We start from the raw sequence: 62,569 nt of genomic DNA, 5'->3' as shown, positions 1-62,569 counted from the left end.
ATTCTCAAAAGAAAGACATAGAAAGCTTGGCTCAACACAAATTGAAGCTACAACTTCAAAACGAAAGCAAAGAAAGTAAAGCTCAGGACCAAAGCACCAAAAATCCATTGCTTCCGAGAGCGACACTAATAAACACATAATTGAGTTCTTAATATCCATTGTGCTCTGTCACAAAAATTTCTCTGCATCTGCTCGTGGCTAGGGCGTCCTTGCTCGAAGTCTAGTATGAATGCCTCTTTCTCAGTACTTGCTCCAACCCCGACTATCTTCTGTGCGCCGCAACCCATCTGCACCTTCCATGTTTAATTCAATTTCTTTTTGTTAAATTTGGTTGCTCGGACAGGCATGATATGTATGGGTATGCTCAGAATGGATGATAATCAAATGCTCACTACCAAAAAACCGTGTGATTAGCAACGAAATTTACCGATATAATTTTTTTTTAGCGATGGATTAGCAATGGAATCATATTGCCGACAAAATTAGTGACGGAATTTGTTTCGTCACTAATTTTTTTGTCACTAATCGGATTATAGACAGAATTGAAATTCCATCTCTAATATATTTTTTAAAAAAAATTAAAATACCACCTCACCTCTGCCACCATGTGTCACTACCTCATCTTCATATATCGCTGCCACCCTCACCTCACCTCTACTGCCACGTGTCGCTATCTCACATGCCACTTTTATTGCCATGTGTCACCACCATATAATTCCTCCACAAAGTAACTTCTCTATAGCTCAAACCAAAGACCTTGTTGTGTTCGCGCGACTTTACCAGTTGAGCTGTAATGAACTTACTAACTTATTATTTAAAATTAAATATATATATATATAATATTTTCTTACACAAATAATTATATATACACATATTTATTATTAGAAACTAAAAATAAACTATATGATAATTTTAATCATAACTATTTTTGTAACAAAATAATTTTTAGATATTTGTTTTACTATTTATTTTATAATGCTTTATTTTTAAAAAAATTATTTTAAATATAACACTAATTTTTTGAATTTTAAATAGTAAATAATTTTTCATAAATATATTTTTTAATTTATTATTTTATTTAACATTCGTATGATATATAATTTAATTATATGTTTATGATATTTATTATATTATTGTATTATGTTATATTAAATATTATATTTTAGCTAGAGAATTAGTCACGAAAAAGTATTCCATCACAAATCTCAATTATAATATTTTAGCCACTGAATTTCTTCCGTCAAAAAATTCCATGGCTAATTTTGTAGCTAATTTTAATTAACTAATTTGATTAGATTAAGGAAGTTAGATAAGTTACTTAATTATAAGAAAAGTGACACATTTTTTTAAAACACCATAATCATCTTTTTTAATACCCCATCTCCCTCTTCTACTTGATTATGGTTGAGGGAGTATCCATTTGGGCAATTTAGAGAAAAATGATAAATATGATAAATGAGTTTTTATTTTAGGATCAAAACCAACTCAAGAATTAGGTCCTATATTAAGGATTGGAGGAGTATTTCATAGAGTACTACACAAGAAATTGTTTTCTTGGACAGCTTTGATTAATTGGTTGATACATAGTGGAAATAAAGGTGATGGGTAGGAAAGAGAAGGAGGGATGAGATAAAAGAAAGAAAAGGAGGGGTATTTTGTTTTTTTTTTTTTTAAACATTTCATAATTTATATTTAGGACCTAATTTCTGATAGTAATTTTGTTAATTTAAACACTTATTTCCTGATTTTGTTATTTCAAAGGTCTTTTTTTACAATTTTTTCAAAATAATATATGGATATCAAGTTTATTAATTACCAGTCAGCTAGTTGTTGTCCTGGAGGCAATGCCACCACAATACTTGGATGAGGTTTTGAATTTGACCTTAACATTGACATAGTTGTGCATGTGTCCGTCTATTATATGTTGATTTGACGATTATTTAACTACATCAATTTGAATCAAACATTAATGACGTTTGGGTCAAATAATTAGCTTAAAAAATTAATGCATAAGTGTATTAATCAAGGAAAAAAAACAGACCGAACTGGCCGGTACGATCGGAAAACTGGTGAACCAGTCCGCAGTCTGGTCTGGTTTTTAGCTGAACCGGGAGCCAATCGAACTGGTAAAAAACATGTTAACCGGTCATAACCGGTATATAACCGGGTAATCCCGGTTGGCTGGGTTACCCGATTCCTTTTTTTCCGGTATGCCAAAACCATTTGATGTGTGACCTGAATCTGATTCCTCATTCCTCTAGCTCGTGCAGCAGCTCGCCTCCCTAAAATCAAAATCGTCTCCTCCTAAATCCCTACTCCCTAGCGTCAAGATGGCACGACGGTCTCCAACAGAGCTCCTTGTTCGGCAGAGCTCCAAAATGGCAGTCATTGCAAGTTTGATCTCCGGTCTCCCTCAACCTCATCGCAAGTCTGATCTTCAATCTTCCTCATTGTAGCTGCCATTTTCTTCGCTATCGGAGGTCATCGGTCTTCACATGACGTTGTCCTGGTCAAAGCAGAGGTTGTCGTTCTCAGTTCTTCAATTAGATTTGCCGGTCGTAGGTCGCGGCAGTAGCTCGTCACTCCCCATCATCATTTCTTTCTTTACGGTGGTAGAACCATTGTCGCAGCCCGAGATTCTTCCTTCTCCTTCTACCTATTTTTAGTTTTTGTGGTTTTGTTGTCTGGTTTGTTATTTTCTTTCAATTCGATGTGCTCTGTTTTTTCCTTTCTTGGTCTTGCTTCCGTGTTTTAGGCTTTCGGCTATGAGTGATATGAAATCTAATTATCTAAATTGATCTTTGAGGTTGAAGAAGTAAAATTAAAACATTCGGTGTATGGGCTGTGGGCATTTGAAATTTGTGTGTGTTTGTTTTTTTCAATTTTTTAAATCCAGACCAATGAATAAACGTCCATATGAATGAAATCTGAAAGTAGAATAGTCAAATAGATATTAGGATTATTCTATTTTAATGTTACCAATTAAATTGTATTATTTTTATATGACCGGTCCGATCCCGGTCCGACCAATGACCCTCCCCATGCGACGGTTTAGTTACCGGTCCGGTTTTTTGTTCCTTGGTATTAATTACTATATTTAGGAAATGAAGATGCCAAATTTTGTTAGGCTCCTTTTGAACCTGGGAGAATTTTTTTAAAATGGAACAGATGCGAGAATGAAGATATATAAAATGAAAACGAGCGTGAAAATAATATATTTTAAGTTTTGTAAGTTTGAAACACGCCTTAGTTCGCTAAAAAGCCCGAGCCAACCTCACACTTCCCTTATATTAAGAAAGAGTAATTTAGCAAATGCAGATAAATTTTACTTCTCTAACTTTCATATTTTGTCAAATTATAATATAATAAAATTTCTATAATGCTATTGTGAGAAGTATATTAATTAAACAACTTATATGTTACCTTTTTAAATAATGTACTTTTCTATAAGTTTTTTATTATGTATAGGTATATTCTCATTGGAAGTAATCGTATTCGAGACACTATAAGACAATAAATATGAACATATATTCTCATTGTTCTTTTTTTTATTTTAGTTTTGTTGGGCTGGCCTTCTCTTCCGGTTTATTTGGATTCAAATTGATGGAAGGTTTTTCAATCATGATTTACGGAATGCGAGATAAGTGTATTAAAAAAAAATTTATTTGATTTATGTGAAACATGCTTATAAGGGATTTTTATTGTTATCCCAGCAAGCCCGGAGCATGGCTGGTCAACCTTTTTGTATAAATTTTATTTGGTGTGTGATAAAATTTACTTTCTATTTATTTATTTTATAAAAAAAAAAACCTACACAGGCAAGGGCGCAAGTCGTATGTATTGATTCTTTTCGGGGTGCGCAATCCGCATCATGAGAATGAAAACAAAATATTCTATTAAAATAAATGAAAGCGATTAGTGAAATAATTTAAAGCAAAAAAGGTCAAACAGTCCATTTCACTTAAGGCAGGGTCCAATTGGTTCCTATAATTTATTATAAGATTAAAATAAAATAAAATGGAAAATTAAATGAGACTTGAAAAAATAAGAAAAAATTTATATATCTGGTGTGTCATGGAAAAGGAAAGAATAACATTTATTTTTAGTCAATCAATAAAATAATGCTCCTTAGATGTATCAAAATCTCTGTTGTGAATATTAAACACAAATACAAAAAAATATGAGGCAATTATTATTTTTCTTCATATCTAATATTTTTTAAATAGTCTTATGAAATGAAGATTTACATTATTAATTTTGTATTTCATGACTGTGAATAATTCTTAAATTACAAGCTATGTTAGAGTAAAACATAAAAAATACACCCAGAAAATTTTAAAATGTTTATGTGTCTATTCTTTTTAATGAGTAAAATGATATGTATATGCCTATTAACAAAAAAAAGTAACAAATATTTAAACCCTTTGTGGAAAATAAATTACTGATAATAAAATTTAATTTTTCTATTTCAATAAATTTTCATTTTGACAAAAAATATAAAAAATAATTTCCATATCGATGCAATAACTATTCAATAGCCAAGTAGTATTCATTTCATTACACCATTCGTCCAATTCTTGACTACACGGTATTAAAATAACTTGATTCTAAAATTTTTGAAATTGAAGATTATTTTATATAAAACATTAGTGATTAGAATGTCATTTATCTAAGAAAAATCAGCCTTTTACTTTACATTGAAATGATGTCCATTGTAACATCTTAAATTCTACTCTAAGGATTTAAATATTTAAAATTAAAAAAAGTTCCAAATTGTTATTTTCTCCGTTTTACCTAGGGTCTTTAACTTCAGTTTGTCCCGAGTGTTTTCTTTTATCTTCCTCCGTCTTTTTTCTTTTCCTCCTCTCTCTCTCTCTTTCTCCCTGCCTTCATTCCACTTGTGGCGTCGCTCATCTCTCTCCTTCTTTCTTCATCGTTTCATATAGTTTGGTAAGTAAACTACTTCTAATTACAAAACTTCCTTCAAAAATTGTTCTACTCAGTCAGATCTATCTAATGATAGTAATTTTGCTTAGAGAAAAATTTTTGATATAGAGTTCATAGCAAGTATTTAGTTTTGATGAGTGTTAACCATAGTATTATATAGATCTGTTATAGTATATCATTTTTACTGGATTTGTCCATTTGTTGATTTTAGTATTTAAAAATTAATTTTTAATTAAAAAATATGTTATTTATGAGATATATCATATTTATACCAATTAAAATTAAGTTAAATAATTTATTTAGGTTGTTTGACATATTATTAAAATTTTAATCGGTTTAGTTTTATTTATTGGGTGACTGGAGGTTTTAAAATAATTATTTTAGTTAAAGTTTCTTATTTATGAAAATATATATATGCCTATGTAACATCATTAGGATTTATGCTCTTTTAAAAGATCTTGACAAGGTAGATGGTTTTGTTCCACAATTGTTTGCCCTTAGCATCTAAAATCTACTGTGGTTTTGCTTGATAGGTCAAATTTTCCCACAACTTCACCTCTTCGGGCTCAATAATATAAGATGGATCCATATGATACTTTTTTTTCCGACTGTGACACGTGGAATATGTCGTGTAAAGTGGATAGATATGATAATAGCGCAATCTGATCCATACGATCCATACGTTTGTCCCATTTTCCACTCTCTCCCAAATTTTTCACCTTCAAATTTCAACTTTCCACCGAAAGTTGGTGGAAAGTTGACTCTATTATATATATTTTTTACTTTACTTTTTTTTTATTTCAAAAAAATATATATTTCAAAAAAAATATAAAAAATATAATAGAGTCAACTTTCCACTAACTTTCGGTGGAAAGTTGAAATTTGAAGGTGGAAAATTTGGGAGAGAGTGGAAAATGGGGGCAAATGTATGGAAAGGAGAATGAAGACTTTGGGGGAAGGAGAATTAAATGCAATGAGGAAAATTTGTGATGGGTGGTTGGAATTTGCAGCATAAAAGAGAGAGTGTACAGCCAGAAGACGAGGGTGGGAAAGAAAGAGAGAGAATAAGAATCAGAGAAAAGAGAGAACGAGAGAGGAGCAAAGAAAGTTTAACATTTTGAAAAATAATACAAGCTTTGGGGATCATCTAGGCACATAAATATAGTTCTTTTTATCAAACTTTCTTTATGAATATTTTCTATATATTTTAGGCTTCCTAATGATAGTACTACTAAAGTGCTTAGAGAAAATTTTGAGACTTATATATGATATAAATATGGAATTTTGGTAAAAGATGATCATGAAAATTTAGAAGTAAATGAGTTGTTAATTTTAATAGGTTAGATTTGTCCATTTGTTGATTTTTAGTATTTAAATTAATTTTTTTAGTTGAAAAATCTGTTACATATGATTTATATTATATTTTTTCCGATTAAATTCAAGTTAAATAATTTATTTGGGTTGTTTGACATATTATTAAGATTTTAATCAGTTTAGTTTTATTTATTGGGTGACTGGTGGTTTTTAAAATAATTATTGTAACTAAAAAGTTTATTATTTATGGAAATATATATATATGGTAGTTATACCATTAAATTTTTAATTAGATTATTTATTTATAAATATTTGAAGTATTATTGAATTTTTGAAAGTTTAATTTTGAGGTTTAAACTTAAAATGAGATTTTTAGGATTTAGAACATAGTAATTTTATATTTGGAAATTGTGAAAAAAAAATTTTATTAAGGTAAATAATTTGGAGGTGGTAAATAAATAATTTGGCTTGTTAGAAATTTTAAGTTATTTCTAAAATACTTAATAATTTTTTGGGTTATGAGAGTTGCAGAAATTTAGAATAAAAATTTAATTAAATTAGAAATTTAAATAATATAGAGAAGTTTAATTAATTAATTAATATTAATATGTGGTTATATTAATTATGTAGATTAATTATTGGTTGAGCAAAGGATTGACCTTATGGTAATCCTTACTATTACTTTGGCGAGAGGTAACCACTTTCCACTTGTTATATGTGCTAATATGTTTGTAAGTATTTTCCTATTTTAGAATAGTACTTGTTATTTGGAACTTGAGTAAATATATTATAACTTTTGAGTTATAAAAATTGTCTTGTGGGATTTTTTGGAATTGTAATGGAGAAGTTTGGAAAGATATATGATTTATATCTTATGGATTACACTGAGAAAAGATTGAGATATTTTTGTTATATTGTGAATGATTGGTTGTTAATTGAATTTTGGATTGAGTCCTATCCTACCACGTGGTAAGACTGCCATTGGTGCACATTGGTTGGCTTTTTCCTTCATCTCCCATAGTGAGGGATAGGCTTTTATGGCTTCTTATTCGTCCTCCAAAGTGAGGGATAGGCCTATATATCTGATTAATCCCCATAGTGAAGGATAGACTTATGTGACTTGTCTGTTAGCCCCATAGTAAGGGTTTGGATGATTGAAATTATATATCTATGTTTTTGAGAATTAATAATTGTCCCACTTAACACCTCACGAGCACATGTTAGTATGTATGATGAGTTGGAAAGTTAGTTACTGAGGCATTTGTCTCACCCCGTGGTTTTTACTATCTTCAGGTGATAGTTCAGGTGGTGGCCCATCAGCGATGGCTCCGGAGGCATAGTGTGCTGTCATAACTTGTATAGCCTCCCGACTTTTGTTATATGTGCTGATTTGTTAGATATTGCCACATAGGGCCCATATACTCTAATGATGTAAACTAATACTTTTAATTACTACTATTTGATATGGGGGTCGTTGGAAGGCCAGAGATGTTAAAGACTTTGCATATTACACTCTTTTAATAGTGTTGACTTTTAACTAATGAACTCCATGACTTATATTAAAATGATTTATCAGTTCGTATGTTTGAAAGTATAAGTTTGGTTTGGGCTAATGGTTGAATGATATTTCTGGATTTTGGAAGTCTAAGGCCCAAGTTAACGATCGATGTTACTCGTAATGTAAATTTATTTCTTTTAACCATGATAGCGATTTTAAAATTTTAAAGTTTCTTTTTTTATCATGGTTAATCATTCAAATAAATTGTTGGATTTAATCTAAAATGGTTTTGGATGAACGATTGTCACAATTTGGTATCAGAAGAGTTTAAATATTTGAAGTATTTTAAATATGTTATGTTACAATCAACTAATATAACGTAGCTCGCAAAGTCAACCGTAGATTTAAAATAAGTATTGTAGTTAAAGTTTCTTATTTAAATTTATATAGAGTCAACTTTCCACCAACTAATTAAATTAAGTTAGTATTTGAAATATAAAGTGTAACATATATAAATTTTCATAACCATAGATTTATGAAAATTGTAACATCTAATTTTGAAGAGTAATGCAAGCTTTGGGAATCATCTAGGTACACAAATATAATTGTTTTAATCAAACTTTCTTTATGAATATTTTCTATATATTTTAAGCTTCCTAATGATAGTATTACTAAAGTGCTTAGAGTGAGGGACAAATAAGAAATCACAAAGGCTTATCCCTCACTATGGGGGAAGAAGGAAGAAGCCAACTAATGTGCACTAATGGCGGCCTTACCACGTGGTAGGATCGGGCTCAATCCAAAATCCAAATAACAACCAATCATTCACAATATAATAAAAATGTCTCAATCTTTTCTCAGTATAATCTATAGGATATAAATCATATATATTTTTTCAAACTTTCCAACCACAATTCTAAAAATCCCACAAGATAATTTTTCATAGCCCAAAAGATATAATATATCTACTTGAATTCTAAATAACAAATATTATTCAAAAATATGAAAATACTCACAAACAACATATTAGCACATATAACAAGTGGAAAGTGGTTACCTCTCACCAAAGTAATATCCTAATGTTTAAAAAAAATAAAAAAAATATAAGAGAGTCAACTTTCCACCAACTAATTAAATTAAGTTAGTATTTGAAATATAAAGTGTAACATATATTATTTTAATATGTATTATTTTAAAATATATTTATATATTTAGTGTAGCATATATAAATCTACGAGTAGCTCAATTCATTAAAATATTTATAATAGTAGAATTCAAGATGTTACAATTCATTTGAGGTTAGAGGAGTTCTATTGCTCAGTGAGGTTGAGAGATCTGTAAGTGATGCCTAAGGCATCTGATACTTTGCAGTCAAATATGAATTCTTTAAGGATTTGAAGGTAGCACAAATGGAAGATGAATGATTATTGAGTATTTGAGATGTATCGGGAAATGGGGATATGCCAGACAATGACATTGGAGAAAAAGGAATCTTTAAAAAAATACAAGAAGAAGAAGAGAACTTGCATCCCTAATGATGATGAGATTAAGAAGACCATGTTTTTTTTTAAAAAAAATATTTATCAAAGTAACTATTCGATGAATCCAGGAATAACAAAGATGTATAATGATTTAAAAAGAAACTATTGGTGGCCGAAACTGAAAAGAAATGTGACAAAATTCGTGATATAATGTTTGACTTGTTAGAAAGTCAAGATAAAGTACCAAAAGTCTTCAGGACTACCCTAAAATTTAGACGCCATCCCGACAAACTGATCAGGGTGGGGATGAATCCACAAACCCGCCTAATCAACCACCGAGTCCTCTGCAGTTTAATCAAGAAACCTTACTGCAACAGCTAAGGGAAGTGGTAGTTACGGTGGTAGATGAGAGAGTAAGGAAGATGGAGGAAGATTTGAGAATCAAGAAAGATGTGGAAGAATTTGAAGGAAGTGGACTTCTTGGGCCGTCTATGAGAAATTCTGTCACCCACAAGGAATCTGTTGAAGGAACCAGAGAAAGAGTAGCTCGCGAGGGCGATAAGGGAAAGAGGAGACTATGAACCTTAAGAGTGTATGGAAGGACATAGAGCGTCATCACCCAAAGACTTTTTATGAGAGTATAGATCCTAATAAAGTTAATGCATGAGGAGGAGTTTATTACCAAGTATATGGACCTCTCCAAGCATGTTACCTACCTGCAGTAAAATTATAACCCAGAGTGAATGGCCCGACAATAGATGGAACGAGCAAAGTCAGAGTTGAAATAACAAATGGCTTTATATAAGTTTAAGAGTTGTAAGGATACCTGCATGAAACTCAGGATAGTAGCCCGCGGGGCTTGAAAGGTAGAGAAGAGCCAGCTCCAGATAGTTAGGGCAGGCTCTCTAGTTTTGTGAGGCTAATGGGAAGAATTAATAAGAAGAATCATACTGGGAGAAACTAGAACCCTTATTATTATTTTTTATGTCCCAATCTATTATTAATGAACTGGGGAAACAAATGGTGAGGTGGCTACGGCTGGACCAAAACCGAAAAAGATCTACAAGAGACACCCTGGGGTGGCTACGACTACACTCCGGGACCTATGGATGTTACATATTGTATATCGGATTGTGCTGCCCCCTTATCTTTCTAGGTTACACGACGTGTTCCATGTATTGCAATTGAAGAAGTATTATCCGGATTCGTCTCATGTTATTGAGTTGAAACGGTTGAGTTATGAGAAAATTGATCTATAAAGCGGAACTAGAATAGATTTTAGACGTTAAGGATAAACAATTGAAGAACAAAACCATCCGCCATGTTAAGGTCATTTGGAAGGGCGAGGCCAGAATGGAAGCAACAAATGATCTTATATGAGTTCAAGAGTTTCGAGAATGCTTGCACGAAACTTAGGATGACAGCTCGCAGAACCAGAGAGGTAGAGGAGAGCCGACATCGGGATAACTAGGATAGATTCTCTGGTTTTATAAGGCCAATGGGAGGAATCAATAAAAAGAGTAGCTACAGTTACGGGAGCACGGGTAGCTCAAGCAAAGGCATAACCGTAGATTTATGAAAATATTAATATATGTTTAATTATAATACAAGATTAATTTTGAAGAAAATTTATGAACTAATTTAATTTAAATTAATTAAATTAGAATGAAAATTAAATTAGATTAGGAATTTAACTAATATATAAGCTTAATTAATTAATTAGTTTATATTAATATATGGTTATATTAATTGTGTAAATTAATTAATGGTTGAGCAAAGGATTGACCTCGTGGTAATCCTTCTATTACTTTGGCGAGAGGTAACCACTTTCCACTTGTTATATGTGCTAATATGTTGTTTGTGAGTATTTTCCTATTTTTGAATAATATTTGTTATTCGTAATTTGAGTAGATATATTATATCTTTTGAGTTATGAAAATTGTCTTGTGGGATTTTTGAAATTGTAATTGAGAAGTTTGGAAAAGATATATGATTTATATCTTATGGATTATGCTGAGAAAAGATTAAGACATTTTTAGTGATATTGCGAATGATTGGTTGTTATTTAAATCTTGGATTGAACGCTATCCTACCACGTGGTAAGGCCGTCATTGGTGCACATTGGTTAGCTTCTTCCTTCTTCCCCCCATAGTGAGGGATAAGCATTTGTGGCTTCTTATTCGTCCCCCAAAGTGAGGGTTTGGATGATTAAATTATATTTCTATAGATATATCTATGTTTCTCGAGAATTAATAATTATCCCACTTGACATCTCACGAACACGTGTTAGTATGTATGATGAGTTGGAAAGTTAGTTACTGAGGCATTTGTCTCATCCCGTGGTTTAACATTTTCAGATGATAGTTCAGGTGATGATCTGTTTGGGAAGGCCTCGGAGGCTTAGTGTGCTATCACAGCTTGTATAGCCTCCCTTCGTTTGTTTTATGTGCTAAATTATTATACATTACCACATAGGGCTCATCTATTTTGATGTTGTGAACTAATACATTTGATTATTGCTAATTGACGAGAGAGCTGCTAGAAAGCCAGAGGCCTCTAAGACTTTATACGTAACATTCGTTTGAAAGTATAAGTTTTGTTTGGGCTAAGGGTGGAATGATATTTCTGGACTTTGGAAGTCCAAGGCCCAAGTTAAGTATCAACATGCTTTTGATATAAGTTTATTTCTTTTAATCATGATAGTAATTTTAAAATTTTAAGGTTTCTTCTTTTCTATCATGGTTAATTTTTTGAATAAATTGAAATTTTAATCTAAATGGGTTTTAAAAGAATGGTCGTCACATCCATGGTTTTAAAAATTCAACTCGGGTATCTTAAACAGCACATTTTTTAATCTTCTACTTAAAGGGGGAAAAAATTACCAAACATAATTTTAATCCAGAAATCATATTTTTTTATGAAAATACTTCATAAAATAATTTTATTATTAATATTATTAATCATTTAAAATATATTTATTCTGATTGGATCAGATACAAATGCATTAAGGTTCTATTTGATCATAGAGAAATGAAAGAAATGGCAGGATAATGAGAATTTTGATGCTCTTATTTTAAAAAATTGAAGAAGCAGGGTTAAAAAGTTTGATAAAGAAAAAATATAAGATAAAAGTGTAAGAAAAATTAATTAAGAAATAACTTTGTTATAACTTCACACTAATGTTACATACCTGATATGACCTAAGAACCTACAATGTTATATACCGTTGAGTATAATTTCTTTTTTGGCACGAAAAAACAATTATTCTTTTCTCACCAAATAATTAAGAAATACGTGTTGGCAAAAACAAATAATTAAGAAATACTACCGTGACTCAAATTTGTCTCGATGGGCTCAATCCATTTTGGAGCGATCCGTAATCTGTAATATGGGTTGGGCCTAACTTGCCCGCGAGTTGCTCATTGTGATGGAAGAGGTTGTTATTAATGTTTGTAATGAGATCCAAGAGAGGGCCAGGATGAAGGGATTCTTTTTCTTTCTTTGTTTTGTTTTTTTTTTTTTTCAATCAACCAAATTAACATCACTCAAGCTCGCTTGTAATTATTATTTTGAGTAATTTTCAAAAATGAAGGGATTAGAGTTTCATATGTAGCAAATCATAAAGGATGAATGAAATATCACCAAAACAAACTATACAGACTACAGCCAAAATACGATAAGGACAAAGATTTGTTGTGGCATTTTTGTGACATTTTTCCAGAAGCAAAAAAGAGAGAAAAAAAACAGTAACTTTTGTTGCCTATTAGGCAATAGATATTCCCAATATGTGATCTAAATAAAACAGTACTTACGGTCTGGGCTGAGTCTAGCAAAAGTAATTAGTTTCTCATAACGTGACGAATTAAAATCCAAATCTCTATTTAAAAAGATGCTCATATTTAGTATCCTATACTATTTTAAACAGGATTACTTTTATTCAGAAAATACTTATAAAAAATATTTTTTTAAAATGAAACAGTACCTAGAAGACTGCAATCTTAAGTAAAGAGGAAAGCAATCTAAAAGCCCAACAATTTGTAAAGCCCAATAATCTGCATAAGACCAGTACCGGATCCTTCTCTCCTCCGTCTATCCATCTTCTTCATTTTGCTTTCTCTCTGCGCAACCTGGAAAGGCATATTAAAACGGGATTGTCTAGGTTAACGCTTAAAGGTGTGTTTGGTTGGAGGGGAGGGGAGGGGAGGGGAGGGGAGCCCCTCCCCTCATTTGGTTAAAAATTTTGAAGGGGGAGAGGAGCTAAAATGTCCCCTCCTCTCCCCTCCCTCCCCCCATTTTGGCTCCCCTCCAAATTGGGGGTTTTTGGAGGGGAGCCAAAATTTTGGACCATTATGCCCTTATAATTTTTTTAATATTCCACTTCTACCCATAAAATATATTATTATAATATTTATTTCAAATAAAATATATATTATCCTAAGTAAAAAAATAAAAAATATATACATTATTATAATTAAAAATATATTATAAAAATTATTTAAAAATAAAAATTATTTAAATAAAAAATTATAATATTATAAAATTAATTGTTTTTTATAAATATATTATTTATTAAATATATTTTAAAGCTGGAAAAAAAGATAGCCTAAAGAAAATAAAATTTCATTTTTGTTAGAGCATATAAAATTTGTTAATTTGATTATTTTAAATATATTATTATATTAATTAGAATGAAAAATTACTATACCAATTTTTTAATACACATATTAACATGATAAAACTGAATTTTGATTAAATTATATAATTTAAATTAAGATGTAAATTAATTTATATAATATATCAATAAAAAACATAAACTAATATATAAGGGTAAAATGGTAAATTGATTATTACTATCCCTCCCCTCCCCTCCCCTCCTTGAACCAAACAAGGGATCATTAAATACCCTCCCTTCCCCTCCTTTTTAATCAAACCAAACAAGGTGAGGATGAAACCTCCCCTCCCCTCCCCTACCTCTCCCTCCCCTCCCTCCCCTTCCCTCCCCTCAAACCAAACAGGCCCTAAGGATATAATATAAGTTCGTCCTGACCAATATTAGCATCAGTTAAGAGAAGCCATTCAAGTACCCTTCTGAGCCCAGACTCCTATCTAAAATTTTTGCTCCAAAAAAAAAAAAGGCTTTCTTTCTTTCTTCCTTCCTTCCTGCCTTAATAAAAAACGTCAATGATTTACATTTGATCATCCATGGTCCAATTTTCATAAAATAATCGGCAACCTGATAATTGTCCGATGCAAATATTTTTCTAATTGATTCAGCTTTCTTTTATTTTAATTGATTGATCTTTTTAACATGATCTTCTGTTACACTGCTTTCATCAATTATTAATTATTATTAATAATGCTGATTGATAATTGTTTGTTGCTTGATCTTGCTTGCGTCATACGTTTGAGTACTAATCTCTCTCTGTCGAAAATATCTGCTGGACAAGAAAGTTCGCGAGGGTTAAAAGGAAGCACCCTTCCAAAACTTCATCTCTAATCATGAAACCCACATTCCCACTCAGTTTCTTTTCACACAATACACTCTTCCTTTTATTTTACCATCTAATGGGTCTCATGTCTCTGAAGTATTTGTTAAAAAGCTGATTTTTTCATTTAAATATCCTATAGAAAGTGTTTCATGTTATTAGTGAAAAAATCATGTTTATTGTTAAAAAAAAAATATAACGCTTACCGTTTCAAGATGATATTAAATTTAAAAAAACTTCTGAATGTTTACAATTTGTTTTTTTTGCAAATACTCTCAAAGTAAAATTAGCTCGTAATCCTAAATTTATTCAAATAACTATTTTACGAGGATGAACATCTTCCAAGGAGTAGGAGAAAAGAAAACTTTCGTGCATGAGGAGATACCTAATGATCCATAATTAAATAAATGTTGGAGATAAAGTGGAGTTTTTTTTCCAAAAAAAAAAAGAAAGGGAAACCCAGAGAAAGCCGAGGATGGTAAAACTCAAAATATATTTCTCTTTTTTTTTTACTAGAATTCAAAATATATTTCGGCCAGCAAATGGACATAATCACACAAATAATTAGAATTATTTAAACACTTCAGCATCTCATATTTGCTTTTACTCTATCAAATAAAGCCTTTACACATCTTCTAGCCCCAAAAAAAAACAGAGAGCCTTTGATATCTGAATATAGCATATTACACTTTATGTAAAGGACTGTGATGGCATTTTCCATATTTTTCCTTCCCATTCTACCAACTGCATCAAATATTGTAAAGTGTCATGAATACAATCATACATTTTTAAATAAAAATTGTATTGCAAATTTTTAATTAACTGAATTTTTATTATTGGACTGGGGGTATTTTTCCACCCCATGCGTCTTGTGCGTTGATTTATCTAGAAAAATGAAAAGAATTCAATCAAGTTATTAATATTTTATAAATATCCGATATGCATAATAATGCTTTTTTCAGAAAGCATATGTGAAATCACTTTACGGAAAGATTGATTTTCCGGCAGGAGAATCCAATAATTTTCTCATTAATTAAATATTAATTAATAAAAAAAAAAAGGAGGAATCTCCCCAGTCAAAGCTCGTCTTTCATTTCGTCCTACCCCTAAATATGACTTTCTGTAATTCCTTCGTTAACAAAGGCCCAAAAAAAAATTTTGGGGGAATAAATTTACAAGTCTCGTCTATACGAAATAAAATTCGTAAGACGGAAAAGTGTTTTTTTCCTCTTTCCTCTCCGTTCTATTGAGCTGGCAGGGTCTCGTGCCGCCACGACTCGGACAACTCGGCTGACTCGTAATACACATCGGAGTGATCGAAAAGGCCGTCGAACTCCACGTACTCCGGGTTCGTATTCCCGTTATATTCAACTCCGGTTCCCAAATCGAACGAGTCGTAACTCGGGATCTGATTCTCAAACTCCCAGAACTCGGCGATTCCAGACGAGTCCGACGATACATGGAGTAACTCGTTCGGCAACTCGCCGTTCCCGTCCTGCTTCACCAACTCACCTCCGGGCGGAGGCAGGCCCAGCTCGTCGTCGGAGGCTTCGAGAAGGTACCCAATCTGAGGCTGAGACTCGCCGGAATCTGACGTCAGATCGACGACAGGAGCAGGCGAGGAAGATGCAGAAATCTCCTCCTGCAGACTCTTCATGACCGAGTCCAGATCCTGGCTGGAAAGAGCGGGCTCGTTATCGTCGAGGAGGTCGAAGAGATCGTCTCTGAATCTCTTGACCTCGGGCGATTCCAATCGGGACCCGTCCGAGTCATCTCGAACTCGCTTCCCGGAACTCGTGCCTTCCATGGCTAACAGTAACAAAAATCTCAGAGAAAGAGAAACTTCTGATTTAATTTTCCCTTCTTTTTCTTTTTAATTCGGACGAAACAGAGGATTCCCGCTTCACAGGGTGTGTGGTAGCGAGACGAGGAGGAAGAGATTGGAGGGTTTATATAAGGGGGGGACAAGGTGGAGAGAGAAAGACACAGAGACAGAGAAGGTGTAATGATGGTGACGAGGCAGGCGCGTGGGAACGAATCCTTTGGCCTTCACGGATTTGATTTGCCTTTTTTACGTTTCTTGATAACTTTTTCTCTTTTTTCTATATTCCGAAAAAAATTATTAAAGAAAATTAAATCTGGTGCCTGCTGCTTTCCCTTTTTAATTTATTAAACGGAGTTGAATTCCGAATTGGAGTCCGGGTCAGTTGCTGGGCCCCACTGTTCTAGTCAATCACGGCCTTTGTTTGATTGTTTCTTTACTTTTTTTTTTTTTTTTTATCCCTTTTCCCCCCTTTATCTCGGCTCGGCTCGGCTCCACTCCCGACTGGGGTACGGGTTTGGTAGGAAATTAAATACGGGGTCAGGGAGAGGGCATTTTCGGAAAATTGGTTGGTGGCTTCGAATGATGAGTTGTGGAATTACATATTTTATTATTTTATTTTATTTTATTTTTCAAACGATAGCGATTGCCACGAGCGATGGTTGATGACTGACCGGGTCACTTCCATGGTACTATTTTTGTTGACTTTGAATTTGATGATTAATTGTTTCCTCTGTAAATCAGGCGATGGCTTTCCAGAAATAGAAGTTATATAAATCATTTCCAATACTTATTTTGGGAAAAAAAAAAGAATTAGTGACATTTTTAGATCTTAAAATTAATTTTTATATAATTCCGTATTTTTGGAAAATTATTAATAGTCGTGGAATCTTTTGAGTCCAAATTTCCAAAGCCATCCCGATTTCTCATGAATTTGGGATTTAGAAGAGATTACTACAAATGCCCAGTCAATTTTGGGCGTGAAAAATACGTTAGAATTTTTCTTATCTTTTTTATTCTAAAAAAATAAAATAAAATCGTTTGAATGGATAGTACCGTCTATCATTAAACTAAACCAACCCAACTATAAACATATGAATGAGAAAACAACGTTAAGGAAAAACCGAAAAATACGTTAGACTTTAAACAGGTAGTATAATTTTCAAACTGTTCTGGAATCTTGAAGTATTTCTATAAATATTTAAGTTATATATAAAAAGTCCGCCTTCTTTGACAGTTTGTTTATTCTTATATGGAATTAGTTGATTTTATTTATATTTTATTGTAACGTAATATGTGTGCAGATAAGAGGTAAATCAATTTTATGATCTTCATTGAATTAGCGCAGTTGGTTGATGAAAATCAGAAATAAATAATGTTGTTCATGCAAAATAATAATCAATATAGTAATTAGTTCCCTACCAGTGCGGTGATTAACCAAATTTATTGTCAAAACTACCAATCTTTTTTGAAGAAAATTACTTAAAAATTCCATTTGACAAGCTAATTGGAAAACGGGACCTAGAATAAATGTAAAGATGTGGAGCTCTCCCGTGTCAGCAAGTGTAAACAGTACTAATTGTATATGATGAATGTTCACTTGTATATGTAATTAGCATTCATATTACGAAATAACCAAAAAATCCATATGCAATTAACATTAATATTACGCAATAACATGCAATAAGAACCTATATACAAGTGTGCATCCGTCATATATAAATAAGCATCCATTGTATACAAGAAAACATCCATAGTGAGAATTCATTATTGCTAGTGAAGATCTGTCATGTGTAAGTGAGGATATGTAATACTACCTCCGGTCCTTATTATAAGACCCCGTTTGACTTTTTGTTTGGTCCTAATTATAAGACCCCAATCCATTTTGTCTCTCATATTTACGCATTTTTTTCCAAAATAATCCTTCTAATAATAATAGTTCTAGCCAATATACTTAATTAGCAAGGATATTTTAGGAATGACAACACTTATTTATTACAAATAACTTAATTAACTTACTTCCTTAATCTTCTCAAATAAGTCAACTGGGTCTTATAATTAGGACCGGAGGTAGTATACAATTAATATTAGTCAATGTAATATGGTTTTTTTCGTGTCACACTCGTAATTTAGCATCTCACACCTTTATATTTATTCCAGCCTCCCAGGTCTCTTTTTTCCAATTCATTTGTCAAGCGGAAACTTTTAACCAATTTTTCCCCCCTTCAAACATGTGTATCTCATGTTTAGCTAAAAGAACAATATTTGTATCTCATATGATATTTGATATTAATATAGATTGATTCATTGATTTTGCACTAACTTAATATTTACACATGTATCTCGTTTAATATCATATGATATTATTAAACGAAGGCTTTCTTTTCTGTCCAAAAATAAAGTTTTATTTTCTGATTAAAATTTCATTCCAAAAAAAAAGAATTCTGAATTTTTAAAAAAAGTATTAATTAATTGCCCTCCTCTTGCAAACTTCAGATTACGCCATATATATTTCAAAACTCTTCAAGGAGATAGCTTTCTTATGGCCATAAGGATAATTCCTTGCTCTTCTGTATGATATTTTTTGCTTCTTTATCTCCTATAATTAATTCTTTTTCTTATTAAGGGTATAACTAAATTTTCATGATGGCTGTAAATAGAGAATTTTCAATATTCGTGCATGCTTGTGTAACGTAAATATATTCACTTTATTCCATTCCATGCCCCTGTTTTATGATCAAGCAATCCCACCTTTGATTCCCCCCCCCCTTTGTTGGAAAATAATTGCGAATTCTTTGTAGAAAATGAGACATAAAAAAGGAAGAATAAAACAGGATAAGAATTATATATTTCTATATATATATATATATAATCAACAATATTTGTTGAGATTTGTATATTTATGATCACGATGCATTATTCCCACTAATACCGTTATTCGTTCCTTTTGTGGAATGTTAACCTTTTTTGGTAAAATCTATCCTACGCTATGAGCACATAGTACCGCATCAGAGCATATTTTTATTCTGTTTTAAATCCTTATTTTTTAATTACATTTTAAAAGCTGTGTTTTAATTCACACGAACACTTCAATACCATAAAATCAAATATGGTTTTGAAAACCTTTCCTTGTCTGCGGATGACCCAAACTACTGATTTTGGTTGAGAAACAAAAAGAAAAAGAAAAAAAACAGGTAATAACGCCACTTTTTCTCATTTATAAGTCATTTATAACCAAAAACTGCAAATTAAAAAATATATTAAATTACTAATTTTTTTATATTTGCTCTTATTAAAGAAAAAGTGATAAAACTATACTATTTTATATTTTTCCACCTATTTACTTTATCTCTCTTTAATCTCTATATTTATAAAATCAATAGGAATAAAAAATTTTAAAAAATTCTTTAATTATTTTATTAGTGACTTATATTTAAAAACATTTTTTTAAATAACTTATAGATAAGAAAAGACGGTTGTTAGAACCAAAACGACTTTCACACAGTTCTTGCCAAAAAAACCAGACCTTCCCTCACTTAAAAGCAGCCAACGAGTCATTCAACCTCCCCAGGAATTTTGTTTCATGTGTATCCAAAATCTAAAACGCATAGTGATTTATCCAACATTAATTCAAATTAATCTGAAGTCCCAAGAAAATTGATTATGAGAAATTCTATTTGTTTAATTACTAAATTATCTTTATTTTTTTTGTAAAGTATACATTGACGTTAACAACTTAAAGTGTAAACATTAACAACTATCACAGCAGATACTGACAACTCACGCATTACATTTTGTAATACGTTGAGAAAATGTGTTGTCAATATCTGCCGTGATAGTTGTTACTCACGCATTACATTTTGTGATGCGTTGAGAAAATGTGTTATTAATACCTGCCGCGATAGTTATTAATTCTTACATCTTAAGTTGTTAATGACTGCTCTTTCAGTTATCAATTACTTAAAGAAGATAAAGACAATTTGATAATTAAACAAATAAAATCTCTTGCAACGAGATTCTTTAGGACTTCAGAATAATTTAATAATTTTAAGAGATCTTTTATATTTAATTCTTTTGGATGGGATCGTATTACAATTTTCCTTTTAAAAATTAGCTCTGGTGATAGAAATTCATGTAATTTAAATAAGTGGTTGGAGATTAATTTTAATACTCTTATACCTAACCTAAAACTAATAGAAGTGAGGCATACTCCTTGTGCCTCGACCAAAATAAATAAATCGACTTAGGTTACCCTAAACTCTTGTTAATAACTTTTTAGGTCATCACTATAAAAATTAGTATTAAAAAAGATATACCATTAATTAAAGCAAATTAAATATAAAACTCACCTTTTGTTATACTTTATAAATAATGGGATGCATCCAACGTATACAACAATTTATTGCTGATAAGTGAAATGTTTTTAGTCAAATAGAATTTAGTTTTATATGATAAATTACAAGAATATGATCAAAAGGTATAATGTCTTATTTATTTACACAATATTTTATTATCAATATATATTATCCTATTTTATCGAGCTCCTGGAATTAATTTTAAAAAAAGAAAGAAAAAGAAAAAGCCGGTAGATACTGAGTAAGTGGTTCCATGTTCTGAAAAAGGTAGAGGAAGGAAGGTTGATAAAGAGAAGTTAGGTAGAGATCAGTGGAAGGATGTTATGAAGAGAGGAAGGACCTAGCACGTGGTTGGTTTCATCTTTGCTCTTTTTTTTTCTTTTTCTTTTTTAATATAAGGTTTCATCGTTGTTCTGGACGCTCCTCACTCTTGTCCTTTTTTTTTTTTTTTGCTTCCCTCTCCTTGCACGATTGTTTTTGCCATACTTGTCACTCTAATATAATTTATTTTTTTAAAGAAATGTTAGTTAAGAAATCATCTTCGTTTTAAATTATCTATTTATTTTAAATTTTAAATTAAATATGAACTATTCAAAATCAATCTAAATTAAGATGAACACTATTCTGACCAAAAAAAAAATTGAACACCCCATACCTCATCGTGACATGTGGTCCTGCAGTTGTTTTTAGCGTACTGGCAGGGTAGCATGCCGAACCTAAAACACCCCACCCCAAAAAAAAAAAAAAACAGACACACAAATACAATAAAACTCCCTTCCATATGTAACAATTAAATAATAAAATACGCAAAAATTAAGAAAATTAATCACATTAGTTATTTATGAAAAATGTAGTTTGTTTTTATTAAAGTACTCATTTTAATTATTTGCCTGAAAAACTATTTATTTGATAAAAATATTTTTAATGTGTGTAGTTAATAAAAATATTTAAAAAATATTATAAATTTTGGAACGGTAGAGGGGCGCCTAAATAAGATAGGGGTGTTAAATACACAGTTACTCATATAGACAATAAAGTGAACTAAAATTTTATGTTATAACTGAAACAAACTCATCTCGTATTTCTTATATTTAGAATGAGGAACCTAACCTAATGAATATAAAAAATTTGATGTAAATATCAAAAAGAAGTGACAAAAGAAGGCTGGCACAGGTTAGCACCCACAAACAATAAAATTGAATATTATTATTATTATAATAATAATAATAATTCTGATATTTAGCTCCAAACCTAACCAGGAAGGACTTGAGTAAATCCAGATGGGAACAAAAAGGGGGTTGGCGCAAGAGAAAATAAAGCCAAAGCACGTGAATGCAGTGTGCTCATTACTCCAGCCAGCGGCTACTGAAGCGAGTTCATCACTCCCACAGTCCCCCTTAACTCTCACCAACCTCGCCTTCTGGATCCTTCTCTTCTTTTTTTTTTTGGGGGGGGGGGGGGGGGGAATATATGAGTCTTATCTTTTAATTAAAAATACAGATGGTAAGGGCTTATGAATAGAACTTAACCCACGATTTTTCACTTGCAAGAAAAGTTTACATTTTTTAACTAAACAGGAAAAGCTTACATACCGCGATACTATGAGGCTATTAATTTTCATTTATGTTCTAAATAATATTTCCTCCTAAATATTTTATAAGTTACTTGAAGGTGAACATTTTTAGTCTTTGGTGTTATATTATCCTTATTCAAAATTGATTTATGTTTTCAAAAATTTAGCTTCTAAAAAATGAGTATAATAATAAAATTGAAAATTTTATTTTTAACTCTTTTGATCCACCCAAATTAGTTAGGGAATCATTATATTAAGGTTTGGAGGAACTATATTCATATTATTTTCGTATACTTCTTATTAAAATTATAAATAAATGCATGATGCAGATTTTTTTTTAACTTCTACAAAAATTATTTACCTTTAATTCGTATCTAGTAATTAATTTAGACACGACAATATAAGAATTTCATAACATGACTTAATATAACAGTAGTTTTTCAAAAAATAATATTACTTTGACGTAATTAAGTAATTAACAAAGATTGGTATCGTGGATGTGAATCCCATTATTTTTGTGAGTACTTTTTGAATTTGGAAATATAGGTACCTAACTCACTTGATACAATACAGTTCTTTTTCAAAAATTTGTTATCACTGCTAATATTATTCTCATTTAATTTTATTTATGCGTTATTTTTAATATGTTTGATTAAAACAAAAAATCAAATTTTATTAATTTTATCTTAAAATTTAATAAGTTTTTAATTTTATTCATATTTAATATATACTATCTTATAAATAGACAACAGAAGGAAGTATATTATTGTTTAAAGAATTAAAGTAAAATGATTAATTAAGTTCCAGGAGAAGGTGTCTGTTTTATTATTGTTCCATATGAGTTAATATATGCTATAATTAAATAATTAAATAATTTTTTATTTTTTGGAGTAAAAATAGTATCTTATTAGTTTTTGGACAACTCAATTCTTGGGAGGTGGAAAGTTTTGTGAATAATTTATTTTTCTTTTTGTTCGGTGCTACCCATCCAAATTTATTTTTCGGAAGAACTATAATAAGGTTATAAAGAAAAAAAATAATTATCAGTAAATTTTAATGACAAGTGAGCAGTTGTCATTTATTATACTGAAACTCATGATTATAAACTGCTTTGTTGTTGTTGAAATTTTTTAATAATTATATTTCTTGTTTAAAATTTCATGGCAGTTCTCTCTTATTTTTATTATGGATTACGGAAGTACTCAAGTGGCCATGAGTGTATTAGGGCTTAGAAACGAGGTGTGTAACTTGTTAATAACTTTTATGCTATATATGATTTTCAAAAAATAATTTAAATGGTTTACATTCTCAAGCATTAAAGCATTGTAATTTGTATAAATTGATCCTAAGATCAATTTCTAATTAACTCTCACACAATAATTGACCACCAAAAAGCTCGATGTGGCTCACAGGATTTAGTTTGGATGCTTATCTAATGAGTATTAAATCTGAATTATTCATATAAAAAGTTAAACGGTTCAAATTTAATATAAATTTATTTTTACATTTTTAATTTTTAACATGTGCAGAATTTAAAATAAGGTTTTGTATTACCTATCGGTTTTTTGAAAAGGTAATTTTTCATTTAAAAACCTTAAGTAAAAATTCTAAATCTGAATCATTAAAATTCCATTTAAATACGAGTAGTGCAGAACTTATGGCACCGATCTTTCATGAATCATGAGTCACGGAGTTTCTGTCTCTTCTGAAAAAGACGTTACTTTTAGCGTTAATTTATTTATTTTAATGAATAAATGTATTTTCTTAAAAAGGAAGTTAAATCTGCTACGTGGCATGGGCTAACGTTTCCCAGGAGCCGGAGCCGGAGCCGGAGCCGGAGCCGAGAGAGATTCGTTGATGAAGTAAAGACGAGACACAAGTGGAAGTGTGGAAGGAAATGGATAGCCGCCGCACGTCGCTCAAGCCACCGGATTCCTTTGGTGGACAGCTCACAGCGCGCTCGTACCTGCCTGCTCCATGAAAACTACGTGTCAATTATAAGACCCTGTTTGTGTTGATAAAATGAAAACCTCTCGAAAATAGTAAAAATTACTGTTGTCCGATGAAAATTAATTTGTACTTCCTCCGTTCCTTATTATAAGAGACGAATAACCGAATTACGTTAATCAAAAAAGCAGTTAAAATTAGTTAAGAACAATCAATGTGTAAAAAATATAATTTTTTTCCCAAAAATGCCCTCATTAATAAGGAGAGAGAGTATGAGAGAGAACAATTAAATTATTGAAAGAAAGAGAAGTGAGAGGGAGAGAGTGTGTGAATTTGAGACAATAAATATGGGTAAAATAGGAAATTAACACAAAAAAGTAGAGACAACTTTTAAGTGTCTCTTATATATAGGAACATGTCATAAGCACCAAATGTCTCTTATAATAAGGAATGGAGGGAGTATTTTTTTATCAGGGTTTCTCTTTCTTATTTTTATATATAATTCTCAATATTCTCTCATTGTTAATTCAGTTGGATGGACATAGATTACACAACAGTGGATCCAACCAAACGTACCTCACTAATAATGTATCTTATAATTTCCTTTGCTTGCACGTTTCCACGTGGAACCCTTCCCACATGACTCCTCCACTTGTTTTTCTTATCCTCGACATGGCGCTATTATCTTGTTGATTTTCTTGTCTGTCTATTTCTTTATTTATTTACAAGAAGAAGAAAAAATCTAGAATATGGGAAAACGATGGGGGCCACGTGTTCCCGGTGGGGATTGAGATGGCCGTCTATAGAAATATTTTCAAAAAATTATCTCATATTTATCATAATTAATTAATTTATTTAATCTGCATTAAAAATTTATTAAAATTGTTACAAATTAATCAAGTGTATTTTGCATTAAAAAAATGAAAGTATGATTAGAAGTGTTTTAAATTAAAAATTAAAATCGTATAACAGAAGTAGGGAAAAAAAGGATGGAATGGAAAATGCACGGCTTGTTCAGCAAGCTATCGTGCCGATCACTTCTCATCGTCTCTTGTTTGTCCTTTTTGTAGCATCTCCATCATACAATTTCTTAATTATTGTATTTTTTCTCCATAATTCATAGCTCGGGTTTTAAATAAAAATAATTATATCATATTTTGTAAAATGTTAAGTTTTGAAAATTTTAATTGAAATCCAAGGACAAAAAGAAGAAGAAAATTTTAATTGAAATTCTTAACTTGTAAAAAGCTTTTTGGTCAAGTGATAAACGAGGAAGAAGTGCTTCGAAGCTTACAGGTTAAAAAAAGAGGCATCCTAAAAAAGTTATGATTATTTAAGGTTAAATCTGATAATGCTTAAAATGACTGAAAACATTTTATAAGAAGATGGGATTATTTAAGCTAATATAAATAACCTTGTACCTGTTCAAATTAACTTATTTTAAGTTTTTTTATACTGTATCAAATAAATATGTGAGATAAATTTTGTTTGGTAAAGTAAAAAGAGAGTTTTTTTTTTAGAGAATTACAATCAAGTCCCAAAAAAAATTATTAAAAAATTTCAATAACAATTTAAACAGCATGTGATTAAAAATTTTAGAATAGACAATAACAACTTTTGAGACTTATTTTATGATTTTTTTGGGATCTAGTTTTAATTCTCCATTTTTTTAAGTAGGTGTTCCAATGATTTCGCATGCTTATAATGCAAAACTCTCTCACATATTTATTTCATACCATTTGTGTATTATATATAGGTAACAAGAAAAATTGAAAATGTTTCGGGTTTGCTTTTATTACAGAAAAGGTATTAAAAAAGATGTATTATATTCTTTAGCACCTGTTTCTCCTAACGTATTCTTCTTTTTAATTGTTTTGTCTTATCATATTCAATATGGGCAAATTTTTTTTGGGGAGGGGGGTCATGAATTGACTTACAAATAATTTGTATTTAGGATTAAATTTTTCTCATATATGTTTCAAGCAGGATTGGTTTCAAAAAGAAGATATACATCGTAAGAACAAAAAGAGAGACAGAGTAATAAAGATAAAATAATAGATTAGAAAAGGAAGGTGTGCGTGGAAAATGAGGAACGGGGGAAAGGAAAGCAAAAGCTGAGTCATGTGGGAAGTTGGTACGTGTCAATTGGGAAAGGCCCATTTAAATGGCATCACCAACGTCGGATAGGGTAAATTGATTCATACTTAGGGGGTGTTTGGATAGAAACCAAATTATGGTTTCAGAAGTGTTTTTACGGATTACGAAGTAAATATGTGAAGGAAGTTATCTCGTTTTGCGAAAAAGTGATTATGAAACCTAGGTTTTGGTTTTGCCAAACACCCCCTTATTCTTTGTTTTAAAAACTTTTTAAAAAAAATAGTCCCTTTTTTTTTTTTGGCCAGAATCCTTTGCCTCTAAGTCTTCATCGACGTCACAATATAGACCACTCTGTTAAATTGTTTCTAGTACGCGATATTATTATTTTCTCGGTCAAGATTGAAACTTGGGGGGGGGGGGGGGGATTGATGTTACAACGATCTTGATTATTTTATAGTCAACAATTAGACTTCGAATTAGAACGTGGATTTATTTAAAAGAGAAAACAAACATTTTTAAATTGATTTTTTTTTCCGTGAAACTAAGGACATCCCAAGTTATATTAGTCTTGAGACTAATTTTTTTTTAGTATAAAGTGGTTAAGAAAAGTCCTCCCAACAAATACACTTTCTGGTATTTGAATCTGTGTTTTTCTGTTACCACTTCAACTAGTAGATTGTTCACAAATTGAATATTGTGTTGCGGATTCTCACAATCTGAATTGTAACGAAAAACAAAACGTGTTGCCGTTTGCCTCTTCAAATCAGACGCCGATGCTGACCTCAGCAGTTCCCAATTGCCTTCTGTTTAATAAAACGCAGCGTGCGCCTTGCCGCTTCCCCACCGAGTCTTGCGGCTCGAAAAAAAATTAAAAAAAAAGATCACAAGTCAGAAACAGGGCAGCTTGAGATCTGGTATATTTAAAATCAAAACAACCATCTAGATTTATTATTTTTACATTTATGATTGAAAAGAGTATAAAATTATAAAAAGAATACAGAATAGATAAAATAATAGTGCCACTCACAAATCATATAAATAAATGGAACAAATTAGCTAAATTCGTTTTCATTTTTTGTATATAATATGGGAAGATTATGCTTAAAAAAAGAATTGGTAGATCTCATATCATGGCAGATGGTAAAATAGTGGTGAGAACATAAAATCATAAATGTGAAAACTGCAAGTGGAGATGAAGATAGGGTTTTGGTTTTTTGAGTGGGATCACACTAACACGAATCACGTAATTAATTGGTCAATTTTCAATTAATGAATTGAGGATTACGAAAGCTTAACCCGGCAGATTCTGCACAGCAAGAACACAGATTACAACAATCCAAACAGCCCATTTTTGATGATTACTCTCAAAAAGAGCCACTTTCTCAAATATTATAATCAAACCCTTACCCTATCTTCTTAATCACCTTCACACTTGCAAGCTCCTTTACTTTTATCGCCCATTATCATTTCAATATTTTATAATATTTTTTTTGTTTTATTTCTCAATAAGTCGGCTTACAATTAATCAATGAAGCAAAGTGCGTCTCACTGAAGTTTGGCTCTGTGGCCTTTTGCCTAAAATAATACTCCTCCGGTCCTAATTATAAGACCCAATTGACTTATTTGAGGAGATTAAGGAAGTAAGTTAAGTTGGTTATTTATAATAAATAAGTGTTGTTATTCCTAAAATATCCTTGCTAATTAAGTATATTGGCTAAAACTATCATTATTAGAAGGATTATCTTGGAAAAAAATGCATAAATATAAGAAAGAAAATGGATTGGGTCTTATAATTAGAACCAATAAAAAGTCAAATTGGGTCTTATAATAAGGACCGGAGGAGTAGTAAGATCGGGAAGATGGTTTTACCCGAGGTTGTCTTCTAGCTTAGGCCCTGCATCCCCACAGTGAAAAATCAACGCCATCTAACCCCAGATAACCGTTCTTGTTTTTACCAGTAATAATATTCTCTTATTAAAGAATGTGATTGGTGTTTTTTTTATAAAAAAAAAAAGTGATTGAAAAATTCTCTTCCTTTTTTTTTTCATTTAAAACTCTCCCTTTCCCCCCTACAACAATAGATAAAAGTGAAAAGTTATCATTAATTACTCGTGTCAACCTCTTATATTATGGATCAAAATTTCCTTTCAAAAAACTTCTTATATTTGTTACCAGAAGGAGTATAATTAAGGTGTGAAGTGTACCTCACAAAAATTAGAGGCGGTTGAATTAGCAATTTTGTTTTAAGGGTTAGTATAATCTTTAATCTATTAAATTTATCCCAAGTTTTTACCTCTCAAGATTTAAGCTATTAGTTTTGGCCCTTAAGAGATCAAATAGTCCAAATTTTTATTGAATTATTGGGAATAATGCTTTAAATGAAAAGAAATTTGAAGAACTAAAGTCTGTAGTTTAAAATCTGAGGGACTAAAATCAAAATGATAACAAATTTGAGTCACCAAACATTATATTGACCCTTGTTTAAAGATAGGATAAATTTTTAATTTTGTTCAAATCAAAATACCAAATCTTAGGTTTCATGTGACATTTTCTCTCATGATTAATAATGTTAAATAGGGATGATATTGAAAAAAGCCAAGTGACTTATAATAATGATTATTCATCTCTTCCAAAAATGTGTTTTGTAATAAGAATAAAAAGAAATATGGTTTTAGCTGGTGCATTATAAATATGATATCATTAATTCAAATTCATATTAAATAATATGACTAACTACCTAAAACTCCCTTAAATAACGAGTCATGTGCAAACGCCATTTGCTTGCCTTTTAACCTTTAAAACTTGATTTAAAAAAAAAAAATCTACCGAAAGTTTTATGTTCATGCATATAACCGTTGGATTGTAGCTAACTTATTTCACTTCTTTCAAATTTGATCTTTTGATACGAATATTTTGGTTAAACTTTTAAGTTATATGCCTACGACCTTTTAAACTGAAATTTATGTGTAGATGAATTCTCTGACACGTTTTATTCCTTTTTCAAATAAAAAAAAATCACAAACTTGAAAAGATATTTGGATGAGGGCGATGAGAATTTTAATAACAAAGAAGTCTGTAAAATATGAATAAAATAAAATAAATAAATAAATTCATGAATCTAACCCTAAACATGTGTGCTTTACTAATTGTCCCTTGACTTTTAAGCAGTGCTTTTAGATCCAAATCTAGCTTTTGTGGGTTGAGCTGTTACAAACTGGAAGAGAGAGGCCCACCTCAATCATTCAATTTTTTTTAGCTTAATTATCTAGAATTTTTCCACGTCAATTTAATGAAAATTAATATAGTTCGGTGGATTAATTTCAGAAAAAAATTAATAAAATTGCTGAACAGCGAAGGCTTGATTTCAACTATAACACTAAATCTCAATACAGCTTCAGAAATTATATGGAAAAAATCCCTGAAAATTGCACATAGAATTTTAAAATTTCAAATTATATTTGTTAATTACATCAATTGGCTACATTTGAACAAAAATATGTGATTCTTGATTTAGAATTTTAAAATTCAATTTTTGTTGGAAATTTTCCCAGTTATATGTTACTAACAAAGATATAATGGGAAGCTGATTTAAAGAGAATTACTATACAGTTTCAAGTAAATAATTAATTAATTATTTAAAAATCTCATAACAAGCAGATAAGGATAATAACAACAAAATTCGATGCAAGAAACGATGCCATGTTATAGAATACAAGCAACTTAAAAGATTTCTTAATAATTATATTTGTATTGTTTATACGAGATAGTAATGTAATTTCCAATGATTTAAGAGCAATTAAGAGGTCACATTAAATTAGAGAATATCACTCTCCTTAATATAAATCACTTGCTGCATATATATATATTTGAATAAATACTAAATTATATTATTTTAACAGGAAACACAAGTAAAAAAAAAAAAGCCCAGAAGTTAAAACAAGCAATGCAACTAAGAAAAGCTTATCCTATCTCAGGCCAAAAAACAAAAAACAAAGAAAGAAAAGCTTATCCTATCCTCCTTCACTTGCAAATCACTTGCAGCATATTTTCGAATACTAAAAAATTATTAAATTAACAAAATTTTTAATTTTATCTTTATTAAAGTTTTCTTTTCCTTTTTCTATTTACCAATTATTTTCATATATCTATCTCCCTTTTCAATGAGAATAAAATTAAAAATAAGTATAAAAAAATTTTTAAAAAAATAATTTATATTTAGAATGGGAGTGGTACATGAGAAAAGTAAAAGGAAATTCGATGATTACGAAGTTTGGGGGGTGGCAATAGGAAAGAGGCAAACACGTTGATCACGGGGATGAAGGCTGGTGGGGAAAGTGGAGGGACCCTGTGGAGTCACTTTCGCAACGGCGGGAATTAGGAAGTGAAAGAGCATCACAATAAATAAATAAACAAATAAATATCCCACACATCCTTCCTTCCTTTGGCCCGTAATGCTCTTTCCCCAATTCTCACGTTTTTACTACTTTCTAACATGTGTTTATTAAACAATTTTTTTTAAAAAAAAATCATTTAATTTAGGGTTAAGGTGAGCCCAGCACCCCGAACTATATACCCAGGTGCATCTAGTGGCCTAAAGTATTTTTGGGGGCATCCAGTGTCCTAGACTAATTAAAATGGTGCGTACATATCCCAGACTAACAGAAATATTATGTTTAACCGTTATTTTCCTAACTCGGTTTAAAGTTGACCCTAGATATTCTACATGGTAGCCACATGGGCACCCGATATGTATTATTTTTACTCAAAAGTCAATTTATTTAGAAGAAGAGGAAGGAAATAAATTAAATTTTGAATAAAAATGATCCACATCAAATGTCCATCTGTCTACCATTTAGAATATCTGGGGTCAACTTTAAACTGAGTCAGAAAAGTAATGGTTAAACATAACATTTCTGTTAACTTGGAATATGGACGTACCATTTTAATTAGTTTAGGACACTGGATGCACCCAAAATTACTTTAGGCCACTGCACGCATCTGGGTAAATAATTCAGGGTGCTGGGTGCACCTTAACCCTTTAATTTATACTCAATTATAATTTGATTTTTTTCACTGAGCCCAAAATACCACCACCGGATGATTAATCCTCTCGCATCATTAATTTTTTGAAAGAATTTTAATACTAGCCAGGAGACTCTCTTTATAAATACTTTTGCTTTGTAAAATAAATTATGTTTAACTAAGCTCCTCCAATTTCTCATATATATATATATATATATATATAATAACTTACAATAAGTAATTCGGAAATTGAGTTACAACTAAATCAAATATATAAACTAATAGATTAAATGGTTGACACTAGAAATCGAGTAGCTCAAATAATATTTAACGCCTCCTTTAAGACACTTGAAGTATGAGATTGCAAGTTTAAACCTTCTGTGAGAAATGTAACAACTAAGTGAAATTGGATTATGAAAATAGAAAACTAATAAAATTTAAAAGATTTAATAAGTTAATTACTCCTTCGGTCCTAAATAAGTAGTAGTTTGGATGAATTAGTTAAAGTAATTTATATTGTGAAGCGGAAGAAGTAACTGGTAACCCCAAAGTACATTTTAAAACTTCAAACTTAACTTTTGTTTTTTTTTCCTTTTGCCAACAACTCCAGACTTGACTTAAGGGTTAATAAATCCCTTATTATTCAACCCTATGGTTGTTGACAATTGGATTTCTTTATTCAACAAAATAAGGGTAACTTAATAAGAGATAGATTTGGAAAGAAAATAACACAACAAATTAAATTGCGTGTGAAAACACAAGAAGTTTATCTTTTTTGTTTTTTGCCTTCTAAAATCCATTGATATATATATATATATATATATATATATTTGTGCATGTATTTTTTTGGGGTAAAAGTACATTTAATACCTCATCTTATTTTACTTGTATATCTAGCACCATGATGTTATTTTTTAATTACATAGAGGGTGTTGGATGCATCTTTATTTTTATTCTTTTTATGAACATAGATTATTATCTTCTTTTATTCTTTTTATGAACATAGATTATAAATAAAAAATATCTAATCACGTTCAAATTAAAATAAGAAATTTTAACCTTCTAGAAAGCTAGGTCGAAGTAGGAGATTTGACGGAGAAGTTGCCAAAATTCAAAGTTAAATTTGAAGATTATGTCAAATATTAAAAAGTTAAAGTATATATTTAGTCTTTTAACTTTATATACAGTTTCAGTTTGGTCTTTTAATTTTAAAAATATGTTTTTAGTCTTTTAATTCTAAAATTATTAGTTTTAAATGATAATTTTTTTTTATAACAATCATAGTTGTTTTAAAAATTAAACTCAATATGCTACTATTTAGTAATATTTTATCAACATTTAGGAGCTCAATATTATTATTTTTTATTAACAGTTTTAGAATTAGAGAATTAAAAATTTGTTTTTTAAAGTCAAGAAATCAAAATAAAACGTTATATAAAATTAAAAGACTGGAAGTATATTTTAGTCAATATTTAAAGAGCTTTATCTAATCACAAAGAAGGTCAACAATGCACAGATTTCTCAATTGTCGGGTAAGGTTTTTTGTTTTAACCCCTTTTTCATATGAGATTGAAAATTAAAATTATTATAATATGCTCATATAAATATTGTAACAGGGACATATAGCTAAACATTTGGATTTTGGACAGAAGAATTTGCCGTTAGGTCCAAACCTCACTGTTGATGGAAAAATATATGCTTCAAGACAATTCTTCTCATTTTCCAGATTTTTTTTATTTTACGATATTAGCCCCCACATTGATCTTTCCAATCTCCCAACGAGGTCAATGTAAATGTATGGCCTAAAACTGTTTCTAATTTTCTATGAAATAGACTTTGCGTTTGAGATTTACACGAAATTTAAAATGAGACATATTATTTATAATTTATATATATACGTATATATTATGGAGTGAAAGAAAGAGTGAAAGACCCGTAATTTTCTTGTTTTTGCAATTATTAAAGTTTCTGATGGAGTTTTATTTAATATTTTCATCAAATATTGTTTATAAAAAAACTTATGACCAGTGATGATTCTTTTTTTTTTTCCATCATGGAAAATAATAATGGAGGGACTTTTTGTTTTTTAACTTTGAAATTTAAGAATCTGTAAATGGCTCAATTTTTTTTTCCTAAACACAAATATCTTCTATTGAATGGAATCCTAAGATATTATTAGTTACTAATGCTCCGGTTCCGATGGGAACAAAAGTTGAGAGAAAATAAAATAGAGAGAAAAGAAAATTAAAGAGAAGATGTTACCATTCCCATTGCTTGGAACTTAGATAGACGAGAGAAAGTAAGAAAAAAAAAAGAGTAAATATCTAAATGATTAAAATATCTTGATCAAAATATATTATATTTAAAATTAAATCAAATTAAATGTTGCAATAGAAAAATTATACTAATATTAGTGTCATCAAATAATTTAAAATTTATTTGGTATAAACATAGAGAGAAAAAGAGATGACAAGCTAGCATAAAAATCTTGTTTTCTTTCCCAAATATCTCCATATATGAAGAGAAAATTTGGAGAGAAAATGGGGTATATAGCCTATCTTATTTTCTCCTCCACTTTTCCTTCCTCCCACATTTTCTCAAATAAGGAAAAATTTATTTGTCCTCATGTTTTCCTTTCTAGTTTTCTTTCCTCCCTAATTTTCTTTCAATCCAACCAAGGGGTAAATGTGGGCACTCCTCCTAATGAGATTTGAAACTTCATTCGCCATATTATGAGAAATTAACCATTTTCGCTAGACCCAAACCCTATCGGTTAGATGGCTCAATTTTATTTTTGATAAGCACATGTATTTTTTTATTTGAGACAGTCTTATTAGATACATTATCACGTACTAAATGTGAGCACCTCTCTTAGTTGAGATTTCAATTTTAATTCATTACATTGTGAAATTAACGTCTTCCACTAGATTGAACCTGTATTGGTTAGATGATTTTTTTTTTTGGGTATAAGATGGGTCATTTTTGTAATAGCAGATATGTGCATTTTTCATACATTCACACTGTGATCGGTCCTACTTTCTCAATCTCTCTGACTAGGTGGGCCTTCTATGTATTGGAACAAGTTTGAAAAATAAACATAAATAATGTAACTTTATGTCGATCATAATTTTTCTCATTCTGAGAAATTTTATAAGAAATTTCACCCTTTACGGGCCCCATTATTTTAAATTCTAATCTATATAAATAAATTCTAACAAACCCTGTGATTTATAAATAATAAAATGTAATTCATTTTCAATAAAATATGTAAAGTGATGGCACTAGTTAATAATTAATAAGTAAAGAGAATATGATTTCTTTTTTTTCGATCAAGATAGAAGATGATTTCTCACATAACTAATGAAACATATTGTCTCAAAAGGATTAAAAAGAATGATTCACATTGACCCCATAATTATGAACAGGTAGCATCCTCCATTCTCTTGTACATTTCCATGTGAGACATGATTATGTGCCCCGGGCCCACTTTATCAAAGTTTAATCCATCATTAGTGGACAATATATTTTATCTTTTTCTCAAGGCATTTCACATTTTCTTTTCTTTTTTTGTCATTATTTTTCTTTATCCCTTGTAGGCTTACCTTTTTTTTTTTTTTTGAGGGCCATTGTAGGCTTACTTGTTTACGAGTGATTCCATCATAGAATTCTCCTGGCAAAAAAATTAATTAATTTATGATAATTTCAAAATAAAAAAGTAAATTCTACTAGAAAATACTCCAAATAAATTTGAATATATATGTTCCCTCCTAATCCTATCATAACCGTAGTAGCTAAATAACAAAATCACATATACTAAAAAAAAATCATTTTTTTATTCCCATCGAAAATACCCCTGTTAATTAAATGTCTACAATAAACTAAAATAGTTTGAGAAGATAAAAATTTAAAATTTTATACGAGAACATTATTAAAAAATCGCCAATAGGAGCCTTTTTAAAGTTATATGCAATATATTCAGCTATGTGTAAAATAAAAACATTTATAAATAATGAAAATATGTTGCTTAAAATTTAAAAAGGGTATAAGTCACACTTCATTAAAAGCCCGAATCTCTTGGTATTTGTCGTCAATAAATTTCACAATAAAAATTTATATATGTATTAAAATAAATTTGTTAACTAATTTTTTGATTTACGTCGGCAAATGAAAAGCGTACATGGCGCAAAAAGAATGGACAAGCACGGAAAAGAGTCGGCATCAAGGAGGGAGAGTGAGGATGAAACAGCAATAATAATAGTGAGGTTAGTGTTGTCACAGCACTTTTCTTTGATGGAAAAAACGTAAGTGAGAGGGATTCAATAAATGTGGAACCTAACAAAAGCAGATAGCCTAACTCCTCTTTTCTATAAATAATTTCCAAATCCCATAAATGACTTTCACTTTTCATGTGCCCACTGCATTTACACGCACCACTCCCCACGTTCGCCTTCAATTCCATTTACACATTTACACCTCACTCTATTTTTTTTCCCTCACTTTTGATTTTTTTTAAAAATACTCCGTTGTTTTAGTATAACTCACAGTATTATGAAATCAATTTAAATTTAAGATTAATTTCTCTCATATCAGAAATATTGAAATTAAATTTTTCCCAACAAGTGTATTTCTGATGGTTTAAATTTGTGTTATCTTCCTTATAAGGATGAGACTGCTTACCATCTCAACTAACAGTTACTCCTTTTGGTCCTGTATATAAGTTTCAAATAACCTAATTATGTTTAATGACCTCGCAGTAAAAATTAGTTAAAAATAATAAATATGTCAGAAATATATATTTTTTTCAAATTTGTTCTTATTTATCAAGAGAGTAAACGAGAGATGTAATAAATAAAAAAATGATGAAAGAAAATATACAGAAGTAATATTAATGAAAGAGAGAGAGGATTAAATACAGTTAACTAAGGGCAAAATAAAGGAAAAAAAAGTAATAAATACTTAAACAAACTCAAAAATAAAGCTTATATTTTTTTTTATTAGGCCTCTCTCCAAGAGAGAAGCTTATATATAAGACTGGAAGGAGTGATTAGTAATGCTCTGCGTTTTTTCCCCTTCGAAATACAAGTATCCTCCTAACAGGGATATTGATATATTTCATATATAACATATTTTGTCTAAAACATTAATTTTTTTTTGAATTTTGCATCTCTAATAAACTAAAACATTTTCTAATCAAGTATACTTCTTTGGTCCTATTCATAAGGTAGAAAAAGAAAAAAAAAATTGATTCTATTTATAGGACAAAGAGAAAATTTTCCTATGAATATACAACTTTACATTTATTGTTGACTTTGTTCTCATTAGATATATATATTAAATAAGAAAGAGTTAAAAAATTATTAAATTTTAAATGAGAATTAATAAAATTTAAGGTTTTTATTTGTTTGTGTGAAATATATTGGAAGTGACTTATAAATAGGACCACGATAATATTTTTCTGGTCCTATTTATAAGATAGAGAGAAATTTTTGTTTGCACATTAAATTTTTAATATAATTTACTTTCATTTATTATTGTGTAGTTTTTTTTAAAGAAAAATATATATTAAATAGAATTAAAGTTAAAAAATTGTTTAATTTTAAGACATAACTAATGAGATTTATGATTTTTTATTATTAACATATCCAAGGTGATAATGATTTTTATTGATGATAATTTGAATATTTTAAAAAACACTAATTTTATTAATTTATAAATAATATTATATTTGGTTCTAATTATAAAATTTTTCTGTAGTCTATAAATAAGATTTTATAATTAAAATCAGAAGTAATATTATTGTTTGAATAATATGGTCCCATTAGCACGAGGCAGTTCTCGTTTAGGCATATTATCTCTCAAACCTAACATAATAACGCACGTTACATCACATGACCAAACTGAAGCTGACTCGCCTGCACCCTTCCACCACGCCCTTCTTCCTACTCCTCCACCTCCTTGTCGGTGTGTTTTGTTCTCTCGCATCTGCAACTAGATGCGTTCATAACTTTCTCTTTTTATTTGAGTCTTCTTTTTAATCTTTTTTCATATTCTCATACTATTTCCGGTCCTAAATATAAAAACTAGTTGACTAATTTGAAAAAATTAATAAAATAAGTTAAATTAGTTATTTATAATAGATAAGTATTACCTTTCTTAAAATATCCTTGCTAATCAAATATATTGGTTAGAACTACCATTATTAAAAAGACTACTTGAAAAAAAAATATAAATATGAGAGACAAAGTAGATTGGGGTCTTATATTTAGAACCAAAATAAAATCAAACGAGGTCTTATATTAAGAATCGGAGATAGTATAAGTTAAAATATATGTATAAGTTTACTCGTCTAAAATTCTCCCTAAAATTTAGATAAATTAGTTTTTAAAAAATAAATATAAAAAATAAAATGAATTAAAGTGTTACATTTAGAATCATTATTTTATAATTAACAAGCTCTTATATTTAGAACTGAAAGAATATTAATAATTTTTTCTTTCAATCATTATTTTATAATGGATATCAATAGATAAAAACATATCATTCTGTTATTTTCTTTCTAATAAAAGCTTCTTTTCAATATTTTTTTCATTTTCAGACCAATATAATATGTCATCTTTTATAATTTATACAATTATTTTGCCAATTCAACTTTGCCAAAAAAATTTACTTCGGCACATATTTTTACTTTGTCTTTTCATCGCTGGGGCTATGAACTTATCTACGAATAGAAACTGGGGTTTAATTACAATATTGTTTTAAAATTTTCTTTACGAAAGGACATGTGAGGGACAAAATAGGAAGTTCCAGCGATGTGGGCCTCAAGGGGAATTAGAATCGTCGGCTGCCTTTTAGTAATGGGCCTGTTATTTATTCTCCGTGCAGTGGACAAAAACATTTTTGGTTTGGTTTTTAACTTTTGAAAACCAACTTTAAAATCATTGAAAACTAATTTTTCAAACAAGAATTATGTTGTCTACGACTCTTTTACATTGAGATTCAAATCCTTGAAGAAAATATCCAGTGATGTCGTCTCCCTGCAACTTGCTTGTTTTGCCCTGTAAACAGTAACAAGCCCCACAAAGCCAGATTTCTGCTAAATGGATCAAGTATATGGGCCGTGATATTATGTTTTAGGTTGTTTGATGGGCCTGCATGTTGGGCCCATTGGGACCGCAAAAGATTGAGATATTCTTGCCGATTGCTATTTCTGATATATGCCCCACGCAAGGTTATCCGTTGTGCATATTTTCTTGGTAAAAAGGCACGCCAGCTGACTGAAGAAATGTGCTGATCACGCAAACCCCTCGTTTGGGTTGTGAAGCTTGTGATGTGAGAATCGATCTTTTTACTTTAGTTCGCTTTTTCTCTGCCTTTTGTTTTCATCAATTATTGGTTTGTAATAATCAAGTCTTAACTTGCGATGTTCCAATTCAAAAACAAGAAAGAAAAGAGAGCATAAAATCCAGATTCGAGGGAAAGGGAACGGTTTGGAAACATTAATAGGCTTAGACTGTGGCATATTAAATCTTTTCATCCTTAAGTTTATGAGAGGTGTTTGAATAGTGGTTAGCGAGTAGATTTGGCTAGCCATTTGTTAGTCAATGTAAGGCTTTAGTCGACATATAAAGCTCTTCATTTCATGCATAGATGTGTAAAATACTACCTCCGGTTTTAATTATGAAATATTATTTGTAATCTACAAACGACGCCTTATCGTTAGGATCAGAGGTACCAGTTAAATTCGCTCCAGAAGAGGGAGGTTAACATCATAGATCCTTACCTCACAAGTCCCTAATAGTTATTATAACTTTGATCAAATTTCACCTTACATTAAGGAGGTGGATAATAATTAAAAGTAACTGGCTCTTCTTCTTTTTGCCCCCGTACTTTTGTTTATTTGTTAATATCAGTTACGTGCAGTCTTTCAACAAAAAAAAAAAAAGGTTCAGCAATTATTGTAATAAGTTGGGGCAGCAATATAATTCAATTGTTTTCAGCATTATATGATATAGAAATGTCCTCCTTAAGGCAGATCAAAGCTGCCCCACTCTTCAAGGTAACAACTACTCAACCACAAGCTCACCATATGCCAGCCATGAAAAAGGACGTTGATGTGAGCCATGTTCTTCCACAAAGGAAGGATATTAATTATATACCTAAACATTTATTTTTGAAAATAAGTATTAATCATAACTAGATACCAATATGGAAAAATTACCCAAAAAAACCTCAGAAATATAAAAGTATCAAATCAATGACTCCAATTTCCACATTCTCAATTGCATTATTGCCCATTTACCTTTAAAAAACAAAGTCACCAATGCACCTAGAGTTTCGGTATCGATGGTGAGGGTGCTAGGTGGCATTTTTTTCAAATTAAAAAGAAAGTGATTGACAGTATCATTTTTCCTACATCTCCAAATTTCAAATTAGTCCAGGAGGAGTGATTTTGTGTTTTATGAATTCAAATGATTTATCTGTCATTTTCTGTTTTTTTTAATGGTTTTTCTGTCATTTTTGCTATCTACATTAGGACTTTTATTTAGAAAAAATGTGAAAAATTAAATTTTATAATTTAAAAACAGATGAAGTAATTGTTTCTCTCTCAAATTTTAATTTAATTAGCAAATGAAGTAGCCAAAAGGTTTCAGTTTTTTTATTTTACCTTTTTCCCCCGGAAATGAATTAGAATAGTGTAAGAGTTGCAAATGAATCAGTGAATAATGGATGAACGAACTCAAGTATCATAATTTAGAACTGAAGAAGAAGAAGAACTTGATATATAAAGCAGATGTACAAAAGCAAATATAGAACGGAGGTTATGACTTGTGATACGATCAAGCATGAGGATGATGGTCCTTCAAGGTGGGTTTGGAATTGAGATCGAAGCCGGAATTAGCGTCCGGCAGGTCTTCAAAATCTTGGGGCTCAAACGTGGGCTTCCAGACGGCGGGGGTGGCGGCCGTGGCTGCCGAAGATGACTCTGGTGGCGATGGCTTGCGGAAATATTGGAGTGCCACGTGGAGCCTCCTCAGAATGGCAAAGAACTCCTCAATGTCCTTCTCTTGTTGCTGGTCGTCGTCGTCGTCTTCATCATCCTCCTCCCGGGTTCTGCGGCTCTTGTTGCCGCTCTTTATTTCCTGCGCCCGGTGTTCATCGGAAGGCCTCTTCTTGGTGGTGGTCGTGGGTGGCTCCATGGAGGAGACGGCGCCGTTTCGAGGGACGAAGAATGGAAGACGAAGCAGAAGCAGAAGCAGAAGCAGAGAGAGAATTGGATTAGTATGGAGGGCGAGGAAGGAAGGAGAGGGAGGAGGGATTTTTAAGGTTGTCGAAGTCGGAAGGGTGATGGGAACGGGGATGACGTTGGAGGCATGACGTCAGATTGGTGACGCTTCTTTCCCCCATCTTGCAAGCAACGCTGACCGCCGCGCCAACTGGCCTTTCAATTCTCCTTGCATTTCTCTTAGGGCTGAGCAATGGGTAGGGCGGGTTAACCCGAAAGTTAGCCCATAACCCGTTCATTTATGAATAAATGGGTATGGACTAACCTATAACTCGATAGCAGCCTATTTAATCCGTATTAAATGGGTTACGGGACAGCCCGCTTGGACTGACCGGGTTACAAGGTAATCCATTTTTTTTTGTAATTTTTTTAGCATAGTTATTTTATATATATAACCTTATGAAGTTGTCAATAAATTTTACATACCAAATAGCAAATCAAATATAAAATAATATCACATAATATCAATCATATTTCAATCACACAACACCACTTAGAGTTACAAACAATCAAAGTTTGATAAAATCATAAAAATAGTCACTAATCATAAAAGGTCTCATAAACTTTAAAAGTTCCAACTTCCACTTAAAGGATAAAAAAAAGTTGAGACAAGCATAAATGTTTGATAAAAAATGAGTGAGAAACAATATCATCAATTAAATAGAGAATAAAAATAGTTATAAAAAAATTAAAACTTAAACGGGCAAATATGGGCAGCCCAATACCTTGCCAATGGGCTACCCTGCCCATTTAAGCCGCCCGTTTATAATCTCTTATTTGGACTAATTGGGTGGGCTTAAACAAGCAAAAATTTCATGGGCCACAAGCGGGCTGGCGGGTCATAGGTTTGTTGCTCACCCCTAATTTCTCTTGCCCGCTTTTATTGCACTTTTTAATTTTAAACATTTCATATTAAATTTTAATCAAACTAATTAATCTATATATTTTAAAACCATCAAATAGTATAATAAAACCATTCATAATTAATTACATTTAGAGTTGATAATATTAGGCTTACCCCAAAAAAAAAAGAGTTGATAATATTAGTTAGGCTTATAAACCAACCAACTAAAAGTGGCGAGCTTAGATGCGGTATTTCAATTCATACCACTAAAGTCACAGTCTGTTGCGTGTCAACTCATGACTTAGAGTCTGTTTGGGATCACATTTAGGATCCCAAACATGCATCTTAACCGGCAAAAGCTCCTTTTATGTTAAAAGTGATGTTTGGCACACCGTTTTTGCAATTTGGCTTTTGGGTCTAAATGGACTTTTGGGATGAGGCTAATAGATCTTCCTTTTCACTGTGAGAAGAATACCAGTGCAGTGAAATGGGGAGGAATGTTACAATATTTTGAGTTTTTCTAGTGTTCTTGTTTTATTTGCAGTTGTAATATATTTAATTAAATATTTTAGTATTTTTCAATTTCCTTCTAATAATAAATTAAATTTTTTTATTTTTAATAATTTTATTTTCAATACTTCTTTTAAAATGGTCACATTATATATATAATTTCTTGAAAAAATGACAAAAAAAAGGACTGTTGAAATTTGAAATGACAAAATGGACATGTAAATAACTGAAATGACCAAATGGGCATAAGGTATCAATCTGAAATTTTGTCAATTCGGTAGAAAGACTAAAACGCCCCTGAACCTCTCTAAAGATATGAACAGAAAGAAAACACATAATATACCAGAAGAGAGAGAGAGAGCTGAGAAGACGAAGCTGGAGCAAGAGTCAAAATTTGGAAAGAGAAAAAAGGTAAGCAATGTTTCTGTTAAAATGCTAGTATCGCCTGATTTCTTGACTCGCTTTGTTGTTGCATGCTCGAATGGGGATGGGCTTATGAGTTAGAGAGTTTAGATGAAGAATTTGATCAGGATGAGAGAGTGATGCGTCAGAAATGGAAAAATGGTGGCAAACAGTAAGCATGAGGTGGTCAGTGTTCTTAAATTCATTAGTGAAATTGTAAAATCCTATATTTAAGTTGTCAATGGAGTAAGTGGGTGTGTGTGTTTTTTGGGTGTTTGGAAAGATAAATGAAATTGATTATTGGGGAACTAAAATATTGATTTATGCTTCTTTGTTGCAGGTTAGCAAGCTTTGATGACATCTAACATTGGGTTTAACACTGAGGAGTAATTTTTTTGGTGTGAATAGAATAACTTTTGAACCCTTAATTTTTTTGGGAGAATAGTTGATAGGTATGTTATCTTTTTTGTAAATGATGTTAACTGGGTAGGATATGTTTTGTAATATGAATGACAAGAAAACATTAGGTGGTGGCTTAATCTTAATGTTAACTTGTCATTTGAATATAAGTTATGTAACTTCTGTCATAGGTGTACTGATTTTTTATAAATATTATCACTTCAGTAGTCAATTTCATCATACATGTAGTAAAGTCTGAATGCTAATGTAGACATATTATGATGTTCTTTAGGTGTACTTGTATGCTATTTTGTCAACACATTTTATCATTTGCTTAATTCCTCCAAGGAAGATGGTTGAAATTGCCAATGGGCATGACCGGAGTGGTTAATTTGATTACAAATACTGTTATTCACATTACAAAAATTATTTCTATTAACTCTAAATAATAATATCAAATAATATTAATTGAAAAACAGATATTTCTATATTTAAATTTACCGTTAACTCATAAAAAAATATAACTACTTCTATTAACTCTATAAAAACTAGCCTACTATAAAAAAAAATTCCATTAACTCTAAGTAAATTAAGCTAGTCTATCAAACTTAATATAAAAATATAATAAAATGAATAAAACAAAAAATAAAAACAAAAAATAGTTATAAATATATTACTTTTCTTACCTAAAAATATGGATCTGCAACTGGATCTGGATCTGGATCTGAATATATTTCATGGAGAGAATTCGACAGAGCTCCGCTTCAAAATTTGCCAAACAGTGAAAATGACGTGGTGGGGGGTATATATAGGCCATGATTTTCTAGCGGTTATACAAGAATCGCTAGCAAATTCTAGCGGTTTAAGTAAAACCGCTAGAAATTTCTAGCTGTTACACTGCACCACCTCTTGTATTCAGCCACGTGTCACAACTCTTCGGGGAAAAAAAACTTTCTAGCGGTTTATCTTAAAACTGCTAGAAAGCTGGTTGAATTACTAGCAGTTTAGTAACCACTAGAGAATGGAACAACGATTTGCATTCTTTAGCGGTTTCATCATCTAAACCGCTAGAAAATAAAAGCTAGAAGTTTGGCACCAACTTTGCGCCAAAACGAGCAAACAATTTTGACGGTCACTTTCTAGCGGTTTACCTCTAACCACTAGAAAATTGTGGGCCCCACACTGTTTCTGGTCAAAGCGCTATGAATTTCTTACAATTTGTTTGAGAACCGCTAGAAAAATATGAATTTGTAGCGCTTTTGTTTAACAGCTCGAAATGTTCCGCTGGTAATTCTACTTTTTTTTTTGTAGTGTACGGATCATAGTTATACTTGCTCAAATTTAGATCTTTTTAATCAATTAAATTTTTAAACAGGGACTTTTAACCAAATTTTTTTTACATCAACGTGATTAGAGATGCTTTACAACAAACATCACGAAAAAGTAATACCTATGGATGAATATATGTCTGGAGAGCCAATTCGATTTGTCAGCGGGTTAGTTTAGAGTGCTTATTAGTCATCATATGAAATAGATATCTTACCTTTTCATTTCACGCTTTTGGGTTAATAATTTTCCAACTGCGGACTCTTGTGCGTAGTTTAATGCTCTCAGGGGGTTAATCCTTGCTCTTATATTTGGTCTTCATCATTTTTAATTTTTTCCCAAAAAAAAAAAAGCCAGGTTATCTGAGACAAAAATTAGATAACAAGGATAAAGATTAAGGATTTAAACCCTCATGATGTATTAAAAGAGTGACTAATAAAAACTTCTTTGCTTCTTTGGGTGATTTTTTTTCCCTATTTCACTTTAAATTAAATTGTTGGGGGTTGCTTTAATGATATAAAATATAAAATACAGTAGTGTGCAGCGTTAGCGTCCTGATATTATTTTTCAATTGTATCTAACACTTTGATGTTATTTACGGTGTATTATTCAGCACACTAATATTACTTTTCTTCGTACTTCTAGCATTCTAATTTTATTTATAATTCATCCGATATCCTAAATCACAAATAAGGGGTGCATCTAGTATCTTAAATCATAAATAAAATTGAAGTGTAAAATGTAACTGAAATATCATAGCAAAGAGTGTTGGATATAGAGGAAAAAAGCAACTTTTACACTGACTAATAATAATCCTGCAACTTTTTCCAAAACCATGGGCCCAGTGAGACGTTGGCGTGCTAGTTCTTTGTTATTTAAACGTTTCCCGCATCATCTGTTTCGAAGTATTGCTTATTGTGTGAAATAAAAATTTTGAAACGCATTCGTCGATAGTTTACATAAATTCTTAAAAGATTAAGAAGATATTGAGGTAAAACCAAACTATAATTCTAAAAGTAATTTTATAATATGTGAAATAAATATGTAAAAAAATTGTCTCTACTTACATAAAAGTACCTTTTAAAAGTGTTTTTAGGTAATCCAAACACCTCATAAATTGGAGAAGAGTTTAAATTGTTGGTAAAAATAATATTACTTTTGATTATAATTATAAGATCTTATTTACAGATTATAAATAAAGTTTTATAATTAGAAAGAAGGTAGTAACAGAGAGAGTTATTTATATGGAATGAATATAGAAACCCAGGATGGGACGCAGGTGAGATTCCCTTTCATGCAGACATAAGTTGACAATTTTTCTAATTTACTCCGTCAGTGTGGACCCCAAAAGCAATACTTGTTGGCCATAAAATTTGTGTTTAAAAAATTAATTTCAACCTATTAACTATTGACTATTCCTGTTTGAATTTTCTATCCTTGCATTATTCTTCTCGTTGATTTGACTTGGCATCCCTTCACTTCGATTTTTTATGTTATAATGTAAGGCATTCCTTTTCCCCTCCTTTTTAAATTGGAAAAATGACAAAAAAAAGGACAGTAAAAATTATAAAACTCTAAATTAAGAATTCTCACAGATGTCTTATTATTTGTAAGTTAATTAATGTCAGATCTTAATTTAGAATTTTATAATTTTTATGGTCTTTATCTGTCATATTCTCTTTTAAATTTCAAAGTATACTTGCTCCCATTATTAATATAAAATAAATTAATTTTATATAAATATTCAAAGTTGATATGAAAGACGGGTTTTTACTTTTTAATATTGTAAGAAACATTCCTTCAAATAAATTGTTGCCAACGCTAGTTTCACTTGAGATCACCAATTGACATGTCCTTGCATCGAACGACACGCACGTCAATATATAATTAGATAGAGAGATTAGAAATCTTAGATATGCAGATTAAAAATAATTGTACTTGTTTCCTTAAATCAACGACATTTAACTTACAATTACATTTCCGTCTAAGGAGAGTATTACATTAAATATGCTTCCTCCTATATTTATTTCAAGCATTTAGTAACAACTTTTTGTAAATTAAGAAAGATGGTAATAATTAGGGTTTAGTGAGAAGGGTTTGCCCAATTAGTATTCATGTCAAAAAGTGATACTTCAAAAAAAATTATATTCATTGTTAAAAAATATCATATTATGCAATATATTAGATATCTTTAATAAGTATTTGTGGAAGTAGTCCAAAAATTGATGCCTCCATAAAGTCATATTTAACGATTAACTTCAAATGATTCATTCCCTCGATTGGTGTTTCAATTTTCCGCAAATGCATTATTTTGCTCTATTTCCACCCGTTGATTTGACCTAGCATTCCTTTAACTTAGTCAACAAAGTTTAGGCTCTATCTTGTATTTTGATATATAAAAATGAAGTTTCTTTTTAAATATTAAATGTATTTATAGAAAAGAGAGTTAATGACATATTCGGATAGATTAGGTAAATAACATAATTTTAATTCTAGAAAAATAATAATCCAGACAAAAAAACGGTTTGAATTGAATGGGCTTCCCCCTTTTAAAATATTTTCTCTATGTTCACAACATTATATGCCTTGAGCTTCTCGAAACTTTGCATCTACATTTCCTTCAATGTTACCAATGGGAATTTTAAGGCATGCTTGGATGGAGGAAAAGGTGAGAGGAAAATAGGAAGAAGGAATATTAGAAAAAACTTTTAAAATTGGTAAAAAATTTACTATTTTGGAGAGTTTTCTTCTTAGTATATATTCTTTCCTCCTTTATTTTTTTCCTCATCCAAATAAAGGATTGGCCTGTTTCATCATAGTCCCAAAAAATAATAAGTAATATTGTTTCTGGAGGTTTCAAATACTACTAAATAATTTATTTGGGGAGATTATAAAAGTTAATAAACAAGTAGATATGACTGGAGAAATGGCGGTTAAGGTGGGTGACCCTCTTTCATTTAAACCTCTGACTTTGATGCTTTCGGGTGGACAAAGCTATTGAGGACACAGACCAAAACAGTCAGAAAGATGGGTCACGACGCTCTCTGACTTCTGGCAATCTCATTTGGCCTATTTATTTATCGTTTCAAGTTTCAACCGCCAATTTGTTTTGTTGCTTCCTAACTACTATTTCTGATATTATTTATGAGATTTTATTTATAATCTATAAACAAAATTTCATAATTAAAATAAGAGGTAGTATTTATTTTGTTTCAAGGAATTGGTCTGTGATTCTGTGAATTTAGAAGGACTGATTATTATTTAAGTGTTGACTAAAGAATACTAGCTCCAAACCTTAATGTAAAAACTAGTTGACTATCCTAAAATACTCTTGCTAAGCTAGAATTACTATTTTGTGAAATCTTTAATAAGTATAACTATTACAAGAATTATTTTTAAAAAATAAATAAATATGAGAGACAAAGTAAATTGAGATTTTATATTTAGAACCAAATTAAAAGTCAAATTTGCTCTTATATTAAAAATCAAAAGTAGTATTTAACTATCTTTTTTTCCTTTTAATTTATTAGAACTAACATTTTGTTTACATTCTTCTTTTACCTTCTCAATCTCAACTTTGTTTTCTACCTCTAACTTCGGTGCAACCTTGATTCAGGTCTGTCTGGATAGTGTTTAAAAGTACTTGTAAACATATTTTATGTAATGGCTTGGTATCGTTTAAGTGAGGTCTCAAGTTCGAGCCTCAGCGTATGCAAAAATCCCCGTTGAGAGACTTATCCACCACAGCCAAGTGCACGATGCGGGTCGGATCCAGATATAGTCGGAGCAAAGCTCCGGTGAACTGGGTGGGCAACAAAAAAAAAGTACTTGCAAACATATTTTATGTAAATTGAAATAAAATTCATCTCACATGCATATTTTATATTTTATAAATTATAATTAAAAAATTATTCGCAAACTATTCTATTCTAAACGGGTTCTCAGTTCCTCCGTAAGAAATCACTTCGTGTCCCAGCCGTGGCCGCATGTAGTCCTCTGAATTTAGTACAAATCAAATAATTATACGTCTGCTGGCAATTGTCGTCCTTTAATAAGAACCTATAGTTTTTCCTCCCCAGTCTGACAAAGCACTATCACTGGTTGGGAATTCAAGTGAAAACTGATGAATCCAAATAAATATAAATATTTTACAACTGCGTGCACTGTTTCTTTCATCGGTGATGAGCGGTCTTAGCTTTCTCTTTCCATAATCATCATTTTATCTCTTTAATTAGAACCTTCGTCACGCAAAAGTTAGTACGGGTTCCATTAATTATTGGTAATAGTTCTTATTCATTTTACGGTCTGGGAGTGTTCGTTTTGTAGATGACAAGACATGCCATCGTACTCGTATTTAATTTGGCACGAAATGATTAGAGAGTGAAAAATTCAAAAGGAAAAAATGCGGCAGGTAATCTACACGGTTAGTTGAGTCCTGATTCAGAATGATTGAGTTTAAATTTTGGACGTTAAGTTGACGTGACATATTTATGGTTTTGGAAGTCGATGATTTATATGCGTTCTTGTTCACAGACTCATCATTAGGATTCACTTAGATTGTACTCTTCCGATTCTTAATATAAGACCCATTTAACTAATTTGATTAGATTAAAAAAGTTAGGTAAGTTAGTTAATCATAAGAAATGTGACATGTTTTTTTTTCTAAAATATCATAATCATCTTTCTTAATACTTCATCTTCCTCTTCTACTTGATTATGGTCGAGAGAGTATCCGTAGAGATAATTTAAAGAAAATTGATAAACGTAAGAAATGGGTCTTATATTTAGGACAAATACCAACTTAACAATTGAGTGCTATATTAAGGACTGAAGGAGTAAACATGAAAATGTACTAAGATTAATTAATTAGTATTATGTTTTACTAATCATCCAGTAATTTAGAATTATATTATGATATGATATTGTAGAGAATTATATTTGAATATTATATTATCATATCTTAAAAGAATAAATCTAAGATAATAGGATTAGATTAGATCTGATAAGATTCTAGGTTTAGTTTAGGTTATGGTTTGCCTATATAAATGCTCATTCTCCACAGTATATAAGTATTTAAGTTTCGTAGATTTTTAATACAAATTAGCTTAATTTCTACCCTATATGAAGTTCTTAATCTCTCTGGATTTTGCTTAAATGCATATTAATATTCAGATATTTAATTATAGCTAACCATATCTAGTATAATAAGGCTTCTTGTTCCATACTGATATTAAGGGAAACATTTTCTATATTTAGCGTTTCGTCTAAAGGACAAGAGTTAGGATGCTTAGGTAATATGCATCACAAATTTATCAGACCTAGATCTTCCGGATGTGACATAGACATAGACGGTTTATATTTATGTTTTACTTTTTTTTTAAAAAAATAATGATTTCAATTGGTGTAAAATTAAAAATAGAGATAATTTTTAACTATTTTTTAAAAAAAATTTTTATTAAAAAAAATTAAATCTAGACTCTCTAGCTGGAAATGCTCTCCAAAACCGGTCTACTCTAAAGTGGTGGGTGGGAGTTGGCAGATTGGTTTTAGACTCTCAGTTGGTAGGGTTTGGTTGTTGGATAGCATTAAGGGCTTGTTTGGTTTGAGGGGAGGGTAGGGGAGAGAGGGGAGGGTGAGATAGGAAAAAGGATGGGAGGTTTTATCCTCACCTTGTTTGGTTTGATTAAAAAGAAAGGGAGGAAAGGATATTTAACGATCTTTTTTTGGTTCAAGAAGTGGAGGGGATGGATAGTAATAATCAACTTACTATTTTACCCTTACATAGTAGTTTATATTTTTTATTGATATATTATATTAATTAATTTACATTTTAATTTAAATTATATAATTTAATGAAAATTCACTCTTGTCATGTTAATATGTGCATTAAAAAATTGATACAGTAATTTTTTATTATAATTAATATGACATTATATTTGAAATAATCAAATTAACAAATTTTATATGCTCTAAGAAAAATGAAATTTTATTCTCTTTAGGCTATCCTTTTTTTCAGCTTTAAAATATATTTAATAAATAATAAATTTGTAAAAAATTAATTTTATAATATTATAATATTATATTTTTAATTAATTTTTGTTATAATATTTTTTTAATTATAATAATTTATATTTATATTTTCTACTTAGGATAATATATTTTTTATTTAAAATAAATATTATAATAATACATTTGATGAGTAATAGTAGAATATTAAAAAAACCATAAGGGTATGATGGTTCAAAAATTTAACTACCTTCCAAAAACCTCCAATTTGGAGGGGAGTTAAAATAGGGGGAGGAGAGGGGATATTTTGGCTTCCCTCCCCTTCAAAATTTTTAACCAAATGAGAGGAATGGCTCATTTTTCCTCTCCTACCCTTCCCTCTAACCAAACAAACCCTAAAGAGCTTCAATTTTATCTTTTCGCGAAAACGACGTCGTTTTATCGAGCGCTGGTCCTTATTGCAAGTTGCAACACGACCCGACCCATAACCTCCTATCCTATGCCAACCCAGTTTTTTTTTAACTCAATACGGCAAGTTGGCAACTAACTCAAACGCCTAAATCTGATCCAAAAAGGCAATGTCGTCACAAGAAATTAAAATATTAAATCTTTATTTGGGACACAAGACGATAAGGACCTCGAATTCTGTTCTTAATCTTTATGGAAAGGAAGAAAGAAACCTGCAAGCAGATCCGAAAACAAAAACATTCATTCTTGGTCGGGGCTCAAATTGAGATCTATGGCTATGGCCTCCTTCTCTGCAACGATATCTACTTGCCGGGCGATCTCTTCCTCCACCGACGCTCTCCAACCGCGATGCGATGCCGCCGTGCCTTCCTTCCGATCACTGCTGCTCTTAAAGTACTGAGCCGCCGCGTTCAGCCGGCGGAGGATCGTGCAGAACTCCTCCACCTCATCATCTGTCACGAGGCCATCCCGCGCCTTCTTCTTCTGGGTGGTGCCGGGAACGACGTCGTGAACTTCGTCGGCGTGAAGCTTCCTCTTCTCTCCTTCCGACATGAGTGAGGGATACAGTGGGTCGGATCGTAATAATGATAATGGTAGGTTGTATATAACCGTCACCCCCATTAGCATTCTTTGCTTTGCTTGGCCATTGGTTATTTCCCAAAAAGAAAAAGCAATGCTACAGTACGGTCGGTTTCACGAGGCATCGGGATGGTTCCTCTGGGGGAGGCCCAATGGTCATCTGACACGTGTGTGGCTATTTGCGAGACATGCACTGGTGCGTGATGACGCTAGTTTGATTTCACACTAACGCCTGGCCCGAAAAAATGGGATTTCGCAACTGGGATCTCACACTAACCCTTGTCATATCACCACTATGATATCTGCGTGAATGGTCATATTTCTTTAATGCCTTCCAATTATATTAATTATCTCTCATGATTATTTCTTATTATCATGAGATTTGTAGAGTTTTTTAAACAAAATTTAAATTGTAAACTTGTGAATATAATAGAGCAGATGCATCATGTATTCCCCAGTTTGAAAAAAGAATAAGAAATATCCTCTTTTACTTCTCTTCTTCCTAATTCTTTACTTATTTTTTTTAATTCTTTTTTCCAATCTTTCTTTATTTTTTTGTTGTTTTTGTTTTGCTGTTTTAACCTTAAAATAATAAGATTATTTTTTAATTAAAAAAGCAAACACTAACAATTTAAGATTATACATGAGATCAAATTCATAATCTTCCAATTATGGGAAGCATCTATACCATTTGGTCACGAGACGTCTGCCGTAAAAGCTTTTTAAAACTCATGAATGTTAAAAGAATTAATTGGAATTATATATCATCTTAAGCTTATTTGTTGTTTTGACAAGTTTCGAATGATATCTTTCAGTGTGTTAAATTTTTGTTTTACTCCTCTCATCCGTTTTTATAAAATTAAATTTCATGTGAAACTTTTTATTTGGTTAACTCATCTTGTATTGGTATGTTTTCTTCGCAAACCTTACCATTTTTTTAAACTTTGCTTTAATAAGTCTCCTAAATTTAGAAATGAAAAGAGCCTCCTAAAACTTCACAGTATTTTCAGTAAAAATAACTTCATGAGTATTCAGAATTTTAATTAAAATGATACTACCTCTTGTTCTTAATATAACACATAGTTTGACTTTTAATTTATTCTTAAATATAAGATCTTAATCTACTTCATTTTTCATATATATTTTTAAAATAATCGTTTTAATAGTTGTACATGTTAAATGTTTCATCAAACAACAGGTTTAGCTAATACACATAAATAAGAGCATTCTAAGAATGACAACACTAAGTTGTTACAAATAATTGATTCAACTAATTTTATCAATCTTTTCAGACTAGTCAATTAGGTCTTAATATAGGATTGGAGATAATATACTATGTCCTGAAGCTTGTTTAGAATTTTAACAAATTTCCAATGACATCTTTTAAATTTATTAAACTATTATTTAACTCTTTTCGTCTCTTTTTATAAGATAAGATAGGCAACAGCTGGGTATATCTATTTATAAAATAATTTACAACGTCGACGTCTAAGCACTAATTAATGTCTTTTTTGTATATCAAAAATGCCCTTTGAAAAAAAATGATGCTTTTAATTAAAGGAAAGGATCACATTTAAATAGGAAAAATCGATTTAAAGCCAGCTAGAATATGTTACTTTATAAGGAAGAATGGACGACGAAGCAGAGCGGAAGCGGAGAGAGAATTGGATTAGCATGGAGGGCGAGAGAGGGAGGAGAGGGAGGAGGGATTTTTAAGGTTGTCGAAGTCGGAAGGGTGATGGGAGGGGGGATGACATCATATTGGTGACGCTTCTTTCCCCGACTGAAAGTGAACCTTCAGCGGCGACAAAAGTGTCGTCACTGAAAGTAGACCTTCAGCGGCAACTTTTTTTGTCGCCGCTAAAAGTGTAATATAATAATATATATTTTATTTTACAATATTAATAAACAAATTCAATCTGGCTCAGCGGCAAGAAGATTGGACATGAAAAGAGGCGGTCACGAGTTCGAACCTTGAAGAAGACACATTTAAGGTGAAAATATTTGAACATGACGTGGCGAGAAGGAGTGATGTGGCAATGATGAGGCGGTCGGCGGTGATGATGTGGCCATCGATGAAGATGACGTGGCGACCGATGGTGATGATGTGGCGGCCGGCGACGATAAATGTCACTACCAAAAGTGTCTTTCAGTGGCCACATTATTGTCGCCACCGAAACTTTCAGCGGCAACTTTTTCAGTCGCCACTGAAAGTTTTCAGCGACGGCTGCTACGACAACGACTTTTCAGCGACGACTTGTCGCCGCTGAAAGTCAATTTTTTCGTAGTGATCCTTGCTCTTATATATTTGGTCTTCACCGTCATTTTTTTTTTTATTTCCCAAAAAAGTCAGGTTATCTGAGACAAAATTAGATGACAAGGATAAAGATTAAGGATTTAAACCCTCATGATGTATTAAAAGAGTGACTAATAAAAACTTCTTTGCTTCTTTGGGTGATTTTTTCCCTATTTCACTGTAAACTAAATTGTTGGGGGTTGCTTTAATGATATAAAATATAAAATATAGTAGCGTGCAGTGTTTAGCATCCTGATATTATTTTTCAATTGTATCTAGCACTTTGATGTTATTTAGAGTGCATTATTCAGCACAGTAATATTACTTTTCTTAGTACTTCTAGCATTCTAATTTTATTTATAATTCATCCAATATCTTAAATCACAAATAAGGGGTGCATCTAGTATCTTAAATCATAAATAAAATTGAAGTGTAAAATGTAGTTGAAATATAATATCAAAGAGTGTTGGATATAGAGGAAAAATAATATCAGGATATTAGAAGTGGTATAAATAAAATTAAGATACTTGATAGAAAAATAACATGAGAATGCTAGATCTTACTTTGTCCTAAAATAAATGTAGGGACTTATATTTTGTAACAAAGAATGCAATTTTTACACAGACTAATAATAATACTGCAACTTATTCTAAAACTATGGGCCAAGTAAGACATTGGCGTGCTAGTTCTTTGTCATTTAACGTTTCCCCTATCATCTGTTTCAAAGTATTGCTTATTGTGTGAAATAAAAATTTTGAAACGTATTCGTTGATAGTTTACATAAATTCTTAAAAGATTAAGAGGGTATTTAGATAAAAACTAAACCATAATTTTAAAAGTGATTTTACAATATATGAAATAAATGTGTGAAAAAATGGTCTCTATTTACGTAAAATACTTTTTAAAAGTTTTTAGACAATCCAAATACCTCATAAATTGGAGAAGAGTTTAAATTGTTGGTAAGAATAATACTATTTCTGATTTTAATTATAAAATCTTATTTACAGAATGTAAATGAAATCTTATAATAATGAGAAATGTAGTAATAAAGAGAATTATTTACATGGAATGAATATAGAAAGCCGGGATGCGACGCTGGTGACTATAATAAGGAGAAATGTAGTAATAAGTTGACAATTTTTCTAATTTGCTCCGTCAGTGTGGACCCCAAAAGCAATACTTGTTGGCCATAAAATTTGTGTTTAAAAAATTAATTTCAACCTATTGACTATTCCTGTTTGAATTTTCTACGCTTGCATTATCCTTCGCGTTGATTTGACTTGGCACCCCTTTCGATTTTTTTTATGTCATAATGTAAAACATTCCTTTTCCCCTCCCTTTTAAATTGGGAAAATGGCAATAAAAAAAAAGACAGTAAAAATTATAAAACTCTAAATTAAGAATTCTCACAGATGTCTTGTTATTTATGAGTTAATTAATGTCAAAACTTATTAAAGTATTATATCAAATCTTAATTTAGAATTTTATAATTTTTACTGTCTTTATCTGTCATAGTCTTTTTCAAAATGCAAAGTATACTTGCTCCCATTATTAATATAAAATAAATTAATTTTATATAAATATTCAAAGTTGATATGAAAGGCGGGTTTTTACTTTTTAATATTGTAAGAAACATTCCTTCAAATAAATTGTTGCCAACGCTAGTTTCACTTGAGATCACCAATTGACGTGTCCTTGCATCGAACGACGCGCACGTCAACATATAATTAGATCGGCACAGGGCCTCTCCATTTCTTTTTTCCTCCATTTCCCTAATCCTCACCTTTCATTTAATCTACGGCTAAAAAAACGCAAAGGCACATGGCATTTCATATCTTGACATCACACCCTATAAAACTCTCTCTTTTCCATTTCTTTTTTTTTTTGTGCACTCACTCTCTACTCTCTCCTCCCTTTTAATCTTCTTCTCTTGTTCTCTCTCTACATTCTCACTCCATATTATTAATTATAGGTAAAAATTAGAATAATAAAAATTTTACACAAAAAAACGATAAAACTATAAAAAAGTTGCACGACATTCAATTAAGATAGTAGAAAAAATCAGTTAAAAGAAGGCGGTATAAAATTGTTGTTTACTTGTTTTGTTTCTTAAGTTTAGAATAATGACAATTTTTTGCTAGCAAATCAAAAAAGAATAATGACAATTTTTTTAAGATAACAATTTTTATTGTTTTTATGGTATTGGCGTGTTGCTCAGAAAAAACAAAGTGGACTAATGCAATATTTTCAGAAAGTGATAAATAAATTAATATGTTGTCCTGCACTTTAAAAAATTATACCATTTTATCTCTATTTATAAATCACTTGTATTCCAAACTTGTAAATCAAGAGATGCATTAAATTTATAATTTTTTTCACATTTGCCTTATTAAAAAAGGTATTAAAAATATGTCTATCACCTATTCACTTTATTACTCTTTGTATTTATTAAGTCAATAGGACAACATTAAAAAAATTTATTAATTACTTAATAAGTGACTTATATTTAGGAGCAATCTTTTTCTCTACAATTGATTTATAAATAAAAATAGAGTAATAGTGTTTTAAAACCCAGGTTTAAAACCTTTTTATAAATAATAAGCTAAAAACCCGGCTAGGAGAGAGTAAGAGAAAAGGAAAAAAAAAAGAATAGAGAGAGAAAGCGTGGGGGAAGGGAGGGAGTTTTATAGGGTGTGATGCAAAGGTATTAAATGTCATATGTTTTTGCATTTTTTTAGCCGCAGATTATATAAAGGGTCAAGATTAGAGAAGTGGAGGGAAATGGATGTAAAAGAAATGAAGAGACCCCGCGCGGATAATTAGATAGAGAGATTAGAAATCTTAGATACACAGGTTAAAAATAATTGTACTTCTTTCCTTAAATCAACGACATTTAACTTACAATTACATTTCCGTCGAAGGAGACTATTACATTAAATATGCTTCCTCCTATATTTATTTTAAGCATTTAGTAAAAACTTTTTATAAATTAAGAAAGATGGTAATAAGTAGCTTTTTTAAAAATAAAATATTACATTACTCTCAATAAAAATTATCAGTGAGAAGAGTTTGCCCAATTCGTATTTATATCCAAAAGTAATACTTCAAAACAATATTACATTCATTGTAAAAAAAAATTATATTATGAGATATATTGGACATCTTTATAATAAGTATTTGTGGGAGTAGTCCAAAAATTGATGCCTCCGTAAAGTCATATTTAACGATTGGCTTCAAGCGATTCTCTCCCTTGATTGGTGTTTCAATTTTCCACAAATGCATTTATTTTAGTCCATTTCCGCCCATTGATTTGACCTAGCATTCCTTTAACTCAGTCAACAAAGTTTAGGCTCTATTTTGTATTTTGATATATAAAATGAAATGGAACAAGAAAGAAACTAAATGAAATGAAGTTCCTTTTTAAATATTAAATGTATTTATAGAAAAGAGAGTTAATGAGATATTCGGTTAGACTAGGTAAATAACATAATGTTAATTTTAGAAAAATAATAATCAAGAAAAATAAAACGGTTTGAATTGAATGGGCTTCCCCCTTTTAAAATATTTTCTCTATATTCACAACATTATATGCCTTGAGCTTCTGGAAACGTTGCATCTACATTTCTTTCAATGTTGTCAATGGGAATTTTTAAGGCACGCTTGGATGGAGGAACAGGTGAGCGGAAAATAGGAAGAAGGAATATTAGAAGAAACTTTTAAAAATGGTAAAAAAAAAACTATTTTGGAGAGTTTTCTTCTTAGTATATATTCTTACCTCCTCAATTTTTTCTCATCCAAATAAAGGTTGTTTATGGAGGTTTCAAGTACTACCTCCGGTCATTAATATAAGATCCTGTTTGATTTTTATTTTAGTCATAAATATAAGACTCCAGTTCACTTTGTCTCTCATATTTACTCAATTTTTTTTCAAGATAATCCTTCTAATAATTATAGTTATAGTTAATACACTAAATTAGCAAGGATATTTTAGGAAAGACAACACCTTTCTAGAACAAATAGCTAACTCAACTTACTTTTTTAATCTCTTTAAATTAGTCAATTAACTCTTATAATTAAGACCGGAGGTAGTATTACAAAATAATTTATTTGGGGAGACTATAAAAGTTAATAAACAAGTAGACATGAAGGAAGAAATGGCGGTTAGGGTGGGTGACCCTCTTACATTTAAACCTCTGACTTTGGTGCCCGCGGGTGGACAATGCTATTCAGGACACAGACCAAAAAAGTCAGAAGGATGGATCAGGACGCTCTCTGACTTCTGGCAATCTCATTTGGCCCATTTATTTATCATTTCAACCGTCAATTTGTTTGTTACTTCCTAAATACTATTTCCGTTTTTATTTATAAGATTTTTTTATAATCTACAAACAAAATTTTATAATTAAGACTGGAGATAGTACTTATTTTGTTTCAAGGAATTTGTCTGTGATTCTGTGAATTTAGAAGGACTGATTATTATGAAGTTTTGACTAAAGAATACTACCTCTAAACCTTAATATAAGAACTAATTGACTAATTTAAGTAAATTAAAGAAATTTGTTAAATTAGTTATTTGTAATAAATAGGTGTTGTCTACCCTGGAGTACCCTTACTAATCATGTGTATTAGTTAAAACTACTATTTTGTAGAATCTTTAATATGTACAACTAGTATAAGAACTATTTTAAAAAAAATAAATAAATATGAAAGACAAAGTGGATTAAGATTTTATATTTAGAACCAACTTAAAATTCAAATTAGCTCTTATATTAAAAAGAAAAAAGTAATTTCTCTGTCCCTATAGTTTGCATGAGTTTTGCAACAGGTCCCTGATTTTTATTTTTTTTTCATTTTATAGGATCCTTTGAGTTTACTCTGTTAGTTCCTTTAGTCCTTCATCTCAAAAACCGTTAAATAAGCAGTGACGGTGTTAAAATTTCCTTTAGATCAATTTGAGGTGGCAAATAGCTGGCAATATTTTACAAGTGGACTCTAACTAAAAATCTAGGTGGAAGTAGTTAGTGTCTGGGAAAAAATAAAGTCTTGCATCGAAGAAGCCACGCACTAGAGCATCGTCTTCTGTTTATTCCATTGATCTTCACTGTTGTCAAGGAGCTTCAGCAGATTACAAAATACTAGAAATGAAGTCCCAAATCCCCATAGATTCAAAATATATGATGCACCCACAAAACCTATTCATTGTTCAAGCCTTCAAGGTTCTGCCGCCGTTAACCCCTTTCTAGAACACAAATCCTTTTAAAAAGTTTGGCCATATTTCAAGACACAATAGCTGGGATATGATAGGGACAAAACTTTGAGGCTGGGTTGAAAAAACTCGAAATTTGACGGAATGAGATACGGATGTTACTGAACCCATGGTTCGATGGTTTTGGATTCACAATCAGAGAGTCCAGTTTCAGATTTTAGCTTCCTGTTTTCATAAACTTTAGCTTCGTAGAATCTAGAAAGGAATCAATTTCAGGTTCGATAGGGTGTTATGCTTTCGAGATTCGAGCACTTCGTTCTTGCCCTTCTTTCCTTCGTCTTCGTTCTGGTTCACCCTAATCTATTTGATATTCTGCTTGTATTTGATAGTTCTTGTATTTAACACAAGCATTTTTTTTCCCACATCAACCTCAAAAGATGCCACCTCAGATTGATCCAATGAAATCTTTAACATTGTTACTACTTATTTAACAGTTTTGAAGATGAAGGGCTAACAAAGTTGACAGAGTAAATTTAAAGAACCTCATAAAAAGGAAAAAAAATTGAAGGACCTAATTCAAAGCTTGTGCAAACTATAAGGACTTGGAAACTAATTTTCCCAATTAAAAACCAAAAGTAGTATTTAACTATCTTTTTTTCCTTTTAATTTATTAGAACTAACATTTTGTTTACATTCTTCTTTTGCCTTCTCAATCTCAACTTTGTTTTCTGCCACTAACTTGCGTGACTCTTTTAGCAACCTTGATTCATGTTTGTTTGGGATAACCTTTAAAAGTATTTATAAGCATATTTTACCTAAACTGAAATAAAATTCATCTCATAGGTTTATTTTATATTTTATAAATTATAATTAAAAAGTTACTTATAAATTATTTTAGAAAAAATTAATTCGTAGGTCCTTATAATTCACTTCAATTTTGAATTAAGTCCTTATAGTTTATTTCTTTTAAATAGGGCCCTTGTATTTTGATCCATTAAGCCCATCCATCTTCAAAGGTTAACACCATGAAGTTTTGATGATGCAGAGGCTGACTAAACTGACATGTGGATTAAGAAACATGAGTTGGCACCACATGGATTAATTTTGATGATAGGTGGATAATAAAGTGATTAAGAAGCTTGTAACTAAGACCATCGTGATCAATCGATTCAAGAAACCATCACATTCCCGCCCTCTCGCTAATTTTGCAACCAATTGCAAAACATTCAGTTTTGGTTTTCATTGGGTGCGGATATTATCAACAAAGAAGCCAACAATGTGAGCAGATAATAAAATCAGAAATTTTAATTTATATATGAAACATGACTGTTTAATTTTCCTCTTCAATTGTTGATTTACATATGATTACTGTTTTCACCATTAAATTGTATTCAACATGCAGTTAAGTTGGGACATCATCCTCTTCAATACAAGTTTTGACAATTTCAATTTCTTACCATGATTTACTTTTTTTAATCTTCAATTGCTAACCAGTTAAGGACTTAAGCTCGATAGTATAGGATATGCTAAATAGTATGGGAGCTATCGCGTTTATATCAGAAGTTTTAGAAAGTCAGTTAAGATCCACTAGAAAAATAAAACTCTCATTGCAAGAAAATTAAAGAAGAGAAACAAAAATATTGCAATAAATGGTAGATTAAGATATAAGAATGGTCGAGTGGTACTTGATGACATATAGCACCGTGAATTTTAAGAGTAATTTCCTTGTATCATGATTGCAATTGAAAGCAAGGAATTCCGCGGCGGGAGTCGAAAACTGAAGACCTAGAAACAATAACCCTTGATTTCTTTCCATGTTTACCTGAAAATTTTACAACTAAAATAATTTTAATATTATATTTTTAACATGTTAACTGGCCATGAAAGCATATTATTAGCCACATCGTCAAAACTTAATAGTGCTATAACAGTATTGACCCTTAAGGATTGATGGGTTTAACAAATCAAAGTGTAAGGATCCGATTTAAAAAAAAAAAAACTATAGAAATCTGATTTAAAATTAAAATAAATTATAAGAACTCACGAATAATTTTTTATTATTTTATTTTAGACAGGTTCAGAGTTCCTCCGTGAGAATCACTTCGTGTGGCAGCCGTGGCAGCATATAGTCCTCTGAATTTAGTACAAATCAAATAATTGTACGTCTACTGGCAATTGTCCTCTTTTAATAAGAACCTATAGTTTTTCCCCAGTCTGACAAAGCACTATCACTAGTTGGGAATTGAAGTGAAAACTGATGAATCCAAATAAATATAAATATTTTACAACTGTGTGCACTGTTTCTTTTATCAGTGATGAATCTTAGCCTCTTCGTAATCATCATTTTATCTCTTTAATTAGAACCATCGTTACACAAAAGTTCGTGCGGATTCCATTAATTATTGGCAATAGTTCTTATTCATTTTACTGTCTGGGAGAGTGTTCGTTTTGTAGATGACAAAACATGCCATCGTACTGATATTTAATTAGGCACGAAATGATTAGAGAGTGAAAAATTGAAAAGGGAAAAATGCAGCAGGTAATCCACGCTATTAGCTGAGCCATACTTCAGAACGATCGAGTTGAAATTTTGGACGTCAAGTTCAGGTGAAATATTTACGATTGTGGAAGTCGATGCTTTACATGCGTTCTTGGTCAAAGACTCAAAGATTAATTAATTAGCATTTTGTTTTATTAATCATCTAGTAATTTAGAATTATATTAGGATAAATTATGTTTGAATATTATATATATTATCATATCTTAAAAGAATAAATCTAAGATATTAGGATTAGATTAGATCTGATGAGATTTTAGGGTTAGTTTGTTAGGTTATGGTTTGCCTATATAAATGATCATTGTCCTCAATCTATATGTATTTAACTCTAGTAGATTTTTAATACAAATTAGCTTAATTTCTACCCTATATGAAGTTCTTAATCTCTCTGGATGTTGCTTAAATGCATATTAATATTCAGACATTTAATCGTAGCTAACCATATCTAGTATTCCTCCGATCCTTAATATAAGACCTATTTAACTAATTTAATTAGATTAAGAAAGATAGATAAGTTAGTTAATTATAAGAAATATGACATGTTTTTCTTAAAACATTATAATCATTTTTCTTAATATCTTCTCTACCTCACTTACCTGATTATGGTTGAGAGAATGTCTATATGAGTAATTTAGGAAAAACTGATAAATATAAAAAATAAGTATTATATTTAGACCAAAATTAACTTAACAATTAGGTCCTATATTAAGGATTGGAGGAATATAATAAGGGCTTCTTGTTCCATACTGATATTAAGGGAAACGTTTTCTATATTTAGGGTTTCGTATAAGAGAAAAGAGTTAGGATGCTTAAGTAATATGTACCACAAATTTATCAGATCTAGATCGTCCAAATCTGACATAGACATTTAGATTTTTTTAAAATAATTATTTTAATTGTGTAAATTAAAAATAAAGATAATTTTTAACTATTTTTTTTTAAAAAATAATTTTTATTTAAAATATCAAATCTAGACTCACCAGATACCGCAAGTGCTCTCCAAATCAGTCCGCTCTAAAGTGGCGGGTGGGAGTTTGGCAATGGATTTCAGACTCAGTTGGAAGGGTTTGGTTGTTGGATACTGGATAGGATTTGCATTGGGTGCTCATCACTTAATAGTATAAGAATAAAAAATAAAGATATTCTTTTAA

General features: G+C 30.7%; 1 protein-coding gene across 3 annotated transcripts; it reads right to left on the bottom strand.

Annotated features, from left to right (window-relative positions):
* Nucleotides 1–15,784: 15,784 nt before the first annotated feature.
* LOC114726205 (uncharacterized) lies at nt 15,785–30,339 on the bottom strand. Of its 3 annotated transcripts, XM_028912777.1 has the most exons (3): nt 30,329–30,333; nt 18,746–18,750; nt 15,785–16,568 (listed from the first exon to the last, which is right to left on the bottom strand). In XM_028912777.1, the coding sequence occupies exon 3, from the start codon at nt 16,531–16,533 to the stop codon at nt 15,970–15,972; it is 564 nt and encodes a 187-aa protein (XP_028768610.1). In that variant the 5' UTR covers nt 16,534–16,568; nt 18,746–18,750; nt 30,329–30,333; the 3' UTR covers nt 15,785–15,969. The 3 variants fall into 3 exon arrangements, with proteins under 3 accessions (XP_028768610.1, XP_028768612.1, XP_028768611.1); XM_028912779.1 differs by lacking the exon at nt 18,746–18,750 and having other exon boundaries at nt 30,329–30,339; XM_028912778.1 differs by lacking the exons at nt 18,746–18,750; nt 30,329–30,333 and adding an exon at nt 25,394–25,401.
* Between the last annotated feature and the right edge of the window lie 32,230 nt (nt 30,340–62,569).

This window comes from Neltuma alba, unplaced genomic scaffold, assembly GCF_004799145.2.
Source record: "Neltuma alba isolate B1F8T4 unplaced genomic scaffold, ASM479914v2 tig00012347_pilon, whole genome shotgun sequence".
NCBI classification, from domain to species: domain Eukaryota; kingdom Viridiplantae; phylum Streptophyta; class Magnoliopsida; order Fabales; family Fabaceae; genus Neltuma; species Neltuma alba.
This window is presented reverse-complemented; position numbering and strand designations above follow the sequence as displayed.

Coding starts and splice junctions, on each gene's coding strand:
- LOC114726205 (XM_028912779.1), bottom strand. CDS start 16,533: ATGGAAGGCACGAGTTCCGGGAAGCGAGTTCGAGATGACTCGGACGGG.